The 69981-nt window shown below is 47.0% G+C and overlaps 1 protein-coding gene across 1 annotated transcript; it reads right to left on the reverse strand.

The window, feature by feature from the left end:
• Nucleotides 1-26156: 26156 nt before the first annotated feature.
• LOC144157792 (putative thiopurine S-methyltransferase) lies at nucleotides 26157-60725 on the reverse strand. The gene is made up of 8 exons (XM_077688551.1): nucleotides 60500-60725; nucleotides 52354-52446; nucleotides 45788-45917; nucleotides 44530-44582; nucleotides 43102-43176; nucleotides 39756-39841; nucleotides 29970-30014; nucleotides 26157-26309 (listed from the first exon to the last, which is right to left on the reverse strand). Exons 1-8 carry the CDS (start codon nucleotides 60589-60591, stop codon nucleotides 26203-26205), a joined length of 681 nt encoding a protein of 226 aa, XP_077544677.1. The 5' UTR covers nucleotides 60592-60725; the 3' UTR covers nucleotides 26157-26202.
• Nucleotides 60726-69981: the final 9256 nt, after the last annotated feature.

Raw genomic sequence — 69981 nt, forward strand, 5'->3', positions numbered from 1 at the left:
ACAAAGGTTCTTTGAACCCTAAAACCCTTAGCTTCTCAGAATTGCATCAAACTTCTAATCACGGTTGCTACCTGCAATGTTTAGCGCCTTATTCTTGAGCTGAGCAGGAAAGCTCAATATGAAGGAAAACCAAATGCAATATGTATACTTTCCTCCGTACTGTGGCTATATTCTACTGAGAAAAGTAAGGTCCCCACTGCCATTTATTTTCTTTTGCATTATTCTTTTCGCTTCATGAAAAAATATTCACAAGGTACAGGACTTGCAAGGTTTGGAGGTATATCGAGTTTTATGAGCATACATTTTACACCAAAGGACTCCAAACAGCAATACCAGGAACTATGAACATAACATAGCAATGTATATGAGTTCCCTGGTGAAGCCCATGGTTGAAATGTGATGACATTGTTGCTAATGCATTCTTTTATCATGAGGATAGCTAGTACATGGCGTCTTGCATTAAGTGCCTGCCAGTGGATGTGGGGTCATTTTTCTATGTTGCAAATGAAAAGCCAGCAGCCAGTGCACAATTGGCGGTGAGATGTTTGAGTGGCGCCCCCTGGCTCCGACGTCGGCTTAGGGATTCGCGCCGCTGTCGTCTGCTACACTCCGCTTTTGAGGGGCAACAGTGCCTCGGCTAGAAATCGCCCGCTTTGTTGCTGTAGTGCATTAAAAAGCGCATTTCTAGTGCTTCAGTTATTTTGCCAGCTTCTGACGCATCTGAATAATTTGAAACTGTATCCCCCGCAAGTTTGCAACACACGAGGAGATAGAGAACAACTTTCTTCAGAGCATCGGTCAGAAGATCGCGTGTAACTCGTCCTTTCTAGCTTATTTGCGAGGATCAACGCTCAGAGCTCCTCGATATGTATTCAAAATGTGAAGGCTTCCCTGCAGAATTTTTGAGGTGCTCTTATGAAGACCCAACAGTCTAATGCTGCGCACCAAGCAGCGCGGGCCCCTACACGCGCATCGCACGTACAGCAGGAAATAAAACGGCTGTCTTATATTTCTTTTGTTGTTGTTTTCTTGTATCAGATGAATGTATCTTGTTCTTTTTTTGTGCCCGACGCATTAGTTTTTCTGCACCGTCCCAAACGTCTTATTAGGAGGTTTGGGGGTGTTTGGGAGTCTCACAAAGATACTGTGGATATTTTGCTTAGGTTGTATGGCATACATTCCCTTTTTCACAAATTAGCTTTCACTACGGCTGCGTGCAAGAATGTGCATATCCGCAGCGTGCTTTGTTTATTCACGTGGAAATACAATGAGGAGGTTTGTGTCCCTGTGCCCTCTCGTCGTCCCTCGTTTACGTTTTGCGCTTTGAACGGCCTTGCAATGGAATACCAAGCTGCGCCAGCGTGATCGCGCCCCAAACAACGTTGTCCACATTACTCGAAGGTGGCTTTTGTGCCCAGAATTTCTATCGTAACCATTGTTATCCTAACGAAGTGACTCTCAACCCGAACAATGATGACATGATTACGGTGTTGAAGGCATTATACACTCACTAACTAACGCAATAAATAGTATACCTGCAAATAACACAAGAATAGAAATCGATTAATATTTCTAGGCAGGTGTTTATTGTTTTCCAACCATTCCAGGCGCAAAGAACAAATCCTATTCGACTCGGGATGGCGTTCTAAGAATTAAAGAAAATTGCTTTTACTCTCTTGTCCTTGACTGAGGACCCGGCCCACTAACCAGCTCAATTTCATTGTTAGATAAAGCTTTCTCCTCCTCCCTTTCCTCCTCCTCCTCCTCTTGAGTGCAGTTTTCCTATAACGCATATCCGTATATCGAGAGGATATGGCTGTGGAAAATGTACCGAAATATCCCTCCAGGTCTGAACAAACAGAGTGCTATGGTATCTTTAACGTAGACGGGACTCGTTTTGCTCAATGAACCTCCTACTGGTTAGAAGCCTCGTACAAAACCAGCGCGCGCCTATACACACAGTGGGTTATTTGGAACTCAACCTATAGTTTTTGCAGCCTATAGTGCAGGTCGGCAAACTTTCATGTCATGACAAAGTAAAGTGATGTGATACAATGTGATGTGATACTTTCGAGCGTTCGGCAAGGTCGCAAACACTGTTTTACCATACATATGATTACCGGGAATCATAATGCTTTCTGCCAAAGCCGATAGCCCTGAAGGCCAAAATTTGTTTTGGTCTTTCATTTTCGCTGCTGTCGGTTATTATTGCAGCTCACTGTTCCCTTTCCGAAAAATTGCTTAATACAGAAGCTGACGCCTAGCTTCGAGTCGTCGCGCTACGCGCAGGACCGGCTTCGCACGGAAGGGGGCGACGTTGGCAATGTTTCTCGGGAATGCCAGCAAACGGACTCAACCACTGCGGATCCGCTGCCGCCGCGCTTGGAGAGTGCGGTGACCAGTGCGGACTATGAACTACAGAAGATGGCTGCGCAGCTCGCGCTAGCGGCCATCGATCGCCAGCGGCCGAACTTGTCACCTCACCACCAGGGAGGCCGGCGATAGTAGGTACCCCCCGAGGTTTCCGCAGGCCAAATAAAGACGTTGTTTCTCTCTCTCTCTTCCGCAGAGGTATCTAAAACTATACTTTAGCTCACGCTTTAAGCCTATTATTATGAATAAATGTTACCCACACGCCCATTCTGGTGCGGTCAAGAATCGGACGTTGACCGAGCGCAAACAAACAGCAGGGAGAGCGAGCCTGAGTGAAGCAGACGACAAATGCGAGAATCCCTAAGCTGACGTCACGGAGGCGTGCTCCGCAGCGCCGCCCGTGTTCGCGCTCACCGCCAATAGTTTCGTATAGTATTATACGAGGTGCTTCATTGCTTCATGACAAGTATTTTACGTCTATAGCCCTTTTTAGTGTTGACTAGAACTAAAATGAGCAAAATATTTTTTTATAAAACATTCAACATTTTTTATCAGCAGCTTTAGTGTTTGCTACTTTCCCCATTTGGGTTTTTGTCTGTTTTTTAAAGACATTTTTGTTTTGCTAAGGTGCATAACCAATGTTGAAAGCTTTTCTGTATACCTTTGGTAGCTATACAATTGTTAGAAAATATTTTGCTAAATAAGGCAGCCTAAACTCAGAATATTTGCATTTAGAAACATTATAATCAATTTCAATTGATCATAAATTTCTGGCTGTTCTTATGCAAAGCTGCACATGGGATATAAAATGCACCGCAGAGTGGGGTTCTGGATTATCTTTGGGAACCTTGGGACATTTATTGTCCACTGAAATCTCCACATATGGGCTTTTTCACTTTCTGCCTCCACTAGAAAATGGCCACCAATTTAGACAGCTACTCTTAATAGTATCTGACGTACATTTTAAAATAATCTCAAACATTAGAGCCACAAAATTATTCTCTACAACAGCACCCAGCGGGCGCTGTTGTAGAGAGATTGTGCACTACACCAGAGATTGTACTACACTATCGTGATCTTTGACATCTACAATGACCTCTACAAGGACAGGGCATACTGTTAGAATGTTTCATACCATAATTACTGTGTGCACAACTAAAAGATGGTAGTAAGACTAACGCCATCATTGAGTTCCCGAGCAGAAGCAATGAATATTCAATATTTAGGCTTGAAAAGTAGAACAACAAAAAACCCATTTTGTTTTTCAAGTGGGAACCTAATATCTGCAAGTTACGCTTCACATCAGATGGAATGATTACGTTGTCTTTATTACGACTCTTGACTGGTGCAAAGTTCTGCAATACCATGGTTAGCAACATCTGAACACAGTTTGACCTGCACAAAGTTATATCCAGAAACTTGGATAAATTTCATAATGCCTGTGTTACACGAAACCGAATGCGTTTGTGCCATCAAAAGCTAAAGCTCCGCGTATCCAAACGTGTGCCCATTTACAGCAATAGGTTGGCTCAACTGCACAGCCCAACAAATCTGCAGAAAAGCTACACAGAGGAAAATGAAGCCTACTTATGACTTAAAGGGACACTGTATGGACGCAAAGTTGCTATGCTACAAATCGACTATGAGAAAGCGTTCGACAGAGTGTGCCAAGATATATTGTTTTGTATTTTGGAACATATAAATGCTGGTAGTGTTGTCATAGATGGAGTACGCATGGCCTATCGTGAATGCTTTACGCAGTTGGTAATTAATAAGGAGGTGACAGAAAGTATCCCAGTGTTGTCTTCTGACCGACAAGGATGTCCTGCTTCACCCCTACTTTTTTGTATTTTCTTGGAGCCTTACTGTTTGAAAGTTATCAACGATGCTGAAATAACTGGGTTTCATCTTCACTCAAGCGAAGTGAAGTTGTTAACGTACGCAGATGATGTGGCGCTTTTTTGTGAAGATATGCGAAGTATCACAGAAGTGATTAATGTGACTAAACAGTTTTGTACGGTAACAGCAAGTGCAGTTAATTGGACAAAATGTGAGGGTGTTTGGCATGGGAATCAACGCCACGGGTTTTCGCAAATGTCAGCTGGACGGTGATGCCGACGCGGTGTCTAGGAGTACCGTTAGCTATGCGAGTAGCAATGAGTACTGGGAAGCGGAAACAGAAAAAGTGCGCGAGAAAGTGGCAAAGTGGGGGGGGGCGCTATCTGTATTTGCACGCGCCATAGTGTGTAATCTTTTTCTTCTCGCGAAACTGTGGTATGGGCTGCAAGCCATACATGTTCGCGAACGCAAGTGCAAAAGATACATCGTGTTTTTGCTGTGCTTATTTGGTGTTCTACGTGGAAACGCATGAGCCGAAGTAATCTTTTTTGGCCTGTTTGGCAAGGCGGTGTTGGATTGGCCCATGTTTTCGTAAGGAAGATTGTGAACCATTTTTTGCTATTGCGGGACATAAAACATCCATTCTTAAGGACTTACGTACAAACTACCGTATTAAACTTAATTCTTAGCTTTATTGTGTCAACAAGCAATGAAACATATGTTGTTAAGGGCTTCTGGAAAGAAGTGGTGCAATCTTTAAAATTTCTGTCCGTTAGATTTACCATAGAGTATTTGGCGAATGTATCGAGGAAAACAAAACGAAAAACTTGAACGAAATGCTCTTTCCAGTACCTCTGTATCGTTCATTGTATGGGTCAGGCGGTGGCCAAGATGTTTTGTCGAGGGTAAAAAATATGGTAGTCCCCGCCGCTGTAAAAACATTTTTCTTTAAGCTGCACACCGGCACACTTTCCGTTGGCACATAGATGGAGGAAAAAAAGGCTTTTCCTTGGCTGGTCCTCAACGTGCACTTTGTGCAAAAACACCGAAAGCATTGAACACGTTTTCGGAGAGTGCTGGGACGCCATTTTTTTATGTTCTACAGGGAACGATAAAGAAAGATCTTCCTGTAACGCCGCATGGGATACGTTTCTTGGCAGTGGAAAAGGATGAAGTGCCGTACGACTAGATAATGATCATAGGGGTTGTACGCAATTGCACGCTCCCGGATGGCCGTGCGTCACTGTGATGTGGATGCTATGACGGTGAGCAAGTATTTGTCACAAAGTGTAACCAGTCTACTTGAAGTGTATTGTTTGCTGGAACCTGAACTGGAATTGTTATGTGTATTGGAAGAGCTGTCAACATTTGATGTTTATTTTAAATCTTTCTGCCAACCAAATTATGGGCGGAGGTTTTAAATCCGGCGTTGACGCATGTTCATTTGTAACAAAAATGGCAATTAAGAAAAAAATCCGGCGTGGTCGAATGGTTTTGGAGCTCAGGTGCTGCGTTGTGTTTTGAAAGTCCATTGTTGAAATCTTGGCAAAACCTGACTGTTTTCCTTAACATTTTTTTTTGCAATGAGGGTGTCATCGACTTTTTTTTAAGAGAAAAAAAGGTACAGTACCTTGCCGTTTAACCTACAAGTGGCGTTCAACGGTAACCTCAGCATCAAGAAAGCACCGAAATTTGCTTTGCTCACACTTCGAATTCATGAAGCGGCAGTCGGTACATAACATCACGGTTAAATCAAGTAGCAAGTAAATAATTGCGGCTTAGTTCAACATCCTATCTTATTTTGTTGAGATTTGAAAGCAACGACCCCCGCCACCCCCCTTAAAAAAACCTTACAAGGCTGGTTTGCAACGTCGCTTGTATACAAGTTCTGTACTACGTCCCTGCCTCTTTCCGTGAGGTTCGGTATTGGGCTACTGTTTTTATGTGTCAAAGGTGCGAATCTTTACACAAGCTCCCTGTTATTGTTTTGGTAATAGTTAGGTCACCTTTTTTACCGGCGTAAACAAAGGGTACCAGGACACCTTGCCTTTTAATCTACAAGTGAAGTCTGATTCTAACCTCAGTAGCAAGGCAGCGCTGAAATGTTTTGTTCACGCTTTGAATTCATGAAGCAGTCCGTACATTACATCTAGGTAGGACATCAAGTGGTAAAGGACTAAGTTGTTCGAAGTCCGTTTTTGTTCATGATTATGTGTTGTTTTGTCCAGATTTGACTGTGATAACGGAAATACATTTTGCAACATTTTAAGAATGGCCCGCAAGCATTCTTAGCAATGAGTAGACTAAGGCAGTTAATTTTGTATGGCAAATCTAGAGTGCTAATGACTGCATTTAAACAATCGAAAATAACTGCTCATAAAATATCAAAAATAACTTAGAAGTGGTGCAGATCGAGGTCATTAAAACGTGCCCAGAAACATAGGTCGACGCAGCGGTTGACACGTGTCTTCGCCGGTTCCATGCATTTGCATGTGGTTGCGGCTTCTCTCAGCTCTCCTGCGTGATGGTGCGGCGCCGCCAATCAATGCGATGCTCGCGCGGCGCGTTAATCGCGTGTATGTGTGTGTGTGAGCACGTGTATCGTATTGCCTGCATGGAAGGACGGCCGCTGGTACACACATGAGTTATGATGGCAAAAAATGAAAGTTCTGGGGAGCTGGCTTATAAGTGTGTTAAAGTTCACAGAGTTTCTATAGAGAACTAACTGTAAAAAGTCTATAGTCTTTTTGGATGCTTTTATGAGTGGAAGTTTAATGAACTTTTATGGTGAAGTCATAACCAAAACTCTACAGTCTTCATAGAGCCGTTGAGTTGTTTAAGTTCACAGAGCTTTTACGGAGAAGTGGCGGTAGAAATTCTACAGAATGTTCTTGGAGATGTTGAAGAGTTCGCTGTTAATGAACTTTTATGGTGAAGTCAGAACAAAAATTCTAGAGTCTTTATAGAGGCCTTGAGGTGTTTAGGTTCAGAGATTCTATGGAAAAGTTGCTGTAGAAACTCTACAGAATATTGTAACGGTGAACGCACAAGTTGAGGGTTGTACCAGGTGGAGAGAGAGAGTTTATTTTAAAAGGTGAAGTTGTGCCCGACAGCAAGCCAGTCCAAGTAAGCTTCGACTTCTTTCTCGTCTTCTTCCCTTGGCCCCAAGCGGCCCGAAACCTTCTTCTTCGTTGATGCATTATGAAACTCCCTAATAGGATTCCACTCAGAACGGAATCAACCTCACAGTCGTGGAATTGCCCCCCACTCCAAGCTGGCATCGACCCGATGCCATTGCGAGTTGACAACAGCAAAACAAAGGAGAAACAGTCAGTCATGCCGGCGGCGTACTAGTCGGGCATATAGTGCTGCGTTATTTTTGGGTGTCACACGTGCGGGTGTACTGCGGCTTAATGCGCGCCACATGCACAACTTCCGGGGCAGGTCTTCGGCGGGAAGAACGTGTTGTGGTGCCTTCGGCTAAAACCTCGTAATTAACGTCTGACAGACGGCGAATAACACGATACGGTCCTAAGTATCTGCGAAGCAGCTTCTCTGAAAGTCCTCGGCCTCGGTTCGGTGTCCAGACCCACACGAGGTCACCGGGTCGATACTCGACGTGACGGCGGCCCTTATTGTATCTTTCAGAGTCGACTACTTGTTGCCTTCGAATGCGTAGACGTGCGAGCTGGCGTGCTTCTTCGGCCCGTTGCATAAATGCTTCCACATCCGGGCTGGTTGTGTCGTCATGCGCAACCGGCAACATTGCATCTAGGGTTGTCGTCACAGAGCGCCCGTAAACAAGTTCAAATGGTGTACTTAGTGGTTTCTTTCACGGCGGTATTGTAGGCGAATGTGTCAAACGGTATAATTTCGTCCCAGTTCTTGTGCTCCAGATCGATGTACATGTAGAGCATGTCCGCTAATGTTTTGTTAAGCCGTTCTGTGAGGCCATTGGTTTGGGGGGTGGTAGCTGGTGCATTTTCGATGAGTGCTGTGTGTTAACCTTAAGATATTCTGCAGGAAGGTTGCTGTAAAGGCAGTGCCCCTGTTGGTGATAACAATCGTAGGTGCTCCATGACGCAGAACAATGCCTTCAAGAAAGAATTTCGCGACTTCCGAGGCGGTGCCGTTGGGAAGGGCCTTGGTCTCGGCATAACGCGCCAGGTAATCAGTGGCAACAATTATCCACTTGTTCCCCAACGCCGATAATGGGAAAGGCCAAACTAAATCCATCCCAACGTGCCGGAACGGTGAATCGGGGGGATCAAGTGGGTGAAGGAGTCCTGCCGGGCTGAATAGGTTTCTTCCGGCGCTCGCAATCACGGAAAGTCCTCACATACTGGCGTACCGACCGAAGCAGGTTTGGCCAGTAGTACTTTGCATGGATCCGTGCGAATGTTCGACTAACCCCCAAATGTCCGGCGCAAGGCTTGTTATGGTAGGCTTGCAAAATTTCTCCTCGAAGAGCAGATGGCACAACCAGAAAAAATTTCTCATTTGTGTCCTAGCTTCGTTTGTACAGCACGTTTTCCCGTAGGAGATACGAAGGCAAAGATCACAGAAATAATCGTGGTACTGCGGTGTTTTCACCCCGAAGGTGTTCGGTGAGCAGCTTCAGATCCACGTCCTGCTGCTGGTAATGGGCCATGTCGGCGGCATGGACGACCCCTACGAACGGGAAATCATCTTCCATTTCATGTGCGTGGGTTGGAATCGGTGCGCGGGACAAACAATCGCCATCCGTATGCATGTTTCCCGACTTGTATACAACCCTCACGTCGTATTCCTGTAGCCGCAAGCTCCATCGAGTAAGTCTACCGGACGGGTCCTACAGGTTAGCAAGCCAGCACAAGGCATGGTGGTCGCTAATGGCTTTGAAGGGCCTCCCGTAAAAGTACGGTCGAAATTTACTTATAGCCCATATCACCGCAAGGCATTCTTTTTCTGTTGCTGAATAGTTGCTTTCAGCTTTGGATAGCCTGCGGCTTGCGTAGGCTATAAGCTTTTTTGTACCCTGCTGCCACTGTACCAGAATCGCACCAATTCCAACGTTACTGGCGTCTGTCCGTATTTCCGTGTCGCTGGTCTCGTTGAAGTGCGACAAGACTGGGGCGGTTTGCAGGCGTCTACGCAGTTCATCGAACGCGGCTTGCTGTTCCTCAGTCCAGAAAAAGGGTACGTCGCTTTTCGTAAGGCGAGTGAGTGGTTCCGGAATCCCAACGAACCCTTCCACAAAACGCCTATAATAAGCGCAAAGGCCCAAGAAGCGCCGGACAGCCTTCTTGTCAGTTGGTATAGGGAAGGAGCTCACAGCAGTTGTTTTTTCAAGTCCGGGCGCACTCCTTGAGCACTCACAACGTGTCCACGGAATTTTAGCTCCTGGAATCCAAGGTGGCATTTTTCAGGCTTGATAGTTAATTGTGCTGAGCGGATCGCTTCCAGAACGTTTTTTTAACCGTGTCAAATGTTCTTCAAGCGAGCTAGAAAACACTACCACGTCGTCTAGGTAAACGAGACATGTTTGCCACTTCAGTCTTGCGAGCACGGTATCCATCATTCTTTGGAACGTTGCCGGGGCAGAACACAGGCGGAATGGGAGGACTTTAAATTTGTAGAGGCCATCGGGAGTTACGAAACTGTTTTCTCACGGTCTCCCTAATACACTTCGATCTGCCGATAGCCAGATTTTAAGTCTAGGGACGAGAAGAATTTAGCGTCGCGGAAATGGTCCAACGTATCGTCTGTTCGCGGAAATGGGTAAACATGGCGTTTAGTGACACTGTTCAATTTGCGGTAGTCGACGCAGAAGCGAAGCGTGTTGTCCTTTTTCCTCACAAGCACTACAGGTGAGGCCCATGCACACTTAGACGGTTGAATAACATCGTCGTGGAGCATCTCTTCGACCTGGGTCTTGATGGCCTCCCTCTCTTTGGGCGACACCCTGTAGGGCTGCTGGTGCATAGGTCTGAAGGATTAATCGGTGACGATGCGATGCTTCGTGATGGGAGTCTGGCGCACCTTGGAGGACGTGGCGAAGCAGTCGGAGAAGTCCTGTACCAGATGTTCTAAGGCTTCCACTTGAGCTGTCGAAAGGTCTTGGTTAATTTTCACAGGTATGCCCAGGTCAGCTGTGAGTGTACCAATTGATGCTGTGTTCGACGCACCTATGGGCGTGACATCGGCGACTTCCTCAATGAACGCTATAGTGGTACCTTTCGTACGATCTCGACGCTCATTGGAAAAATTAGTGACCAGGACTGGCGTGCATCCATCCTGCAGGCTCACGAATTCCCTTACAACACATATGCCTTTTTCCAGAAGCAAGCAAATGTTGGCTTCAGCGCTGCCTTCACAGTCCTCAAATGCGTCGCTTTTAACATTAACAAACAAGCTAGCACGGGCGGGCAGAGTAACATCGTCGTCAACAACGCGTAACGCCCCATCGCGCTTGTCTTCAATGTGGCTCGTTATGGCTCTTTTTGTCGAAGAGGTAATTCTGGTGTTCGGCAGATCAATAACAGCCCCGTTTGTTCGCAGAAAATCTATGCCGAGAATTAAATCTCGCGAGCACTCCGGGAGCACAATGAAGCAGGTAACGTATGTGAAGCCGCGTATTTTCATCCGCGCAGTGCAACTACCAACAGGGCTTATTAGGTGGTTCCCAGTTGTACGAACTTGCAGGGCAGTCCAGGGGGTGACCACTTTCTTTAGCGCTGACACCAGAGTTTCGCTCATGACCGAATAGTCCGCACCGGTATCAGCCACAGCTGTCGTCGCATGGCCGTCGATATCCACGAGTACTTCGCAGGTAATAGGTTTAGGCTTACATTTAGGTTTCGGCTGTTCGTGGTCTTGTCGTCGTTCTTGCAATGGAGGATCTTGGCGGTCATTGACATCAGCGGCCTCACCTCCGCAGGTCGCCGGTTTAAGTTTCCCCGGCGTTCAGGACTTCCGTAGAGTCGGTCGGCAGTACGAGAGGAGAACCGTGGACTAGAGGACTTACGTCGGGCAGGGGACGGCGACCGGGATTGAACGCGTTGTGGCGGAAGCGTGTTCCGGCGTTCGGCGATGTAGTCCGGCGGAAACATGTTCCGGCGTTCGGCGATGTATTCCGGTGGATACATGCTCCGGCGTTCGGCGATGTAGTCTGCGATCTCCGGCGGTCGCTGTCCGTTTCGCGGGAGTGGCGTATCGGGCGCAAATCCCCGCAGACCAGCTCGGCGATAACGGCAGGTACGGTAGACGTGCCCTTCCTCCCCGCAGTGGAAGCAGAGGGGCCTGTGGTCAGAGGTGCGCCACAGGTCACTCTTCCGATGGCTTGTTTGCGTCAGGTAGAGAGCGCTGCGCCGTATTACCCCCGGGGTAGACTGCAGTGCGATGGTGGTGACTGTTGGAGGGGTGCAGTAAGCGGCTTGCTGCGCGCCTGCGGCATACGAGGCACGTGGTTCACCCTGCCATGACACGTCACTGCGTTCCGGTGCCCGTACAGCTTGACTTACCTCCTCCCTCACGATCTCCGCAATGGACACCGAGGCCGATGACACAGGTTCCGGCTGCAGTTTCTGGAGCTCCTCGCGGACAATTTGCCTTACGAGCTCGCGGAGCCCAGGGCTCGCCTGTTCGGTTGCACAGGGCAAGAAGGCTTGCTCGCGGTTGTACTGCCGGGACCTTTGGTGAAGTGCCCTTTCAATTGTTGCAACCTCACTGACAAACTCCGCAACCATTCTCAGGGGACTCCGTATAAGCCCGGCGAAGATGTCTTACTTTACGCCGCGCATGAGGTGCCGGACCTTCCTGTCTTCTGTCATTGCCGGATCTGCGCGCCTAAAAAGACGGGTGATATCCTGGGCGTACATGGTGACACTCTCGTTCTGGCGCTGATTTCTGGCTTCAAGGGCAGCTTCAGCCTTTTCCTTGCGGTCGCTGCTTGCGAAAGTCGCTAGTAAGCGCTGACGAAACTCCTCCCACGACGAAAATGTAGATTCATGGTTCTCGAACCACGTTCGCGCACCTTCCTCAAGAGAGTAGCACACCTGCCGGCGTTTACAGTCATTGCCCCAGCCGTTGAACGTGGCGACTCGTTCGAAGTGGTCCAACCAGTCCTCCACGTCTTCGTAAGGCTCGCCGTAGAATACTTTTGGTGTACGCGGCTGTTGCACCACGTTCTGGAGAGGGGCGTCAGTCAAGTTCACGTTCACAGCACCGGCGTTGCGTCCTGTCATCTTGGTTGCGCGATCAGGTAAGAGGCCGCACTCCACCGGCAGTCCGAGTAGGCGACAGCTGGTCCGCTCGTGAACAGCAGACACTTCGATGGGAACAGGCCTTGATGATTGGGGTATCATGTACCCCGCACCCTCTACCACTTATGTAACGGTGAACGCACACTTTGAGGGTTGTACCAGGTGGAAAGAAAGAGTTTATTCTAAAAGGCGAACTTGTGCCCGACAGCAACCCTGTCCAAGTAAGCTTCGACTTCTTTCTCGTCTTCTTCCCTTGGCCCCCAAGCGGCCCGAAACCTTCTTCTTCTTCTTTGATGCATTATGAAAATCCCTAATAGGATTCCACTGAGAACGGAATCAACCTTACAGTCGTGGCAATAGTTACAGAGGTGTTGATGAGTTAGCTCCTAATGTATTTTGTGGAGAAGTACCTATAAAAATTTGCAGATTTTTTATGGGGGCAACTCCATACGCTCAGAGTTCCTGATGAGTTTCTGTCGTGTCCATAATTCTGCAGAGTTTATGTCATGTCCAGATCTCCATAAAAACTTCAGAAATTCGTAAACCGTTTTTGTGAGGGATAGACTTTTACCAAGCCATGTGAAATAGCTGAGCCCAATGCAGGGAGTTCAGGCCGTCTTGAGATCACTTACCATCAAATGTTTGCTTCACCTCTGTAATAAGTGACCACTCCAGTTTGTGTCGCAAAATATTTTAATATTGGAACCAAGCTGAACAGTGGTGCACAGTTAGAAATCTTCAACACTCACACGGAACAATTTGAAGGACAATGAGCTTTCCAAAAATGTGGTATCAATTGTCATGCTCCAGAAGGGGATAGTAAAGCTGAGGATAAAATTAACTCCGACAAATCATAAATGCTCTGAAGTTACAAAATGCTAAAGTAACTGCCAACCTTGAAGGTCCGCTAATTTGAAATTCAGCGATGCCTTTTTCAAACCGTATTTCACCTGCCTTCGAGCCCGTATGTTCGGCTGGGTGTTGGTAGAAATGGTATCAAAACATGGCAAAGCTTTTTTTAAAGAAAAACATTGATGGACATTAAAAATGCCTTTTGAAATTTTTTTACTAAAATTTCGGATCTTTTCACTGCCGGGCTGTTTATTAAGCTCTTGGTTGGAAGAAAAAAATACCAGTAAAATTCCGCGCGCACATGAGCGTGCTTTCGTGAAGAGCGCACTGCTTCATACAGGCTTTGGGGGCTTCCACCACGTCAGGGCCTCACAAAAAATAAAATACTAGCTGAGCGGAGAAAATACAAGCGCATGCGAGCGTGAATCACGTCAGGAGCGCCCAGCATCATCAAGGCTTGCGCGTGGGCTTACGCCACAAGGGGCTCACACACACACAAAAGAAATTACCGAGTGCACGTGAGCGTACGCCTCGATTCGAGCACCCGGCTCCATCTAACTTACCCTTCGAGAACACTCTGCCCTGCGTTCGTGGCGTGATCTCTCGCGTGCTGTTCTACTCACCAGTTCACGTAAGCTCGTTCTGGAAGTAGGCAGCACCGAATAGCTCGCGCTGCAGACGCCGAGTTCGCGAACCCGGTAGCCGCCGTTTCGAGCAAGTGGTATACACGGTCCACTTTGTTAAATATGTTTAAGCAAACGGACGAAACGATCCCGGTCGGCCACTAATGGAGAGCTTTCAGGAGCAAATTAGGAAATGCATGTCAGGTGCAACAGCCGGGTCTTTGATGAAGGGAGAGGGAAAGAGAGAAAAATCACTTTATTTTCCAAGCAAGTTGAGTAGGAACCCGTGGTGTGTGCCGGCCGAAGGCTGGTGGTGGCAGTGGCGGTTTGGTCAACCAGAAGTAGCAGCGCCACCGGTTGCGAGCAGCCGAGCGCTTCCTCCCACTGCTCGACGCTGGAGATTGGGTGGAATGGGCTATGAGGACAGGCCCACATGCCGTGGCTTAGTGCTTCCAGGGAGTCACAAAGGGGCAGTTGGGCGCAGGGAACTCACAGGAGTAGGTCTTGTGGAGGAGGGATCGACGGGCGAGGGAGTTGGTCTGAAGGAGTCGCCATAGGCACTTATGAGCGTTGGTGAGGGATGTGTGGGCAGTGTGAAAACGGCGGTGGGAGAGGCGATAATGCTCCTTGGCTTCTTGATATGAGAGCAGACGATCGCGTGTCGTCCGATCACTGTGTTAGAGAGCAGGAGTGAGTCCAGCATGGCTGTTTAGTTCTCGTACTGCTTTGTTGGCCGCCTGGTTGCCTCCCACCCCAGTGGGGGCCGAGATCCAGACGATGTCGAGTGGTTGAGTATGGGGATTTTGGAGAATAGCCGAAACGCTACCACAAATGAAATTTTGAATGGTCCTCTTCGAATAAGTGATTATAGTGTGTGGTGGCAGCCTGGTGATGTGGGCCAGGGCTATTGCCGCATCTTCCGCCGTTGCGGGGTAAGATGTCTGTACGGTGAGGAAAGTGACCGGGGGAGAGCCTGCCAGCTCTCCTGTTCCTCCAGCCTTTCACCATCGGTACAAGCTGGGGAAATTTTTTTGTTAACATATGTGGCTGAACAGTGTCGCCACCGATTTGTGGGGTCAGCATTTGCATTTTCATTACGAGGGTAGAACGACTAATAAAATAGTGGTTTCACGGAATAAAAACTCTTATGAGCATCAAATTTTGTTCAGGCGTATGTTGAGTCTAATTTATTTATTATGTCCTCCGCATTTATATTTCCGTAAAAGCAATATTGGAGGATTACAAAACATGCACAAAACCCCTCTGTAGAAAACCCATACAATACCCCTCGGTAACTTCAAGACACTACGACTGCGGAGAGTTCGCAAATAAAGTATAGCAGATATAGCTAAAATAAATGTAAAAGCGATAACATGTAGGAAGTAAAAAACGGACATACCAGCAACATCTGAACAACGTCAGCAAAATATGTCTAAATACTATCCACAAATGAAGAAGTAGCAACATCCAGAGAACGTCCTTAGCATAGTTGAAAGAACGTCCGACATTGAGGTACCAGCAACGTTATCTCAACATCCAAAAATTTTTGTAAAAATATTGCACGTTGTACGGATGTCTAATAGAGATACTGCTGGGACATAGACGTTCAGATCTTTTTGGGACGTCGCAGAGATGTTAATGGTTTGCTGGGTAGGGTATAAACATGTGACATATCTTCCACCTGTATCACATAACCAGTAAAATCGGTGCATTGTATCGGGGGTTCGCACTTACACCGAGATTTATAGAGAATCACCATTCTAATTCAATTCGACTACGGCGTGGTCGCTACACGGTATGCGCCGTCAACATCACGAGGAAGTAGAATTCGCATAATGTAAAGACAAGAAGTAAACTCCCAGACCGCATTCCCAATCTACTGCCGCTGAGATGTCAAAACACGCAGAGCGAAACCCGCGGGCAGGCTCGAATTTTTGGCTGCACCAACGCAACTCTCATGCCTCAATATTCGCATTAAAACATCTACAGTCATGATCCGCAATTGGAACAACTACTACAAAACAGTTCTCAGAAAAGGAAAGACGAGCGCGATCGTGGTTCACAGCTGCCGAAACATATATCGGCGCTGCTATAGAGCAAAGCATGAATGCGGGCTTGAGTTCGCCTGCATCGAAGCAACTCTGCTGCCTAAATGTTGAGCGCTTATAACGGTGGCAGTCGTGACCGGCACGAGAAACGCTGCTCTCAAAATAGTGTTTACAAAAGTCGCATTTCCCTGGAGATTGTCAAATTAAAACGGGAGACGCTAAGGGTGAGCGTCGTACGTACCTTTCGCCCTGCATGACTGCACGTAAACGTACCGCTTGCAAAGAGGTACTCAGCAGGGCGTAGGAATCGTGTTTTACAATGCTACAAGAGCAGTGGCAGCGTATACAAAATAACGAAAAACATCTGTTTATGAGGCTTCAGAATGGTGAAGCGATGGGCCAATACGCGTAACGTCAAAGGGTTCCTGCGCGACGCTTCCTTTATTGTGGCGTCGTCGCGGTGTACACCAGTGTTGCCACCGCTGAATGTTTAGTGTACCCCGCCTTTTTGCAAAGTGTCTGTAGTAGTAGTACTAGTGCCACTTTATTTTACATTTGGTTCGGGGTAAGGGGAAGGCAGATGGCCAAAGGGCGCCAGCGACGTCCAGGGCTCTGTTCGTGGCGGTTTCTTGCGTTGCGAGATCAGAGCTCCCCAAAGCCTGCTAGAATGAGGGAGAGCGCGGGAAGGGGTCACGCGGACACTCACAGAGGGAATGAAACAGTTTGTCCAGCGCGACACATGAGGGACAGTGACGTGGGGGGGGGGGGGCGAGTTGGTGTGGGTGGGTGTGCATAAGGACAGTCCCCGGTGTGGGAATGTGTGGGTTTGTAAGAGCTGCCACATGTGGGGTGCCGGCGGAGTAAGTGAAGGGTGTAGATTCCTGCGAGGAGGCAGTAATGTTTAGTTATGTCCCTGTACGTGAGAGGGTTTGAGTGGGACATTTCGGGGATGCGCATGCTATTTTAACGCCTATTTTTCCCGTAAAAAGCAGCACGCTGGATTTAGGTAAATAAGGTATATGAATTTCTGCTATATTCATTGAACGTGGTATTTCCGCCAAATCTGCATTTACGTAGAAATTGATGATGATACGTGGTTCAACATTTTTGATATTTTAACACGAAAGTTTTTATGCACAGGTACACTAAGATCTCACTTACGTCATATGCGTCACGGAAGTGACGTCGCCAGAAAAAGTGGCATTGACGCTGCGGCGGCCGGATTCGAGCCCATGTCCTCTCGCCGCAACGAAAAGAACGTGGCGCTCTACCGACTGGGCTATGAGCAGATACGTGAGCAGCTCTACGAACGCGGCTGACGTCCTTCCCTATAAGCGCGTTTACATAAATGCGACAGTAGCGTATCGCATTGGTTCGTCGTATCGGGCGAATGCGACGCGTTTGCGATTACATGCATGCGCATTAGAGACTAGCGCCGCCTTGTGTCACACCTGAGAGTTATTGGGTCGCATTTCTGGCGTTGCCAGTTTCCGGTAGCCGAAAAGTTGCTTGTGTTCGTGTTGGCATCTATCGCTGCTGAAGCGAAACCTGCGGCTCGTTCCCCGATCCACCCGATCAACTACGACAATCGCTGAGCTAAATTTCTCGTGCGTCGTTCACGAGAAATGGATACTGCAAGCAATCGTGAAGCGTTTACTGTCCTCGGAAATGGTCCGTATACACGCCTGCCGCGCCTACCTGCACGATTCACAAAGCGGCTCTATCCGATGCAGGCCACGGTAGCAACAGCTTGTCGCCACTCTTGGAAATCAACCTGATCCCGAAAAAAAACTTCCACATGCGAGAAAGTAGATGCTAGTGTGGTGAAAAATTGTGCTAGGGATTGTTATCACGGCTGATTTTAAGAGCGACGATCAGATATCTACCGCGATGCTTAGCCCATGCTGACCTGCTGCGGAGGTTCGAGACCCGGCTCTGCAGCGGGCGGTGCAGCGAGCGGCCGAAGGATGGCGCTACCTCCGCTCAAGACCGAAAACATGCCACGACTAATTTTTTTGGTTTCCGATCGCTCAAATTGCAATTGTCGCTGAAATAAAGTTCCACATACGGGAAGGGGAATGAGTGAAAAGTGGTGTAAATATCTTCGTCCGCAGTTGTACAGACAGCGGCGATCAAATATCCGCCACGGTGCTATAAGACTAAAGTTCCCAACACCCGAGCCGACCCGAGAAGTGCAATGCGAGTGCCGCTACATGCGTTCGGGAAGTCGCATTTGCGTTCTCGATCTACCCTGGTTTAGCGCATCGGATGGGACGCGTCCCCCAAGCGAATTGACCTGCTAACATGAGATGCGATGCGGTATAGTAATGCGACCAATCAAATGCGATACGCTACTGTCGCATCCATGTAAACCCGCTTTATACTCATTCAGAGGGTGCGGCCGTGTAGGAGAGGCGAAGCGAAGTAGCGCATCATGACGCTAATGAGAGCCGACAGTTGGCGTCTCGATGCCAGCGCCTTCGTGTGCGGGGGACGCGCGTGTATTCAGGCTCCCTTCGCCGTGGCGTTGTTCCCGTGACCATTGTGTTTCCAGCTGCTGTTTCTGTGCATGCCATTTTTGGTTTTGTTGCCTCGGAATAAGCCGTTTATTTTTTAAGTGCGAATGCACTTCTTAAGCGAGCCTGAATCGTCCGCCGCCGTAGTCCGCATAGCAACAGCTGCGGGTGCGCGCGCTCCTCGTCTTCCTTAGCAACGGGGGGAGATGGGCGCGCGCTGCCTGGCCGCTGACATGGCACATACCCACGTGGGGGATTGGCCAGGAATCGGGCGTGAGAAGGGCTAATGCACCCGCTTAAAGGAGTACTGACACAAAATTTCAAAGATGGGCGCGCGCTGCCTGGCCGCTGACATGGCACATACCCACGTGGGGGATTGGCCAGGAATCGGGCGTGAGAAGGGCTAATGCACCCGCTTGAAGGAGTACTGACACGAAATTTCAAAGCTGAGATCCGCTCTAGCAATCAAGTACAACGACAACACAAATAGGTGTCTGTGAAGAAATGCATCTTTCATTCTTTGTAGTTGTGTGTGTGTGTGTGATCTCTCTTTCGCGAACATTACCGAACCGCGCAAATTCAACTCGTGCATTCGCACTTTCACATTGTTCCCCTCGGGGAAATGCGGGGAATTTTTTTTTTGTTTTTTGCGTTCGGCGTCACTTCGTCTGGCGGGGTCATGCTCGCGAACCCTTCGCACATGAAGGAGGTTCCTGTAACATTCAACTGCGCGTGTGAAGGCACCTTTCATTTTCGTGTTTTACGGAATCCTTTGAAAGAGGGATCAACAACAATTGTTATTCGTAATTTGAACGTTATTTTGCTGTCTTTTGTCGTTAATTCTTCGGTTTTGGAGGGCGATGTGGAAGATGCACAGTCTTGATTTTGCCGGATCAGTTTGTTAAGGATTTAGTTTTCTCTTTATCTCGTTTTTTAGGTTTTTCTAAATTTTGTTTGACCGATTATCTATATTTAGGCTATTACAAGATCGAAGGTGTTCTACCGCAAAATTTCCATTGTCGTGGAAATCCGGTCAGCTATACGGTTCGTCTTTATCGCTATTTCTTATTTAAAATTTTGAACGTTTTTTTGCGGACTTTTTTTGTTTATTCTTCAGTTTCGGGGGGAATTGTATTTTATGAGATGCATGTTTTTTTTGTCAGATAATTTTTGTGAAAATTTTATTCTCTCTTTCTTTTTTTTCGTTTTCACAATTCTATCTGACGAAATATTTCTATTTACTCCATTACAACAATTAAAGGTGTAGGTTTCACAAAATCTGCATTTTTGTGGAATGACAAGCGTCCCAAGATTCGCCTTTATCACTGTCTTTTATTTGAAATGTGAACGTCCTTTTGCGGACGTTTTTTGTTTGTTCATCGGTTTGGTGGGGAGATGTATAAGATGCATATTTTTGATTTTGTCAGATAATTTTTACAGAAATTTTATTTTTGATATTTTCTTTATTATTTTGTTTTTCAAAATTGTGCCGAACGAATTATCTCCAATTGTCCTATTAAAGTTGCTACTGCCGCAAAATCCGGATTTTTGTGGGATGGCAGGGTGTCACACTGTTTTGGCTATGAGGTACTCGGAAAAGTATCCTATGCATTACAAAAGATAGGATATAAATATTTTCACAGTAACCAAACCAGAATTTAAAGCGATCAAACGTCTGGAGGCAATGAATAAGCATGATGTTCTATATTGCCAATGTTAGTTGGAAGTAAAGAGGAATAAAGTACCCCGAGGAAAATACGGTGCTTAGGATTGATGAATAAAGAGAGTGATTTTGCGGGTAAACATTGTTGGTACGGAACACAGGACAAACTTAGTTTGAGGTTACCTAGCAAATACACGAATTTCAGATACAGAAGCTGGACTCGTGATTGTGAAGTTTATATTTTTAAAGGCGATATATCTACTTGCACTACTTGTAATAGGAAATTTGAGTCAATCTGTCGGTCTGTCTGTCTGTCTGTCTGTCTGTCTGTCTGTCTGTCTGTCTGTCTGTACACAGCCACCAGGGTGAAGTTGAGAGAGTTCTTGAACAAGGTGCTTATATAGACAACGCATTTCTAACCTTTTAGTTTGGGTGCCAATGATTATACTTGTAAACATTTTTGAACAAGAAATATTCATATCTGAGGCAATACATCAATACAGAAGTGATATTTGCAGGGCTATTTTTATTTCAAAATACATGATGCTTGAATAACTAAAGAAATACGCCCAGAAAAAAAGCAAAATGCTGTCGCTCGTGACATTAGCCCTCCTGGCGGAAGCATTGAGACTTCAAACCTTGTGCGAAGATGAAGCTGCGGGTCTGGTGGTTGCAACAATGGGGCAAAGAAATAAATAAGAAACCAGATGTCGTTAAGCCTCGTGTAGACATGGAATTGGAGACGCGCATATCACACACTCATCCCTTCTAGCAGACCCAAAAAGCCACGCGGGTATCGTTATGGGATAGTAGCTATCAGGCCTCGAAATGCTTATTGCATGCGACATATTCAACATCAAGGCATCATCACTTCAATGACATACGCATACATACATACATACATACATACATACATACATACATACATACATACATACATACATACATACATACATACATACATACATACATACAATAATACATACATACATACATACATACCGTCGCGCTCACTATGACCTACACCGCTCATTAGTATTCAGACGAATATGTCGACAAAACAATGACTATGGGCATAGACGTTATGATAAGGCCTGATTCATTAGGAGGTTATGCTCCTAATGTGTGCTCGGTCTTTACCCCGGGTGCCAGACAAAGGTTCTTCAAAGCGGTGAATACTAATGAGCGGTATAGGTCATAGTGAGCGCGACTGTACATACATATATACATTGCATGCCCTTGCTGTTTTATTTTTATCGGCATAATAAATTTCCTCTTACCAGCCCTCAATGTTTCATTACAAAAAACTTTTTAATTACGTTGCAGGTATTCCCCTTTTATATTATATTTCATTCTCCCATAAACTCGCTTGGCCTCATTACCTGAGAGAAAGGAAAAGTTTATTAAAACGAGAAGAGGTCGGCCTAAGGAACTGGCCTTGGGCATACTGCATGCCGGTGAGGTAGGCGGGGACAAAAAGAAGGAATGAACATGGAAACTATCACAAATGACAGTAGAATCGACCAGTGATCTATGTGCATGCACTGAGACCATTTATCGCCTCTCATGAAACGGGGTGCGAATCAGGTTATCACAATCGTCTTTCCATCATATGTTTATGGTGCATAGAAGAAATCCATTAGACAGTATTCCGCAGTGAGTTAAATTTTTCACAACCTCAAGCTGAGAATCGAGAGGGTTGTCACTAACGAATATAAACAGGGATTTAAAGGCTAGATTTTCTCCCTGTTGTCCGGCCACGTGCTCGAAACCTTTTGTTCAGATAGAGGGCGAGTGTCCAAGCGTAGTGATTCTGCCCCAACGTCCTTTCCCTCATCAGTGTACATTGGGCAAACACTAAGAAAATGTTCAATAGTCTCTGGACAACTACACAGAAGACAGTTCCGGTCGTCCTCACGTCGATTGTGTGGAGATACTTTCGGATGAACGCTACTCCATGACGCAGCCTTTGTAGCAATGTCTCTCGACTTCTGTGAAGTTGAGGAGCATGACTGAGCCAGAACTTTCGCTCTGGAGCGAGCCTGTGAAGGCGTTCATGTCGATTCTGCGGGCCCGACGAATGCAAGGCTGCAGCTTGAGTACGTGCTCGGTAGGGAATCGCGTTGGCATCCTGTCTTGTGATGGATATAGCCAAGAGAGTTTGATTGTGGTCTGCCTGCTGTACTTCTGCATTCGCCAACTCGTTTCCACCGAAGCCACAATGACTTGGTGCCCACTGAAGCACTACCGTGTGTCCTTTTTCACAGCTGTTTTGTCCTTTTGTGTGTGTGTCCTTTTTCACAAATTCTGCAGCTGGTCACATGCTCTTTGCTTCATGGGGTACCTTAGTACATGCAGCGCTGGTTGGAGCTACAAAAGCTAGACCGCTGCTGCGGCCTTTCACAAGAAATAAAGCAGAGAGCTTCGCATAAACCGACTAGTTCTGCTGCGGTATACGACGGCCCGTCAGCAATCTTGAAACGCTGTAAAAATACCTTCCCGGGCATGCCGTGACCTGAGCCGTGACCTGACGCACAATAATAAATGCTTCGTGAGGTTTTTAAACTTTTCATGCCTACATTTATTAGATGCAGAGCATCTGATTCACTCGCCTTGCCCCTCCGGCGTCGTCGTCGTCGTCGTCGGCGTTGTCCACCCCTCCGCCATTCTCCTTTAAAGGGGTATTCACACGACGGAGCATTTCAGCGGAGAAATCCGAGGGAGGTCGTGACGTCACCGCAGGCGGAGTTCCGCTCGGCAAGCTCCTTCGCTCACACGGAGGATGCGACTTTCGGACGGACATCACTGTTTGCAGTCGCCTATCTCTAAAGCAGAGCTCCCTTAGCACCGCCGATTCCGCGACGGCGGCAATTTCTGTTAAGCTCATACGTACTGATCTTGTCAACCGACCAAAAATTGGTCGTCGACGCGATGCAGGTGCTGCCGCGCGCAGAGAACGGCGCGCGACGTGGTAGCAGCCGGCCGGCCCACCTACAGCCCCGCATACTGATGTTAGGCTTAACACTGCGGCGAATATTCGATCGGCGCTCTGGCAAGCGGCTCAGGTGACAATTTTTAAAGCAACTTTCCATCCCATCATTACCCCATTTCTCGTATACGCAGCTTTGTTTGCGCCTTGGGGAGCAATAACAAGCTGTCGCTCGAGCTACCGGCGCCGGCCTGCGCCACTTCGCGGCCGCGGCAGCCGCTCGCCAAGCGCCCGTGCTGGTGGTTTTTTTTTTCTCTTTATTGCCTGTCTTCGGTATACACAATAAGAACAAAAAAAAAAAGAATTACAAAGCGCGAAAAGACATCAGCACGTCACTTGCTAGTGCGCGCTTGTTAAAAAGGCCGAAGCCATGCCACACTTTCCAACACATTTAACCAGTCACGTGGAGATGGTTGGGCTTTATACACTTCTACGATCTCCCGCACACTCTGGCAGAACAACTCTCTGCTCGGTTTCACATCTACATCATTATGACGAACTGCCATTCGAGCTTTCCATATACTATGCAGGGCCAGCAACATCAAAAGATCATACGGGACGCCGCCGTAGTTTTCAACGGCCAAGAACCTGATTCCATGGCTATCCAACGGGAAATCCTTTTTTAGTGTTCTCTGCAAAACGTCCCACAGGAACACCCCGTCCCAACAGTCTATGAATGCGTGCTCTACTGTTTCTGGCTTTTTACAAACCAAGCAGTCAGGCCCCCAGGGAACAAACAAACCTTTTTTTAATCATCCAAGTTTTAACGGGTAATACTCCCACGTGTAATTTAAAGAAAAAATACTTTACATAAGGCGGTACAGTCATTTTTTTCGTGGTATACGCGGCTCCCTCAGTGCGCCTGTCATGTGCGCCACGCATTTTCGCGTCCGATGTATTAAGAAGCGATAAAAATAGAGTGCCTGCAACCGCTATAGAACTTCAGTCGCGGCCAGCTGCCCGACGAGCAGACGAAATTCCGCCGCCTCCGCCGCCGAGCGTCGGAGGGTTTGTAGCTCGCGAGCAGAAGCTCCAATCTCCCATCGGAGGCGGTGCGCCGGCGAGAAACCGTGACGTAGGGGTCACGTGGCGCGCACTCCTAGGAGCGAAATGGCGGATTTCTCTCTCGTGTGAATACCGCTGCGCTCTCCGCCGCTCACCCCCTCTCCTCTCCGATAGCGAACACTCTCTCGCGAGGGGCATTGGATTGGATTGGATTGGATTGGATTGGATTTGGATTGGATTGGATTGGATTAAAGTGGATTGTGTTGGATTGTGTTGCGTCATCCATGGCTTAACCGATGCGCAAACAAACGAGGACGAAGAAGGAACCAACACGGACAAGCGCACTCCGTGCGTCATCGCCGCGGCAGACGCGCTGGCGCCGGGGCATGTGCAGAACTCTCTCTTCCGCGGTTTCCTCTCCTTTGGGCGCGCTGCGCATATAACCGGTGTACCGTTCTCCGGCGAAGCAACATCCACGCTGGGCTCAAACACCTAGAGTCCATGCCGCTTTACAAGTACGCCAACGTCGTCATCGACTGGGATGGGCTTACGCAGTCCCCTCAACGTTATGCGCGCTATAAAACGCGGTCCCTTTGCCGCTCCGCCTATGCGTCGCATCTACACAGGTGTTCCAGCGATGGGAGGTGGGAGTTTTTGTTTTAAAGCAAAGCTTTCTACCTCTACCTGCCAACGCTTGTTTCGTGGCATGCGGGACAAGAAACTCCCAACGCGGCTGCGGAGGAAAAAGCGGTTTTCACTCACGCAGCACAGTTTAGATGGCGCGAAGAATTTACCCAGCGTTTCCCGCGCACTCACGCCGACGGTGGCATCGGCGCGACCCGGATTTGTCGTCTGCTTTAGCGACGGTTGTTCTGGGGTTGTTTAGTAGCAGCTTTGCGGCTATTGCGCACTTCCTTCGCACGGCTTGATTATATTGTTCGACAGCACCTCTTGTGTAACGCGGACACGACGGAATTAAGGGGTGTACGGCAAAGATACGTTAAAGATTGGTTTGCAGGGCACAAAAACAAAATGTAGAGACAACATACAGACATCTGGACGCTAAACAAACATTTTCGTTTGCGCACTGCTTTCCAAGAATGGGAATCCGCTTTCTAAATTTGCGAATACCAATTCAATTGTGTTTTAACAGGTATCACAAAACGCGAAAGGAGCAACTGCTTCTGATAAATAGCGACTATAAGAGTTCCCTCAATTTTCTCGCAATTCCCGAAACTACTTAACTAGCTAGTTTAAATCGGTAGAAATGGGAATCACTAAGCTCACATGCCGAAATGTTTCGGTGTCCGCGCTTGTGTCGCGCGGTGATGTTGCCCCGACCTAGCACATCAGGATGGCTAGGTTCCGCTGTCCCACGCTTCGAATGACGCTCCTCGCCGTTTTATTTATGCCGACGCACGTCCGGGCTACAGCAGCGGCGTCCACCGCTCTAGCCCGGCCGTGGCCGTCCCGTCTGCGTTGGCGGCAGCGCCCCTGCGAATTCTAGGTAACGGCAGACAGAATGTATGGTTTTACTCTTTCTGAAGCCACGTGTGTGAATTCAAATGATGTCGCATGGGAAATCGTTGTGGATGTTGTTTACAGCTTTGCTTTCCAACCACCTTCACGGCGTCGATTGGAGCCATTTTTTTACAATTCCCTAATGTCTACGGCTAACGTTAAGATTAATGCGTTTTATAGCACATCGTGTTTTAATTGTCATCACAATATTTCACCATTGCTGCGGCAGTGTTTGGCCTTGCGTCGTTAGACGCTAAATCACGAGATCTCGTGTTCCTCATTTATTTTTGATTTTGTGGTAGGCTTTTGTATATATTTATGGTTCTAGTCCCAAGGGAGTTTTACATGTTGGTGACTGCGATCGCTGGTCTGTTAACGGTAAGGATCAGAATAGAAATAAAAAAATTGGACAGTCAAATGGGCATCCAAGCGTCGCCAAATTCACTGTCTTGTCGCAGTACATGGTTATCTATTGTCACACCGATACATTTGTTGCCAGCTGTTTATTTAGTGCGTGAGAACGGTGTCTGTTACGCGGTCAAGTGCCAGAGGCAAGCCGTGTGAGGAGCGCGGCCATTGAGGTACATCGGGTCGGTCTTTTTTCGGCTGGCGACCAGGATGACCTTCGCGACGTCCCCTGAAACAGAAGCAGTGTTGCATGTATTTAGCCAAACCACTAGAACGTGTCCCCACAGTATTGTCGCATCATTCTCAATCGATTGTCGGGTTTAACGCGCCAACGCAGCGCCGGCGATGAGGCGCGCCGTAATTGAGGGCTCCGGAATAATTTTGACAACCTGGGGTTCTTTAACATGCGCCAAAATCTCGTGTCCCTTCATCCTCATGGTTAACTTTGGCATTATTTATTTTATGTATAGTGTGAAGGTAGGACGACCTTTTCGGACCACTTTGGATAGACAAAGAGGACTCGGCATTTCTAGCGAGAGATTACAGCATGATTTGACTGTCACAGGAATATTTTTTCCAACTTGTAAACATTAAGGGTTTCCTGCAATGGAGTGTTTACAAAAGCCTGTTATTAACAAACACGACAGGCCATCTTCAATGCGCGTTCCATGGGCTGCGTGTAGAAAAAAAACACTTCACGAAAAAAATCTTAAGACCGAAGAGACAAGCAGCGCAATTGAAAGGTTTCAAGCTTATCTACAAGACATGGTTGCGAATTGTTTGCCAGCACTAAAGACCTTGAGGGATAACCCCGAACCCCGATACCAAAGCTGCATCCTTGCGTGGTTATGCGTTTTGAGGTGAAGGGTAAAAGCCTGGAACCGGGGCTGTCAAGCTCCGGCCAACAGGATACCTGTCCGTCTAGGAGGCAGGAAGTAGCGGGACCTTGCAAAGCAACACGGTAAGGCCATTCGGCTGGATACCTATTTCCGCGAAACATGCCTTCTTTCTATTATCATCACCAGCAGCCTATCTACGCCCACTGTACGGCAAAGGCCTCTCCAACTGATCTCCAATTACCCCGTTCCTGTGCTAACTGCGACTAATTTATCCCCGCAAAATTATTGATGTCATCTGCCCATCTAACATTCTACCGCATCCTGCAACGCTTGCCTTCTCTAGGGTTCCAATCTCTTACCCTTAATGACCAACGGTTATCTTGCCTTCGCAATACGGGCCCTGTCCGCGTCGATTTCTTATTCTTAATTTCTACTAATATGTCCTTAACACGCGTTTGTTCCCTGACCCACTCCGCTCTCTTCTTGTCCCTAATGTTACACCTACCATCTTCCGCTCCATTGCCCGCTGAGGCGTCCTCAATTTAAGTTGAACCCTCTTAGTGAGCCTCCACGTTTCTGCCCCGTGGGTGACTACCGGTAAGATGCATCTATATATATACTTCTTTCTATATTCTTCTAGATTCGTCTAGATTCTATAATCTAGATTCTTTCTATACTTCTGCTTTGTTTTTACCCTCCGGCGGTGCCCGGCTGTGCTATCAGTATTTCTAGCTAAAGTGCATGTATTCTTTCCTTTCTTTTGAATGCCGCACGGGCTATGTTATTTTATTAGTGAGTGTGTTGTGCCGTGGCGTCACTAGCCCAGAATAACCTTTTTTCATCTCGTAGTCGTTAGACGTTTCGAGAAACAGCCGAGCCGGAATATAAATACTTCCTCGGCAGCAGCCACGGTATTTGATTTGCCGACGCTCGCCTGTGCACGTCACTTTGTTCTCTGCTACTTCGCCTTCTGTGTATTCTTTGAGTTGTCAGGGGGCAGAATTTCGCGCCAATAAACCGGTTTTTCCTGTAACACAACTGCGTAAACTTTGGCTTCGTGACACTGTGGTGCTTTGTGTCATGCCATGAGGTATTTTCCACCACCCCTAAGCAACTTCGTTCCCGAAAAAACGTTCAGCAGCAAGGCACTTCTCCCCACCCCGTCCACTTGCTGTGCCCTTCACAAAACAAGCAACTTTCTGCAATTACTAGTGATTAAGTGAATCAAATTGAGTCAGAAAGAAATTTGCTCTAATCATCACAAAAGTATTGAGAAATTCCTGAGGAACAGACTTCAACGCAGAAGCAACATTTCCCGCAGGTGTTCTTGCCTAAGCCCCTCGGCAAAAGCAGAGAAATAACCTCCTCATCAGTGAAAAAACAGACCGAAATTGGCAATTTGCTAAATAACTGTAAAACGAGGGGAAATGAGATGACTGGTAAATAAATGTAACAAACACCGCAGTTTAAGGGTCTATTCTATAAAATAAACTCGCCAATGACATCAAAATTGACCTTTTGAAAATGTTATCATAGGAGGGAGTAGAGCTGTTTAACGCATCATGATAACGCGCCATGGAAATGACATTGCAAGACGAGTTGTAATACCAACGTGCAATCATACAGTCAACACGAATCGGTTAAAAGAGCCTTTAGCTTCAAACCAAACACTACGACATAGACAGAACCGACAGCCAAAACCAGACCGTACACTCCGAACAGACGCAGGTGTTTGAAGCGCCAACTTTACGGCCCTGTTTCGAACACATTTCCCGGCCCGGTAACTTGTGCTGAATGGGCATAGTATGGCCGCCCCTAGTAGAAGAGCAATACCAGTCAACCCAAATGTAGAGCTGCGAAGGACATCATCTCGTATTCTGAGGAACATGCCAGAAGCTCAAACAAGAGAATTCGAAACACTCAACATCAAAGTACACGCTGCTCCGTTTCGGCCGCGCGTGTGCGTTGCAAAACTTCGGCATTCTGCCATCAGTGCTGTACACTTGATCATTCCTACCAGTCATAGAAGGCGTGGCATATATTGTTATTTCTAAATACGCAGCAGAGGCAACAAAACGCCGCCCAGATGCGGATGCCGGGATGGCCGAGTGCCAAATCGGCGCGGAGCTCTAAGTGTGCTGAACACTCTGCCTCCAATTCTGTTTTGGCTGGATACGAGGAGATGGTCTTGCAGTAAACATACCGCGGATCGTTGTTTGCGTGAGCGTATAAATGCTTTCTAGGCGCCACCCGCGCTATCAGCCCAGCAGACGTGCTGTTTGTGTTGATGTGGTAAGCGGCACTCATTATTTCCCGGTGATATGACGCATGGCAAAGCGGTCAATAACTGTGGCCCAGCTTTGAAGGAAATCAGGTGAAATGCCCCGACCGAGTCTGCACGTTAAACTTGTATCTTCTTTCCCAGGCGTCAATATTCGCTCGGTAGGATCATGACTTGACTTCACTGAAAGCTTGTGGCAATAAGCTATGCTATCATGGCCTCACTGCATCCGTAGGTCCGCTGTATTCAAAGAGACAAAAATTTGTTACACCTTGGGTAACCATTCAATGCAGTAAATAGATGCTCCGCATTTGCTTTGACCAATTCTCGCTGAGGTGTGTTATTATTGCTTATAACTTCTGGTGCGGAAAAAGAAGCTGCTCTACACAAAGCTACCCAACCCCTCAGAGTTGTCTTATGCGGAAGTTGCCTCAAGGGGCGGGGGATTATTTTATAAAACTGTAATAGTTTCTCATTTCGAGCGCAGGTTCATGTCCGACTGTTCTGAGAATGGACATACATATGAACATCAGGGAGCACTCGAGGTACGATAAATATTAGTGCTCCGATATTACCACCCCTTCCTTCATTAGTGCTCCCAAAGTTTTACCAAAATAAATATATTACGCACAATGCACTCGAAAAATGCTAACAGCAAAAGTCTGCCTCCTTCTAAGAGATTTTATTCCCCAGGGAACCAGTGAAAAACATTACAGTGGAAAACATTATAGTACGCAGGACAACAGTGGAAAACAAGACACATCCTCACCGAAATGCTCCAGCAATGTCGCCTCATCTGCACTGGGTGGGGAAGCTGCAAAAAAATGTATAAAGTGCGATTCATTGCGCCACCCCGTTCGGCTGCAAAAAATTATTGAAAAACTTTTTTTTTTATGTAAACACATGTGGCGATGCGCTGATATCAATATTATCTCTCTCTCTCTCTCTCTCTCTCTATATATATATATATATATATATATATATATATATATATATATATATATATATATATATATATATATATATATATATATATATATATATATATATATATATATATATATATATATATATATATATGTGTGTGTGTGTGTGTGTGTGTATATATATGTATGTATATATATAGTCTCTTGCAACAAAGCAAGCCACCAACAAAGGCGTTACGGGGACAGGCAGAAACGACATGTCAAGCACGAAGCCAACCCAGGCTATCTCCGGACGTTCTCTTCCTTTTCTTTCAGGCGGCTAACCTTCAGCATGGTAATGTATACATTGTTCTCAAACAATACTTGAGCGTCTTCAAATACGTCTGCTAAGTAGAAAGCTTCTACGTTCGCGCTCAAGCTTTGCGCAAAGGTTACATTTGCGGGTGTATTTTGTTTAACACCAAGAATGGTGGCTGCGGTTATCTGGTGTAAAGAAAACGCATAAAACAATTTTCGCATATACAAGAGCCGGGAGAATTTACACAAGAAGACCATTTTAGAACTAGAGCTCTGACTTAGGAGTACAAAACAAACAACACTAAAAAGTCTTGCGGGCGACCCTTGATTCCGCCTACTCTAAGAAATAAATTCTGTTTAAGAGTCTGGTTGTTGGGCGTGTCGATCGCTGCCACTCGCTCAGTCAAGCCCAGTCATTTGGGTATTGTATTATTTGATGGCGGGAACCTCTTGCAGCACAATATGTTGGCACTCAGGATGCCAGGAGCCAATGGAAGAGGTAGGCGACGGTGAAAGAGCCATTTCTGGATTTGCGCACTCCTTTGTTCGCGCTTGTGAAACATCGAAATAGTCACTGACCTAAAAGAACAGTCTGCTCTTGATAAACTCTACACGACAGGAAGTTTTTTTGCTGTTCTGACTTGCCCAGCGCGGAGTATCTCTTATTTCTGATAATTCGGTATGATGCCGAAGAAGTGCTCTAGGACAGAATCATACTCGTCGGGTGATTGTTTCATCGATCTGGGGGACATTTTCTGGCGGGCAATTTCTGGTTGCTTTGATTGGTGTGCGACCTGCACACGTGAAATGTCGCAACCGGCCACAGTTATTGCCCTTCAGACGTTTCGGCGGGCAGGTTCCGCTCGCGTGTGTGGTGTACCCGTTACACAGAACGCCTCTGACGGTATCCCATGGGCCACACGAGGTGTTGTTCCGGCTTCGATTTCTTGGAACAGAAGCGCTATGCGTTTTTCCGCTCGGCATTAAAATCGGGTCTGCATACGGGACGCGCCGTTGCAGACGCTTGTTTTTTATTACGGTGAAGTAGTATATGTCTCAACCCCACAGATTTTATTCCGGCTAAGCCAATTTACTCAGAGCCGCTCCGACGCTCCTCCTCGCCACCCCCGACCCCTCTTTTACAATGGTTATCACAACGGTCATCCCCCTCGACGCCACCGATGCCTCTATCATAATTTGCGCCGTCGGCTGACATCGGCCGCGGCGCCTTTACCAGATGATTGCGGAGAATCAACAACAGCGCGAATAGGTGTGAAAATGCCCGAAAGCCTCCGCCACCACCGCGGCCGTTGCCGCCTCTAATTACACATCGCCCAGTAGCTGCGGGTTTCTCCCGGTTGAAAGCAACTTGACCCGTTGGAACGCCGGCGTGAGCACAGTTCTTCTTTTGCTTGGAAGCCCTTCCGAGCGACATTGTCGCGTCAGCTGCCCTCGTTGACCAGCTGGTCATAGTTATTCTGCCGGAAGAATGATAATGATCTTAGTCTGGCCGCATATAAATTCTTTCTCTCTCCCTTCGCAGCTGTATTTCACGCCTGATTATGCGCCCTTCCACGGTTACCGGTTTAGGCGTGCACAGATTTGCGGGTAGAGGGAGGTGGCATGCACGCACAGTATGGCTCAATGCCGCTACCGATGACGTACCCGTGTGCTGGTGGGAGATTTAAACCTGGGAGTCTCATGGCTCAATGCGCCCTGAAGGCTGTCCTCCGCAATCGAGCGGTTTGGGTCTGGGTTGGTGTGTTGCACAGAGAATAAGATGCCTACGACTGTGCAGCGAAAGGGACACCCAAGTGTCTGTCCGTTAGAGTAAAGGGCGAGGCCTTTGAGGTGTTAACTAGCTTTGGGACAGACACACGTCGTTCGCTTGGAGGAAGAAGAGCGGAAACCGCAGAAACGTCAGCCTGAACAGAACTGTGAACCGACGCGAAAACGACAAAAAGCCGCTGCCGCCGCCATTACCACCTCAAGTTCAAGCTGGTCGAGTAGATGGAACTTGAGTTTATCCCTCTGGATAAACAGAAACTGGCCCGCTTGGAATGCCGACGTGCACACAAAACACAAGTTAGCCTAAATGGGAGTTTCTTGGCTGGAATACGTCTTTTAAACTCCTCACGACAGACGGCCTGCTCCCACGTGTGGTAGTATGATGGTGGAAAAACTGCCAGTTAACACCGGGGGCCACAAGCCGTCGTAAATAAGCGCATTTACCACGGTTGTACCTCTTCACAAAACGCAGTATCTGGCTGTGATTACTGCGTTTGTCCTAATGGGAGTATTAAAAACTCCCACGCCACCTCCATTTCCTTCTGCTCCTCCTTCAACCCTTCCTCCTCTACGCGTCCTTACAAAATGGCTGCCAGTTGGTGTCGTGTGTCGTGTGAGCTCCAGCGTCCCCGAAAATTTATTGCCAGTGTGAACTTGCGGCCGGACGAACGGATGTGAAGTGCTTCCCAACAACCGAAGCTCGTTGCGAACATTGTGGAACCAGCCTGGACTGACGTGCGACGGACTGCAACGTCGCCTCCGTGTCACCGACCTTCGAGCCGACGGAATACGCCAGCGAGCCGACGCGAGGCCTAAATGCAGTGATCGCTGAGAGTGGCTCGTTAAAAACAACGCGGTTGTGCCTCTGCGAGGTGGTTGAAGGTAAGATTTTCACGTTTTTTATTGTACGCAACATTTTGGGAGACTTGTGCCCCTTCTAGCGTCAAATAAACTCAACGTGTTTCCCGCGCCACTGCACGGGCGATTCTCCGCCACTGGAGGTGAGCGTTGTGCGTGAAAGACGGCACCATGCCCGGAACGTCATTGGGGAGGCCGAACAGTGTGAAAGCAATGCGTATTTGCGCGGGTCTCGAGCAGAACAATCACTCATTCACACTCGCAAGCAAAATGAAAACTGTCCGAACTCTGGACGGCTGTTAGTGTTTTTGTTAGGCTGTGTCTGTGGCTTACTGGCAAGCGAGGGTGAAGTTGGCCGGTCAAACGTCGCAGGGCTGCCGCTTTTCTTGAGAAATAGGTGTGGTGCCAACCGCGCCTGCTACGAGGAGGGTGACTGTCGCGTGCCGCCGGCGATTAATTGCTTTCACTGGAAAGGGAGAAGGTCGGGGCCCCGTGGGAGCTCTCCGTACGCTAGGCGCGTGTAACCATAACCAGCAAACGCCATTCGAGGGAGCATTCTGTAGAGTCGACAGAGGACTGCTTATTATTATTTTTTTTTTTTGAAGGGGGGTACGCGCAGGCGTCACACCGAGCGAAATTTTTCCGTAACTTACGGTGAGGGGAGAGAGGGGCAGTGCGGGGGATAAAACCTGAAGCTCGTTCCCAGAACACTACACGCAAGGAAAAGAGGGAAAAGAAGCATTTTGAGAAGTTGGTCGCCACAAGGGTCGCGCACCTTTTTGAACATCAGAACACCTCGTTTTGACGAACTAGTGAGCGCAGGTGTCTCGGACAGACGTGCAATTTTGCGTAGCTTTAAACAAACATTCAGACATTACGGAAAGTTGGACACAAGAGTGACAAGTTCAGCGTCTTTACAGTGCCGTTTCTTTTCTTTTTTTTCAGGTCAGATGCCCAATATGCTTATGTATTTGTTACCGCAGATTTAAAGCGTTTTGCTATCCCTCTAATGAATATGCTGCTGTGGCTTCCAGAAGAACGTGCCAGGGGGTGCGGCAACGTCAGCGTTTGGGAGGCACGTGCAAGCAAACAGCGCACCGACGTCATGCTGACCTCATTGTTTGCAAATGGCTTAAATTTTTTTTGTTGAGGAGTGTTGTAGTAGATAAAGTTCTTACCAAGATACCTTGTGTTCTCGATGTAGGTGTTTTGTTGATTCAGTGTTTTTATTATCTTATTAACGTGTTCACACGTATATCGTATTCATGTAATTTTTATGCAATAAATTGACTGTGCAGAAAACAAACTTTTCACGTTTCGCCATTCAACGTTTGAAGCGGAAAAAGACTAGAAATTACGTGGTCCCTAACAAAAAATAAAAATGCGGCCTGTGCCCTTATTAAGAACTCCCAAATGCAGTAATAAATTCCACTGCAGCGCATATATATGAAGCGCACAAAAAAACACACACAAAAAAACCTCGAATGCAGGTCAACACTGCTCCCAATGCGCCCCCTGAAAACTCCCAGTTGGAGGAAACAATACACTCCCAATGGTACCCCTGCAAACTCCCATTGTAGTGGCAGTAAAATGAAACTCCCATATGCTACTGAAAAAACTGCCGAAATAATGGGAATAAGGCGAAACTCCCATTGGAAGGAGTTTTGAAAACTCCGAATTGGTACTGAGTTATGACACAAGCCATTTACTCCCATTCCGGCTTATTTGTGTTCTGTGTGTGGGCCTTATCACTTCTTCAGCTTAACTGGCTTTCAGAACGACGTGTTCGGCAGTGTCTTTCACTTCTAAGCAGCCGCTCAGGACCGGTTGCCGGTTTACGCGCGCGGGTTGGAAGTGGAGGTAGTGGGAGGAAGGCGGGCACATGCAGCTATAGGATTGGTGCCCTTACTGATGACATGCGACCGGTCCGGTACAGGGGTACAGTGAATTGGGTGGGCTTGTTCCGAACAGCAAGGTGCCTGCGACGCGGGAGGGATAGCTTTATCCTAGCGCGGGAGGGATAGCTTTATCCTAGCGGACGACTGTCCGCTAGGATAAAGCTCGGGTATTTCCTAATTTCATTCTGGTAATTGGCTAGGTAGGATTATCAGTGATGAATTACCAACAAGCTGTTTTTTTCGTGCCCTCAGTGGAGGGCGTGCAGCTTTGCAGGTCATACGATTTCACAGAGTGGAAGGGCACTAAGTTTTTTGCATAATGGTGTGGCATGGTGGCATGCAATCGTGTAGGCCGCCACAGTTTTACAAGCACACTCAGCTTGGTCAACCAATCACCGAAGCTTTTGCTCTCCCGTTGCCTTCTGGTGCTGATCACAAGTCCCCGTAAGTGATGTTGGTGGTTGGTTGCAATGCTTCTCGAAATGCCCAGCAGCTTTTTCATGGGACGATCATGTCGAGGGCTTTCTTTCACAACGGAACGTTTTCTAGACTCGCCTCGTGTCTTCTATGGTTTCCATGAGACAGTTCGCAGCCTGTACTTCAGCGTTTGCGTTTTAAGTCCAGGGCACTGCGGATCACCATTCCTCCTTTAGCCATCCTTGCTTTATAACCACACGTTTTACCCGCGATGTAGCTGTAACTCTGGCTGAGCCGGTGCGGATTACTCTCTACCAACCCTTGTGAGGCGGTCGTGGTGGTGGTGGAAATGTTTATTGAGCTGTTCTCTGTGAGAGAGTGCCCTGGAGGGCCACGGTGGCCTGTACTGTTCTCATTCCAGGGCTCGTGAGACAATCGAGCGGTCTTCACTTCGGAAGCCAAAACAAACTGGGCCTCTGGTTGTCAGCTTCTGCTACAGCTCAGAGGGAGGAAGGACAGGGTAGATTCGGGTTTTGTGCGCACCCTAGCATGATGCGAGGCAGGGTGGCTGGTTGATTGCAAAAGTGGCATTCTATCCAGTGGCGGTCAGGGTACACATATAATGGGGCCGGATTGGGTGAGGGAAAGTGTTGGTTTGAAGATTGTGAGGAAGTGAGGCAGCAGGTGTCAAAGCAGAGATAGGGTTTGCGTACTATAAAGAAAGTGCTGCCAGCAGTTTTAAAGTCACTAAATTCTAAATTAAATAGTGCGAGGTTCGTGTGTTAAAGCAGTTCAACATGAAGTGCGCAAGGTGACAGTCTGAAGCTGAGTGTCGGCGAGGTGTAGAACTCCTTAACTTTAGCAGTTGCATGTGGTAGGGAGTGGCGGCTGCGTGTGTGCATTTGGCGATACGTTGTAACAAAAAAAGCAGTGAATTCAAACGTGACTCTCCGCCCACCAAGCTTTCGCTGAAATCGCAACCCACCTGCCCCGGCCATGACCGAAGTTTTTACGCGGAGGCCTTCGAGGATCGTCCCTGGCTCCGACTCGGCTTGATAGTAACAATATGTAAGTTGCATCTTTTATATATAAAGCGGAGCTTTTCTCTTAAGTTAGAATCCGTAAAATAACCTAAAAAGGCTCAAACAAGAGAAAAGAGCGCGCATGCTTGAGAAAATAACCTATTAATATATAAGGACAGCGGTAACAACCGCGGTAAGTTTAAACGGCGGCTAATGTCTTCTTGGAAGGGATGAAACATGGTGCAGCTGTTACGAGCTGTGGCCACGGCTTAGTAAGCCAGGATCAATCGTTGTAGTCCTTAACTAGGTCACCACCTTCCGGGTACGCATTTGGCAAGTTTTCTGCGGCCTGAGAGCAACACCGAGTCAAGCACATCCGTTTCTTTCAATAGCTTTCCAGCGTGGAGTCAGTGAACTGGAAGTAGCTGACAAATTTTACGCCAGGGTTGCAGCTCCCCGGAGCTCTGCAGTGCTTTCCGAGGTCCTGACTGATTGGCTCTCCACTACGAATGCTACACTCATGGATGAATTCTCTGTGCACGAGCTAAACACAGCGTTATCGTCCGTTAACCGGTCTTCTTCGCCAGGCGCCGATAACGTTACATTTTCAGCTTTGCGACACCTCGGCGGTAACACCGACCTCCGGGAACTGCTTACCTTCCACAAGAAGTCACGGCAGACAGGCCGCGTGGAAGTAAGCCGCAAAGTTGGTCGCCTAGTAGCGGTCCCCAAACCAGGAATCCGCCGACTGACATCAACTCTTACCTCCATATTGCTCTATTGAGCTGCATAGGGAAGATAATGGAGGAAATGGTGCGGAATTGACTCGTCTGGGATCTTGAGGACCAAGAAGGGTATCCCCGAGAGATAGCAGGGTTCAGAGAAGGAAGAAGCAGCATCGATAACGTCATTTCTTTGGTGATAGATAGTCATCGAGAAAAGGTTGCAAAAAATATCACAGTAGCTGTCTTCCTAGTTGACACCGTCGCTCATGAAGCTATTCGAAGGGAAATGACATTTATAGGGCTACGAGGTCGGATGCACGCTTGGCTCTCTGACTACTTGCAGAATCGGTATTTCTATATGACCACCAATGAAGGCAACACAGGGTGGCATGAGATTACACAGCGCGTCCCTCAAAGCGGAGTCCTAAGTCCTGTCCTGTTTAGCATCTGTCTCATACGCATCACAAAAGTACTACCCTAAGGGGTCAACATATCTCTCTACGCTGAATATATGTGTGTGGGCTTCTGGCCAAAACCGGAGAAGTGTATGATCGAACCTTCAGAATGCTCATCTTGCAACTCAAAAACACCTTAGTACCTGCGGATTGCTAATTTCCCCAGAAAAGTGTGCCGCAGTTGCCTTTACGAGGCAAGATGTATCCCGCTATCCTCTGGTCATAAATAACACAGAAATACCGTACGTTCACAAGCATAAATTTCTTGGAGTAACATTAGATCAATCACTATCTTGGGCCTCTCATATCCGTCACCTCAGAGAATGCCTGCACTCATTTATGCCCATTTTCCGGATGCTGCCAGGAAAAACATATGGCTTCTCAGTGTCTTCACTGTTGCGGCTCTATAACACACTACTTCTTGGCTTTCTGCGGTACAGCCTCCCAACACTGATTGGTTTGTGTAAGATAAACTTTACAGTGCTAGATTGTACACAAGCTCAAGTTCTGCGCATCTGCCTGGGCCTTTTCAGGTGCACATCCACGAATGAAACTCTCTGCGAATCAAGGTGCATGTCAGCCCAGACACTCCAAGTTCAAGAGTTCCTCCTCACGACCTTCCGTCACGTAACCCGGTGTGCTGACCATCCTCTCGCACAGGTGTCTTCCCCTCATGTACGGAGCCTCTTACCGGCCAACTTCGAACGCCCAAGCAAGCCTGCCTTTCCGCCATGGAAAGTTGCACCACGGGATAAATGCCTCACCATACCAGGTATAGGCAAGAAATCATCTCTGCCTGAGCCAGCTTTGCGAAAGCTCGCGCTGGAGCATATCAGCTCCCGTTGTCTTGGAAAAGTCCACGAACATACAGAGGGGTCCATGTAGTATGACTCGTAAGCTATTGGAGTGTGTATTCTGTCGGTGGGACTAACTGTTAAAGAGAAACTCTGTCACAAGATGTCGTCCACCTTCACTGAGGTAACTGCTGTCAGAGAGGCACTCTTTCACATCACCAATAGTCCCGCTCGGCAACGGGTGATCTTTGCCGACTCGCGGAGTGCCCTGCGAGCGCTGATAAAGCCTTATCACCGCTGCAACCAACTTGTGCGTGATCTACAGCATTGCACACACTTGGACTACGAGACAGGCACTGTATCTTGCTTCAATGGCTGCCAGGTCATTCCTGCATCCAGGGGAACGCGTCTCTGACGCAGAAGCGAAAGAGGCGCACAATATGTTTGCGTCTAGTAGAATCCCGAATTCCAGACAAGACGGAAGGGTGGCCGTGAATGCACTGGGAGAGAATCTGCAGTTGCCAACTAGGCAGCAACCTTTTAGGATACCCTTGCCTCTGCACGCGATTCACCCTCAGTGCAATTTCCAGTTTTCGCGAGGCCTACAAAAGCAAACAGAGGGTGTCCTTTACCGACCACGCCTGAACGTTGCCTTCAATGGTGGTTTTCTTTTTAAAAAAGGCTAGGCGGATTCGCCATTGTGCTTTTTGTTCTCTGTGGGAGAAGACATATGGCAAGTCTTGTGTTACTGCCCACAGCATACAACTAAACGCGAAACAGCGAAAAAAAAACGCTTGTGCGACTGGTACGCGGAAACACTTTAGAGCTCCATCACTTTCTTCGTCCATGGCAAAATCACGCTGACGCGGCGCGAGGGACTAAGGCTCTCTCAACTTTGTTGTCTAACTCGGGATTAATCGAGGTTCCTTAACATTTGGATCCTCAGATTTTTTTCTCATAGTGCTGTTCATTTTTTCTACGCTCCGAACTAATGTTTTTTTCTCCCAATTATTCATTCTTGCTGCGTACTTCTTCCACTATTCTTTTCTTCTTTCGCCACTCTAGGTTCACCCCCATTTGAAGTAGCAATCCCCGCCGTTTGTGGGGCTAACCTTTTCCGGGTTTATTAAAGCTTTGTATATCTCTCTCACTGCCTTTGATGTTACGGTTGCTGAGGACTACCGTGTAGCTACCTGTACTTTTACGGCCACGACATCGACCGGATTTCTGATGGGTGTTGTGAAATGACCCAAAGTTACAGAAAATGCTTTTACTTTTGAAGTAACCAATGTTACTCCTTCCTTCTTTTTTGACTGACACCCCTGATGTAAAGTAAGCATTTTATTTGGAACAGACGACACGCCGGTGCACTTACCCGTATCGCAGGGAGCGTCGTAGACAGGTGTCCACATCCCGTACGAGAAGCCGGGAGCCAGGAGGGGCTTGAGCACGGAAGCATACCTAACGAAGAACGTAACCACAAGCAAGACCAGGATGCAAATGAGGACTGGTCCCATAAAAAATGAACAGGACACTCGAAGCGAAGAACCCTACCGAGGCACGATAACGCTGCCTAAGTTGCGAGAAAAAAAAAGCTGTTGCTTAACTGAGTTGTGCCTGTGTTTGCGTAGCGAGAGGTACGATTAATGTTATTGTTTAGCTTGGTTCTCTGTAGGGTCACATCTTTATCGTTTAGCATCGTACCGATTCCCTTTCCATATCTGACGACGAATCCAACCGAGCCGCCCCTTCTATATATGTGATGCAACGTCGGCTTCGCCTCTGTTGTTGCAACCTGGTTTCAGTGGCTCCTCTTCTGACGCCATGCCAGACGGCGCGGTGAGCGGCACTGCCAGCTTCGGCGGTTGCTAAGCAACCGCTCAGCTCGCAGGGCGGCCACCGGCCACAGCGAAACGGCGAGAATACGGCCATTGTAGCTCTTGCTAAAAACCGCAGATGGAGAGGAGTATATCGAATAAACACCTTTATGGAGGTTTAGCCTTGGGAAGAGTCCTTATTCCGATTGCGGGGCGTGGATATCTGGTTTGGGCAGACTTCGGCACAACAGACGCACACCAATGCCTTCGCCGTGCGCCGAAGTACGTATATTCTACACCCGCTTAAGCCAAACCACGTCATTATTACGTGTCTACGTGGCTCGGACTTCGTATTGGTGCGGCTTCAGAGGACCGCAACGCGGTGTTTCTCGCACACCGTTTTCGAGGCGCATCCACCTACCGTGCCAATCCTCCCTTGAATTTTACCGGTCGCAGAATTATGTAAGGTTTACAAATTCACTGTAAACTAAATATGTCAAGCAAATTACACACAGCGTAATGATATGGTCGCCTTAGTAGAGCCTAATACGCAGATAGCTGAGGCAGTCGCATAAAAAAGTTAGAGGCATACCGCACATTAATCTGTTCAGTCCTCGAGTAGGGATGACTTGTATGGAGTCCACACTACAACAACCACGTTGTAAAAAATACAGCGGCTCCAACAGCTCGCTGCGTGATTAATTCTTCCTATCGACAGAGTCAGATCATCTGTTACGGATATGTTAGAACAGCTCGAGTAAGAGCCACTCGAGAAACGACAGCACATTGCCACGCTGAAGTTTCTGTGCCTTCTGTTATCAGTGGAGCGGTTTAAGTTTGTGCTTGGCCCGGTGGTGCTAACGAAAACAAACAACAAAAAACCTGGCCACCTGCAAATGGGGCACCACCACAGCTAGGATACCGGATTTCGCTCCTTCTTAATCCTGCTTTCGCTCCGGATTAAAAACCGGATTTCGCTCCTGCTCGAGTGTCAGCACAGGGGCATATGTGCATGCACCCACTACTATACCATAATAAAGGTGATAGTCTTTTTTCGTCTACTACCCGAACAATATCCCACGCTTTGCATTTGTACCCAGAATCCCTCCCTACCATCCATACCTCACGCGACGATTGGCTCGTCGCCGACTCAAGCGCTCAAGGACAGCGACAGGTGGCGGATAGGGCAGACTTGGCCCTCAGCTCTGTTACCGGAGCCCCGGATTAGGGGAACCTTCTGTTAATAAAGTTATTCTGTCACCCCTCTCTCTCTCTCTCTCTCTCTCTCTCTCTCTCTCTCTCTCTCTCTCTCCCCCCTAGTCGAAGACCCTCCTGTCCACCACACACGGATTTCGGAACTTGCCCCTTAAAGATCTCTAGGATTGGCAGGCCCGGATAGTTTTGTAACAAGCCTGCACGTCTCTCCTAAAGTATACCGCGTTAGCCAGCTCTAGAAGACGCAGAAACCGGCCTTGCGAACTCAGCGTCTACAGCGCGAACTCGGCGCCTGTACTCTCCAATTATGGCGCGAACGCACGCGAGGAGGCGAGGATCAGAGCATGCGAGAGATCACAGGAACTCTGGCCACAGTGTTCTCGAAGGTCGAGCTGGCCGAAGCCGGGCGCTCCTCCCAAGGCGCGCACCCACGTTAGCGCGGTATTTAAAACAGCGGTGCTGTTTACATCGACACAAATCCGTCCGGCGTGGACTGAAAACCCATGAGGGCACATCCTTGCGTGCCTTACGGCGACCGCCTGGCGTCGCCGGCGCGAGGAACCCGGCACGACCCCCACGCTTTGCCTTTAGAAAAAGGAAAAACCTAGCGCACGTGAGCCCGTGCCAAGCGGCGAGCGCCCGGCATCTTCCAGGTTTGCGCGTGGGCTTACGCCGTATGAGGAGCTGCCGCCTTCGTCGTGGTCACCGCGTAGTGATCGGCGCGCCAAGGGTCTGCCGCGCGGAACACGATGACGACGAATCCGTCAAGCCATCCCTTCCGAATCCGCACGTGGATACGGCCACCCCACCACCTGACGAAGAAGTGGAGGTCCACCAAGGCGAGTACGGGCTACAAGAATATTTTCCCTATGTGGCTGTGCCGTCGGTATTCGATGACGAAAGGGATGCCCACAATTGATACTGAATAAAACACTATGTATTTTGGTGGTCTTAAACGGCTTTGCGCTGCTGGGGTCAGGCTGCTCCCTCTCTCCTTGGATCCGCTGTCAGCGTGGTGAGAAGCTAGGTCAACGCCCAGCTCTGCTGCTTCTCCTGCCTTGAACCACGAGTACAAGCCGCTGCAATTTTTTTCTAAGAATTTTTGGGATATCCTCACGTAAGCAAGCACGAGAGAACGCGCGAGCCTTGTTGACAACGGGTGCTTCTCATGAGGCGCACCCTAAAACGTGCACGGTATGTTTTCTAGGTATTTTTTGTTCCCGGTAACGTTCGAAGGTGGAACTAAAAGCTTAAACAGCTGGGCAGTCAGAATCGTCATTTATTTATGTTGGAGGAGGTGGCGATAAAAGCAGTTGGAATTGTTTTCTGTAACCAGGTTCCTCCCATGAATGCTCATGTACTGTGAGCAGCCGACAATTGCTTAACGTCCACAACTTCCCTGCGAACATAACTAATGTTTGACAAGTATAGTGAAAACCGGCGGGATGAAAACGTAGTCTGGTCGGCCAGTCGTCATATAATTAGTTTTGAGACACTTTTGATAAAACAAGAGCTACAGCGGTAGCAGCCGATTATCACAATTTTTTTTCGTATAGGTACATAATATACGAAGCGCGACGTTATAGCTCATCATATAACTTTGCGCCCGTTATTACCCTCAGTAAACGCTTTTAAGGCGAACGAGGGGATCATAAGTTGGTATGCTTAAGAATGACAAGAGTGACTTACTTTGGCCTGTCATGCTCTGGTACGGCCGCAAATCCATTTCTGTCGCACACGATGTCGAAAAGGCCGGCGCATTCCCTAAGTGCGAAAAAGAATCCATTTACGATCTATTGCTTTATTTAGGTAGTAACAGACGTCTTAAACATAAATTACGCCTTCATAGGAAGGTGCCGTAATTGTCACATGCAAAGCTGCCGTTTTCCTGCTGATATTATATTGCTTATTTTGCTTAATTGCTTATTTTTTACTGCTTATTAATTTTTGATACCTCCGCTAATCCGATTTGATCCACCATACTCAAAAATGTCATGCTCTGATGCTTTGGGGTGAGCTCCTTTGTATTTTGAGTTAGTTTTCCAGCTTTTTTCCCAGATGCTGCTTCTGAAATAGTCGCTGCTGACTCAGTGATTGCTGTTAGGTTGTCATTTATGGTGTCGACAATGTCCTCGCTGCTACCTTCTGAAAGCACGAATTTATTCTAAAGGGTTATTTTAAACTCCTGCAACCTGTCTTTGACTGACTTGATCCTGGATTTCTAAGTTTTTTAATTTCCTTTTTTTCCTTTTTCGATATTTAGCCTTACTTTACATTTAACTTTCCAATGATCAATGCCCATAACCTGGCGAGCAGTGGGTGATACTCCTGTTCACCTGTCGAACTGAGGACAAACTCGTGCTTGTGACCAGGTCAACGCTAGCCTTGACAGAACATGGACTCCTGGACTAAGGGATAACACTTACATTATTGTTTAATAAAGTTTTTTGCCCCTTTCCGCCAAGTCGGACCACAAGTACGCATTGAAAGGAACCCTACTACTGGGACGCGCTTTATAAAATGTTTCTGAATAGGTGGGGGAGATGTTCTTTCCACTTATAACTATGCCTTTCCGTAATCGAGAATCCCTGCTCGGTATATTGCTCCGGGAAGCTTTTCGTGTTCATGAAAGGAAATCTGTACCCGCACTCGTTCGCTTTGTCGCTTACCTTGCCCGTCAAGAACTACGGCGTACTCACCGAGCAGAAATGGTCTCATATACTGAATCTGATGTGTAGATTTTTAAGTAAAAGAAATTGTCTCCTTTACACCCGTATCTATTAAAATGCTCTTGCAACACAACAATGAGACAGAATATTTTCTGTGGGAATAGGTGCGAACTCTTCGAAACTCCGCTAATTGTGCAGCGGGGGTATGCTCATCAAAAGTACAAGCGTCATCGTAACTCAAACTATACAGTGAGTAGTGATTGCTCGGTATCCTACCCTCACACATTCTGGCAGAGTAGCAGCCTTGGGAACAAATGCTGGTACTTTTTTTGCCGCAATAACTTGTAAACTGGGGATATTGCGCTGGCCCGGATGAAATGCCACGCCATTGTGGGCTGAGCCGTCACTATAGGCAGAGTTTTAAGACCGGGTGTTAGGGTTGCCTTACCTTCGGAAATCATATAAATTGCAGACAAATACTCGTAGTCGCTGGTCAGGAGTCTGAGTAAAAAGGAGTACAGAAATCACTCAGAAACAATTACTCAGGTTTTCTACGATATGCAAGGCATGTGCGGAGACTCCCAACGCCAGTTACAACAACACTGGGATATAGTTACTGCTGCTTTAACGTGAGTCACGTAAGGGGTTCCAGCAAACGTAATTATCGGGATTACGCCCAACTCGCGCCAGCGCGAAGAAATCATTCGCATAGACACGAGAAATCGACGTGTAAACCTGTTGGGGTTCACCAAGATATCATTGCCATCCGAAAGATTGGCGGAACATTACTAGCACGCCAGGATTGTGTCCTTAACAGTGGCGAGAATAATACAGGAGGGAAAGGCAAGGTTGCTAGAATTATAGCTGGAAGTTTTTGCTGTTTGAGAAGGGCACTGGAAAGAGCTGCAGGAAGCAAGGTGCAAACAAAGACGGCGGATTTTTATAAAAGCAAAAACAAGCAAGACGGAAGTCAAAGAAAGGACAACACACTGGCTAGTGTTTTTCCACAACGCCAGAATGCAGCAACTGGCCCAGCAAGCTACACTTCTACAAAGATTGCACTTTGCCGCAAGATCAGAATAAAGAGTGACGCCCCATTCATCAAGGAAATGAACGCAGCGCACCAACTCTAATTAATATATGAAGGTTCTTCTTGGACGCGCTTACTTTGTAATCTAGGACGTGCTTACTTTTTACCCTATGCAACATGTACCTACTCTATTAAGGTGTAGCTTTAATTGCTTCTAAGGTTTATTTTTACTAGAACTGATTCTCTCTGGACAGCAGACTCGAATGCTGTTGTCGAACACAGTTGCTGATCAGGCAGCGCTGGTGTTCATCACTGACTTAAAAGCCGGCACTATGGTATTAAATGTTAGACAATGTACCCCCAAAGCCAGGGCCACTGCTTGTAGGCTAATACACATGAACCATAATTGTCAATGCGTTATTGTGTTCACGTGCGCTTCAATGATGCAGGTATTTATTAGCCTAGAGTTCTTGATACGCAAATGCATGAAAGAAATGCATGAAATGCATGAAAATGCTGATAGAAAAAACGGAAAGGTTATTCAGTGACATTAGGAGTTTCTTGTTGGAAAGTCACTCTTTTTTGCAAAGCTTATTGGGCAATCATTACGAGCCAAAGAATAAATTCGCTGATTTACCGACCGCGGACGCAATACCTATATCTACGCAGCGGTTACCTGTAAAATCTTGCAGTTGATGACCGGACACGTTGCCTCTTCAATCTGTAGGTCGTTCTCCGAAAAAAACTCCCGGATGCACTCCTCGACGAAGTCTACGCCGACCACGTTGTGGCCAAGGTCCATAAACCTGCTCGTTCAAAGCATCCAAAGCAACAATAAATCAACGTGGCTCTTAGAACTGCATTGTTTGGTGTAAAGCTATCACTCTTTGGCTTTTACGCCTCCGAGAAACAAAAGCTATGCAGCATCGAAACACTTAAACTTGAATTTTTTAATGAAGTTACCATCATGCGTCTTTATGCAGCTACGGTCGATTTGTCGCTAACATCCAAACGCCGAATAAATAACGCTTTTAAAATTCCCACGTAAATTTGCAGGAGCCTACCGCATCGATGTCGATCGTCGTCACCCCTATATGAAACTGATAGCTGTGTGAAATGCTCACAGACATCCCTGAATGCTACCGCACCACATTTTTCTAGATTGTGGTCCAGAATGAATGGAAAAATTCTAGAGGTGATAGTGCGTCGATTGCTCACGTGATGCATCCGAGGTCAAATATCGGAGAAGTAAACTGCGTTGATGGGGCCATATAAGGGTATTTAAAATACTTTAATCAGGGCGTACAAATTTTCAAAGACGATAGCGTTCTTGGACTGCTTAAAGCAGAAAATTTTGGTGTGTCTGTTTGTCCCACAATTCATCTACCCGGCCGAGAGTTGCAAATGTTCTGAAACGATACGTTTATATAAAAAAGAAACCTTGTAAATCAGTGACTCTGGTGACACATTTTCCACTTGTCATGCTTGTTGACTAAAAAGAAAACATCAGGCCTACTGGGGGCAATTTATCAGCAGGAAGAGAGAGAGAGAGAGAGAGAGAGAGAGAGAGAGAGAGAGAGAGAGAGAGAGGGACAGCTCTTTATTAGATGAAAGCATGGAGGTTTGACGGCATGTTCGCGCCTACATGCTACTCTGCGGGGATAGGGAGAAGGGAGTAAAGGCCATAAAAGAGGTAGAGCAGAAGAGAGGGAAAAAAGAAAAGGATAAAAGAAAAAGTGAATGTGAAGCTTTGCGTGGTGACGTAAACGTCCACACGGTCTCTGCGACGCCGATTTCGTGTAAATAGTCACATCAAGAAACCAGCACTTTTCTCTGCGATAATGGAGACGTCCAGGGTCCAAGCAGACCTTTAAAAGATAAAAAAAAACCGTAGTTGAGGCAATCCAAAATTATCACAATAGGGATTGGAAGTTAGACCGAGGCGATGGCGGTAAGAGTTCGTGAGTGGTGCGTTGAGACGGAACCGATGGTAAAGAGTTTCAAGATTACGTTGAATCCGCTCTGGTAGCCTCATTCTGAGTCCAGAGTCTATATGCTGTAGAAAGGGCTGCCGAGGTTCAGAAAAAGACCAGAGGCAGTTTCGTTCCTCGAAGGCAAGCGCCTTTGCTAGCGCTGCGGCCTCTTGCTTTGTGAAGGAAGTCTTTCTTACATTTCGCAGCTGTAGGCCTCTGCGAGCTGCCACATTCGCTTTCTTGTTGCCGAGAATGCCGCACTGTGCAGGAATCCATTGTAGGGTCACTAAGTGACCGACGATGTAGGCGAGATGGTGTGGGTAAGTGACGTCACTGAATACATACATGCTCGTGAAGGCTGAAGCAGCTTGCACGCCGTAAGGTTTGGAGACGGCCTTCGAGTCCGTGAATATATATTATTCTGTTGCTGGCTGACGGAGAATGCAGCGCAGGGCTTGTTTAAGTGCATGGAGCTCGGAATACGTGGATGAGGTTCTTCGTTCAAGGTTGTAGGACAAGGTTTCTCCGGTGGACGAAATGAAGGCGCCGGGTGAACTACCGTCAACACATAAGCGGTATTTGCACTGTTCGTTTAACAGAAAAGAAAAGTGAGCTTTAATAAATAAACATATGCGTTGAAAGAAATGTTTTGACACAAAAAAATGGCCGCGTATCTGCTCCTTTCGTTGCACATGTCGTCAAAAGACGATAGTCTTTGTAGACATTTGCCAAGGAAATGCCCCCCTTTGCTTTCTAGCTCACTTCTCATGCTGTTCTTGTACCGTCACGCTCATTCCATGATAAACACACTAAAGGTTTGCGCAAGGCGATTTGAATTTACCGCGTTCCACTAATACAGGCCGGGTTCCTCGATGCAAGCGCTGCAGTACGGCGGAGACGCGCGTGAATCGAGGCGGCCGACTTCAACGTTTATAGAACCGCGTTGCCGTGCTCCACGTGCGTCCCAAGCAGAAAGTGAAACCTAGCTAGTAGAACCTTTCGTTGCTGTTGCCGCGTGATTTGTCATATGCCGCCCGAAGGTGGCACGGGCAACCGCAGGCGGTACTCGTTGTTCTGCAGTAGATGTAGAATATCATTTGCTCTCAAAAAACCAAGCATCCAGGAATTTTTAAATCAAGGAACACTGTAAATATCCTTGTGTACTAATTTCCTGTCTTATATTTGCGTAATGTCTTGGTCTTCTTCAACAAAGTTGACAAGTATGAACATATAAACCGGGCTTAGATGTTTACATTTGGCTATGAGTATATAAGCCTATTGCGCAGTAAGCCTTTTACTTTCGCCGGGTGGCTGAATCGAGTTACAGACAGACAGATAGACAGACACACCTGAATTTGTTGTGAGCTCTGAGTACATGAGGGGAACTGTACGTGGATATTTTAAGGAGGTGGCGATGTCATACCGTTTTCTTTCAGTACATTTTTCTTTAGAGTACTTAAGCGGGGTGAGTCGGAAGAAACTGTACAAAGATATCGTCTAGAGTGTGTTGCCAGTGCCAATATACCACAGCAAGTGTAATCTAAGGCCTGAGAGAGATGTACTTAAGCGAGTGAAAAGAATGACGGTGCCAGGGGGAGTGAAATCTTTCTTTTTTAACCTCCATACTGGAACACTGGAAGTAAAGACCTGGATGGAGGAAAAGGGATGGTTTGTGCAATGGGGTGTGCACTGTTTTCTGTGTCGAAAGCCAGAAACAATTGAGCACGTGTTCTTGGGACTGTTGCGGAGCGGTGTTCTTTCGGGACATCCTCCAGCGAACACTCAAAACAGATTTGCCTGTGTATGTTTACGGTATTAGGTTTTTGGTCGTTGAAAATGAGGAAGGTGTGCCGCTTGACACAATTATGTTGTACGGACTACATACCACCTGGAGAAACAGGATGGCGGTACGCTACTCAGATCCAGATGCCAGACTCATCAGGCACTACTTCAAAGAGTCAATAGGTTCTTTTGTGCAGATACAGAAACTCCAGCCCTCTAAACCAGAGTGGCTACCCACAATTGAAGCATTGTTGGTAAGGAAAGACTATTGAAATCACACCGCTAGCCCAAGAAGTGCTGCAGTTCAAGTGTTTGTATTGAGTATGAAGTGTACACATTATCACTTACGCGTGTTTTTGTTTTGTCATCCTGTCAAAGAAGGCAATAAAGGAAAAAAATACATACATATATACAGACGAAAATTTCTGGGTTTGAGAAGCCCGAGAAAGACTATCGTCTTTAATACCAAAAGCGCTCGCGGCCCGATTACAGAACTCGTCACGGAATTCCAACTTCGCTAGTAATGAAAGGTTCTAATAGATGGCACGCTAGCAATGGAACGCGGTAAGAATGAATCATCTTTAGCGAACGTCCGCCGTGTTTATCGTGGAAGGAGTGAGACGAGAGAGAAAGAGCGTGAGAGGTGGACGGGGAAGGGAAGAGGGGCACTTCCGTGGCAGCGGCGGCGGTAGGCTATTACCTTTTGAGGGCGTCTGCAGCGAAGTGAGCACATATGCGACCGTGTTTTAAAGATGTGATTAGGTTTTTTTCGCTACCTTCCCCACTCTAGTTTTAATTTTGATGTTGTAAATTGAGTTGGAACTGCCTTATTTCTTGACCAAATTTTGAAAAAAATTACTGAAAAGTGTCGATTAATGATGTAAATAGCACAGTTCCTTCCTTAGTTGGTTTAGGTACAAGTAGTGCCGCGCGCCACATTTCCATTATTATTTTTGGAGCTTCTGGATGCTGGCTATATACTTTTTGTACTTGTGGGCCGGTCAGCGACAGCTTTACAATCCTTGTTTAAAAAAGTGCGTCCAAAGAAGCCGCAAACACCGAACGAATCACGGCTGCGGTATTCCTTCAGATACCATTTTATTAGATTTGTAAAAAGTGGAAGGCGGTCACCGATTGAAGTAGGTCGATTGCCATTCTCATTTTACATATTTTTGTATAAAATACGAAAATAAGACTAATGAGTGACCATAGCTACAAGTAACGAAGCTATTTGAAAGCAGACAAGCAGTTATTCCTAACACGGTGGGCGGAGTCATCAATTCATGGCCAGTCGACGCCGCTGGTATTTTCAATTTGTTGGTTTGTGAAGAAGGGTGTATAGCAACTTTTCGTCGACAGCGGAAAGAGGGAAGGGCTGTCTAACCTAGCTTAAAAGTATCTAGAACGGTCGTACAGCTCACAGAGAAAAGATTGGGGTGGGCACCAACTCTCACCTGTCAGCGTACCGGCATTACCGTTACGGGTCGGTGAAATTGTGAACACATTTTTAATGCGTCAGCATTGTGTGACCACTGTGACCAAGAAGAAATAAACAAAAACAATTACACTGCACCGGAGCCGTGCGCTATCGCCCATAAATTACCGGGGACGTATTTTACACTAAGAAGCGCCGGTATGATCAAATTCTTCCTGTACCTTTTCAAAAATCAACACAATTTTTGGGCAGTCACTGCTTATGCTGTGTTGCTAATTTTAAGTGTTATTTAAAATACGTTTCTGTGGATGATTTAGTGTTTCGGAGGATTTTTTTTAATTCGATAGCATGCCCGCTGGCATAAATACCAAGTCGCAGGTACAGATTAACCCCCGTTTCGCGACTTCTAAGTAAACTTAAGCAGTTGCGAGTTTGCTCCAGTTCTGTGGCATGTAGTGTGTCATTTTCATTTATGCCATTTTCAAATACCGACATAAATCAGCTTGTCCAGAAATGTGTTTCACTCAGCATAACCAAATTGGTAATATGGTCACGTCTTAATCTCTTAAGGTGGACCCAAGTTTAAAGAAGGAGAAAAAATCGCGTAATATAAGGCACGTTTTTGCCCACATGTGTGGAGGGTGTGTGCCGTGACTCGCTGGATTTTTTTTATTTTTTCTACAATGCCCGCTTTCAATACAATTCTGAAAAAGGCGAGCCACAATTCCTGGACAATTTCGGGCAAAAATGGGGTTAATCAGTTTTGGAAATACCGGCGTCTACTCGTTGAAGTACTGCTTTTTTATCGCTACGGAACACGATGCCGAGCGTACTTTCAATTGCAAGTAATACTGATGACCAACGTTTGGCTTTTCGCGTCACATGCGTTCTATTCTCGCCGCACTTGGAACGTTTGCGAAACTCCAACCCATCCTCAAGAAATTAATGCCAAGACAAAAGCGAGGTTCAGTTTACAACACAAATTAGTTACTGGGAACCCGTGGAGCGGTTTCGTAACGAGAAATAAAAAGGGAACATTTTGCTCATCTGCAAGAGGGCAACTCCATTTCCCATCTTCATGGTTCGTAAGCGACATTACGCAAGAATGCAAACACATCTCGCTGTTCTAGGTAGCCGTTAGGTTTTCAAAGGAACGCAAATGGTCAACAGTGCACCCGTAACAGAAAATCTGTGCTGACTGTGAGTTCCCAGAAGCTTGGTTTACACACTTGGAACCTGATTTACACTTTGCAAGTCTAGCTAAGCATCAGATGTTGATTGTACTGCGCGCGTTAGAAATTTAATTCACAAGTTCACTTGCGACGAAAGCCGTAAATAAGCGATCTGACACCCTTATTAATCAAACCTGCCTTTGTTGTCGCTAAAAGTTTAATTAACTGCACGCAAAGGGCCTGTTAGAACGGTTGCATTTATATCTCTGCGCTGGTGGGAATTCAGTTATTTTATGTTGTTCTTCGAACACAAAAAAATATTGTAAGCTCTCAGAAAAGATGTCGGGGCAATTAGGTGGTGTTACCAATTCAAGGCATCCCACAAATGCAAGAATGCGTCATGCTACAAGTGAAAGCAATTGAAACTGCTGTTGTAAACTGAATTCCGGAGATCGAGGCTTCCTGATTTGTTTCCATTTATGATTGTATTGAAGGCTCAAAGCCACACTCTCGAAAGATCGACCTTGCTACGAGCCACGGCGTAGAAGTTCATTGTCATTATTTCGGCTGTTCTGAGGTTCCCGGTGGGTCGTCGCTTTTTTGGCGTAGTAATAAAAACTTATCGCCGCTTCCATGCTATACAATGAACGTTGAGGACCCGAACTACAGCATACCACTCTTGTCTGCGAAATTTCTGCGCACATACGGCGCTAGAAAGGCACGAAGCGCGCCCACATTGTGCATTCTCCCTGGCCGCTCAGCGGAGCATCCACACTAGCATCGCGACGCTGTCGCCACCTACATGCCGATCTCGCAGTCAATAGACCCGAATGGCGCCGCGTGCGGGTGCAGCATCTGCTTGAAACTGGCACCAACTCACCACTTCAATTCTGGTGTTTTTCCGCAGAAGGGAATGAACACTCGCGCCTGCTTCTTTCCGGCCAGTATAACATCCTTGTTATCCAGAAGAAACCTGCGGGAAATTCAAAAATACGCACAAATGTCAAGTAATTGTATCAAATAAGAATTAAGTCAGAACGAAAGGAGCGAATCCTGTAAGCGGACCAACATTTCACCACGGAAGCATTGAGTGGGTCACTTGAGGGAAAGGACTGGCACGCCTTTTCGTAAGTACGTATGCCTTTGACTGTATTCCCAAGAGGTGGGAGGAAAAAACTACGTACAACTTAGAAGGTCCTACTACGAAAAAAATTCAGGGAAGCTTGCACTTACGCGCAAGAAGGGGCAGCTGTTTTCGGTGATTATTGGCGGGCACAAAGTTTAGTTTCAGTATCGTTGTGGTGTCGTGGTTGACAACGGCGGCAGGGCATTTCAATGAGGTTATGCTGAGCAAGGCCACAGGGAGCTCGTCGTTCTGGTCGACGTTTTCATACGCCACTCTGTAAGTGCAACTTATATCTCTAGCGAATGCCTTGCACGCCGAGCCTCTCTAAGCGCGCTTCCTCAGCCGTGCGAACTATCCGCGGCCGGGTCATGCGGACTGAATGATCGCCCACACCAGCTTCGACATTCAAGTCGCGACACGAGAACGAACGAACGAGGGCCGTACGCTACGACGTGTATTTCTCGTTCCGAGCAAGTGTTGCCACGATACGGCGAACGCTGGAGATTTTTTTGCCCGTGTGTGTGCGCGCGCGACCAGCGTTGCCCGATCTCCCTAAGTGGGTATGTGTAGCTCGCCGAACGTTCGCTCGAGGCACGCAGAGAATGCTGGCACTTTTTTAGCATATATGCGTTTCCTTGAGTCAGTACAGCCAGCCGTGAACTGAGCTTGCTTATGGGGGTTATATCACAGCATAAACGTACGTAAAGCTTACGAACCACCCGAAGTAAAGTAAATAAAAGCCAAAACGGACCTGCAAGGGTTGAGAATCACGGTGTAGAAAGGTATTCAACAGAAATAGCCGAAACCGACCTTAATGAGAAAACCCGCAAAAACGTACAAGACGCAGTAGCTGAAACTGACCAAAAGGCAACGAAAAGGCAACGAAATCCCAGTTATAATGCGTAAACATGTCATAAATCGATCATATGCGTGATAACAAATGTTAGTATACAAATATGACAAACCCTTGAAAATGAAAAAAAAAAAAGCGGGGTAACGGGATTTGAATCCGGGTTAGGATGTTAGCTTCGCAGGAGCGGAACTACTACACTACGAGACTAATCAGTTCTTATAGCGATTAAAATGATTGCCACATGCACGTGGACATAGCTCCAAACATGCCTCTAGATGGCGCCATGCGTCGCTTGGCTGTGCTGACTAGGAAACGCTATACGCCTTTTTTTGGCCAATGTAGGCTAATCTCCCTTAGTGCGTACGCTTGGCTTGACGAACGTGCGTTCCAGGCACGTGTGCACGAGCGCTTGGCACTTTCCTGGTGTTTTTAAAACGGCGGAAAACACCACACACGAACGATTTGCTCAACAGCTTCGCTGTTAAAATGGGATCTTCAATAATTTTTCTTCAATAATTACTGTGGTCAGCCAGAAGCATTCTCCACTACGTCACACGCCAACGATTGCGGTGCGTCGACACACCAGCTAACGCACGTAGGCGCAACACAATGGCGGGAGAGTGGTTTGGAGAAGGCGCATTATAGCTGGTACGCCAGTTTTAATCCAGTTGCTGGTACGCCAGCAACTGGTATACCAGCCAGTAGCTGGTATGCTAGTATGCTGGCATACCAGTATGCTGGCATACCAGTATGCTGGCATACCAGCTGGCATACCAGCTGGTACGCCGGCTGGTATGCCAGTTGCGTCGGCATCGGGTCAACAGCACTCAAGTGACCTAGAAATTATGTAGTAGGCTAACTAAGCAACGACAGCCATGCTTTGCAGTGCCTGCTGTCGGGACGACGAATTACGTTTCTCCTAGAGTCCACAAGGTGGACCTGCTGACCATGAAATGATAAGGAGAAATGGATAAAAACACATGAGCAAGGCGTTTGCGCAAGTTATGGACCTAGGACTGAAAAGCGGAGAAACTGAATGTCGGAACGGGACGAGAAGGCTGACGACACAATACGGAGTTAGCCAGGCTAACTGACGGTTAGGGGGGGGGATGTGCAAACGAAAACATCACTGGGAGCAAATAAAGCTGACAAAGGGGTTGTCAAGAAAGAAAGCTTTGACGTCAACTCTAAAGGAAGTTTATTTCTCCACGAAGCTTGAGCTGGCTCTTAGGTGACAAGTATTAGCCACACGATAAGGCGTGTGTATGTTCTGGAAGATATTCAAAAAAGATGAAACATTTGTAATGAAAAGCAAAGGATCGATCTAAACTAAACTGGGGGGTGATTTCTCTTACAGGAAGCCGAGTATTTTATTGTTGAAGCAAGCATCAAGTTTTCTGCAGTGGAGATTAGCAAAGCATGATGAGTGTCAAAAGCAAGGAACACTGAGAAAAGCAGGAAAAATGTCAGGCCCTACTGCTGAGGGGGACAAAATACAAGGGGTTGGCAATAATTTTTCTTTGCAAAAAGAGTAGACGGAGATGGGATTTATGATCTTGCATGAAGCCAGGTATGCCCCAAGGATTCAGTAACGAAGATTAATACACCGAACTTAACCTGTAAATTACAGTGGCGAAAGAACTTACTCTGGAAGAAGAATCGGTTTCGTACTACCAGAGTCCTTCAATGCTTTTGTACTACTTAGCCGAAACGTCTTTATTGCGATTCGGATATCTTGTTATTATTGAGATTTATTCCCTACCCTGTGCGCTTTGAGAAGAGCTGTGTTCTCACTGATTGACAAAAGTTGTTTTGGTGTTATCTTCCTGCTTCTATCCAACCTAAACTACTACTATCACTACTCCACCCCAACGCACGACTGGTGATTGAAACGTACGGTCTTACGTGGCGTGCGTTCGCAGTAAAAAAGTGATTTAAGGCGACAAAATGGGGCTTACGTTTTGCGAGGAAGTTGAATTGAAGTCTTTGAGAAAAATCAGAAGCACGAGCCGGACGTCATAAGAAGTGCCGCAGAGCGCCAGGATTCGTGTTCCATCTCACGCGAAAGCTCATGATGGTGGCCTGATGCGACTGCCCAGTGCCAACAAAACAGTCGCTGGGTGCCTCCCACCTTATTGCGTACGGTTCCTCTCGACTTTGTAAAATTGAGTAATAGGTAGGAACGTTGTTCAATCCACAAGATATACTTATATTCGAACTATTATCGGTTACGATAACGGAGGAAGAGCGGGTGAGTGTAGCACTTTTCTTGATTTTTCTAAAATATATGCATTTTATGGTGCCATCTCCTATTCCACCTCGTATTCTCCTGCCCGCACCACCCATTCCCGCTCACGTGTTTCCAAATTTTTCGCTGCACAGAGCACCCATGTGACATGTGAGATGACACTGCGCGCGCTATTCCTTTGAGCGCCTGCTAAAACGAGCCCACCATTCGGGCTCTGTAGCCTCGATGTAGAGTACCGATTACTGACGCTGACGGATTGGGTTCAAGCTCCAGCAGGTCTATCTCATAGTTCTTTTTTTGCATTGCTAATTTAGTTGTCTTTTGTAGCGTAATCTACACTGCCCGAGGTTGAGCAGTTTCGCGTGGGCCGTGAAGGGCAGTTCTGCGCAAGCGTGAGGAGCATTGATTGGTTTGGATCGGATGGGATTGGCTTAACTTGGCTTGGCTTGGCTTGGCTTTGGCTTGGCCTGGCTTGGTTTGGTTTGACTTGGATTGGCTTGGATTGTATTTGGATTGGATTGGATTGGAATAAAACGGATTGTGTTGGATTGAAATCCAATCCAATTTAAGTACGGGTGTGTAGAGAATTGAGTCTGCACATTCCAAAGGAGTGACGTCATAGCCAGGGCAGACGCACTGGCGCCAGCGCGTGCCTAGCTGTGCGCCTCCGTTGCGCAGTAGCCAAGTCTGACGCTGCGCCGAACCCGCTTGATAGCCGTTTCATGTGGCTCCTGGAGAGCCGTGCTGCTGGACGAGCCATGCGCGAGGACTAGTGACTGGACTGGATTGGTTTGGAAATCGTTGTAGCAACAGTAAGCATGATAACCAGCGAATCCTGGACAACCAGGAAACCTAAGAATAACCAGCTGAACCTTACCTCACGTACGTATATCCTGGCATCGCCGAGCTAAGCCAGTGCCAATTTTTAACGCAAATCTAGGCGCCTTTTTTTTAATAATGATGATTTGGTATGTTTTGGGTCGCTTTAGCTTTGGGGCGGAGCCAATGACCACGTTAAATTACCGTTCTCCATCGCACGAACAGACATGTCACGTGGGTGCTCTGCACAGCGAAGCGTTGGGAAATACGCTTCCCGCTCCCCTCACCTACTCCCAAGCTGCGGGAATGCGCGCTGACCAGCTCGGACGCACATGACCAGTGGTGGATTGCCCAGCAAGTCGTCCGAGCACCAGAAGTATGGGGCTACCTAGACAAAAGAGGCCACCAATCTGCTCAAAATTAGAATAAATCAAAATTCACTCCTCAACCTGTTCAGAGAAAAAAAATGGAGCTTAAGTTTTTTTTTATTTTTTAATTTCACTGCATGCACACCCATGTGGCCATTTTTGCCCTAAAGATGAAATTGTTGGTCGGAGCCTGTGCCCTGTCTTGTCGAAATGTCGTGCTTCACGCTATAATTAGATGCCCTTAAGAATCATTCTTGCTATAGTAACACTGTCATCATTATTCACCTTGGAGAAAATCACAAAACAGGAAAAAAAATTACGCCCACCTCCCCTCGCGGGAACCCTGGTGTGATGCGACGCTGAGGGGGGGTTCAAGCGCAAGCGGAGAGCAACCATCGACCGAAAGGCCACCGGAGAGCGCCACACCGGTTTTATGCGCAGCGCGCCCGAAGAAGAGGAGACCGCGGAGAGAGAGAGTACTGCACATGCGCTGCACCGCGCGCAGTGCCGCCCACATGCGGGGTGAGAGTGCGCTGGGCCGCACACCCGCAGATGTTGAGAGAGAGTGTTCCTCTCACTTGTGCACGCGCCTGCGCCAGTGCGTCTGCCGCGGCTATGACGCAACACAATCCAACACAATCCACTTTAATCCAATCCAATCCAAATCCAAATCCAATCCAATCCAATCCAAGCCAAGCCAAGCCAGGCCAATCGAATCCAATACAATGCCCCTCGCGAGAGAGTGTTCGCCATCGGACAGGAGAGGGGTTGAGCGGAGGAGAATGCGGACGCCGACGACGACGACGACAACGACGGACGCACCAAGGAAGGACAGGGCCGCCGACAAGAGATGCTCTCAGCGTCGCATCTAAAAATCCCGGGCCATCTCCACTAACGTGAAATCTGGTGAGGGGCGAATCGTCCAGTGTTTAAATGTATTCTTGGCGCCTTGGCGTTTTTTCCAATAGAGAAGAAAAAGGCTGGGGCACAGGTGTATGTTTACAGCTTTTCTGTAAAAGTCTCTTGTCTTTGAAGCACAGAGCTCTCCAGCGTGAGGGTAGAGGAGTTTCCAGGTCTATCCTTAGTACGCGTTACGTTCTAGCGCGAGTCGTAAACAAGTTTTCCGGTGTTTTAGTACCAAGTCTACATGAGACGAACGGAGATTACAAAGACGATGACGACCACAATGGCAGGAGACACCAACAGCCCCAGCCCCTAAAGGGTTTCGCCCCTAAAACCACTCTAATCGAGTCTGGAATACAAATTTGCCTTTCTAAAGCCGGCAAGAAACGCTCTGTTAGCAGCCTCGAATAAGGCCCTGCAGAAGCAAATGTTTGTAGCATAAAAGTTCCCGCTCATGCAATAAGTGTTTCTTGAAACCACACAGCATCCATACAGTATACCGTAGCAGTGCCTTTGTGTACCGAGTCAGTTTCAGGTATTTAAACGACATCAATGCCCCTTTCTTCACCACCAAAGCATGGGTTCGTGTTTTTTGCGTCTTATTAGGCTTTGAATACGCACGGAAGTTGAAAACAGAATTTCAGGATATCCTAAAATTTCATTTTTTTAAAAGATGGGGTGCACCACACTTGCTGGTAGTTATGTATGGAATGTCCATCATCATGTCTATAATAAATGCATTTGCTAAATGCTTGGAAGGAAGAACAGGTGAGTATTCATCTCCTTGGGTTCTTTTTTTTTCTGCGAACCTGCGGAAAAAGTAACGACATCAACCAAAGATGAAGTAATTTTATTCCGTACACTTCATCTTCTAGAAACCATTCAGTGAAGTGAAAGTGCAAACGCACGTGCGCTCTTTAAAATTAATAATGGGTCTTACTCCGAATCGCTAGAACTCCGTGTGTCCCTTCTGTTGTGTGCATGTATCAGTTGGGCTGCCCATCGAAGAGTCGAACTTTTACCATATTAGTCTGCCCCCGGCTCCTCAAAGACACCACCGCAACCTAATCGAAACAGATCACCCCTTTGTTAGCGCATTTTCTACAAGAAGTATATATTTATTCACGGTGATATATACGTGTCTCTCTACTTTCCTCGACAGTGATTGTCGAGCCAGACTAACAGCCTTTGTCAAAGTTTTCTATGCCACGCCCTAAGTGCATAGCCACCACAAAATACAATAGACAGCTTTAGTTGAGTGTACGCAGAGAGTTGTGCACGCACGTAGCGGCCGCGCAGCGCGCGTAGCTAAGTTCTCCAATAGAACCAGTGTATTGGACCGCACGGAGAAGTTGATGCATGGATAAACCAGTAGCGCCGAAAGGCGGGCTTTGTGTGTCACGCAGCGCCACTAAATGCCAGACTGGCGAATGAAACATGCAGTTGCCGAAACATGTCGACCAGCGCCCGGCGTCAACCTAACCAGAAGAAGCCGTCAAGCAGTTTGTGGGAAGACGCCATTTCTTTGTTCCTTTCGTTTCGCGGGAGAGAGAGAGCTGAAAGAGGACGAGGAGGGCCTGGCGCACGGCTCGCAAAGCCCGCAAAACCCGTAACGCAAGAAGCCCAAACTTGCGGGCGCACGCAAAGCGCGCAGCTCCCGCTTTCATACTGCGCATGCGCTCTCGCACCCCCGCAAGTTCCTTGCGAGCACAGAGTTGCTGCGTGCGCTCAACTTAAACTGTCTAACGTAGATGCTTACCTATCGAGCAAGGCTGAAATGTTTTATGCCGGAAAGCAAAAGAAAACACCTTTCTTTTTTACTGTCATAAAGTATTTTGGTCACAGTGAAACGTTAAGCCTATGGTTAGAGTTCTTTGTGGCGGAGCAACCTTTGGCATGGCCTAGAAAATTTTGACAAAGATTGCCAGCGGTTACGTTCCAAGAAACGCCATTTTGGGTTACTGGCATTTCAAAGTATGGTGCTTAACGCAGTTTCAATGCAACAGTTTCAATAGGCACTTTCACTCTTCCCTTCGCCTCTGGAATCATTGCAAAAGTTACAGTCGTCGCCAACACGGAGCGGCACTGCGTGATTTGCTCGTCGCGCCAGACACGCCTTTTACTTCTTCTTTGTTTGTGTAACTTTTTGAAAAAAGTTGGCATGGAAACGCGTTCATTGCTTCAACTGGCGGAAAATCTGCCAAAAGCAGCTACATAACCTTAGTGAAGTAATTGGAACCATCGAAGAACGTCAAGACCGGGAAATAGTGAAATCTTTTGAGCGAGTTTTCTAGTTTTCTGGTGGGCATAGAGGAGTAAAGTTTGGCGCTGGTACTTTGCGACCCCCTAATCTAAGTACTGGGTGTGTTGGATGACTGCGCTCCGCAAGCATTTAAGATTTCAAAAAAAGTTAAAAAAGTGTTGCAGGGTTCCTTTAACGCGTTGAAGCTACACTTGGGAAATGATGCTCGCCGTAGTGAAGGGCTCGTGACTAATTTCGACCCGTCAGGGGATTCTTAACATGCGCATAAATCTCAACCCTCGGGCGTTTTCGCTTTTCGCCTCCATCTGAAAAGCTGTCACCGCGGCCTGGGTCGAACCCGTGGCCTTGGGCTGAGCAGCTCAACGTTTTAGCCACTGAACCACCGCCGTGGGTTTAGCGGCACTTCTGTTGTGGTCAATGTTGCGCGCTCCGAAACTGGTACTTACCCCATAACTCCTTTTCTTTGCCGGACTGCGCGTCTTTCCTGCCAAGCGTTAAGCCAGTATTCCTCGCCGTCGTTCTCTGGTGCGCCGTACATGACTGCTCGAATGCTTGCTCCTCGAAGCTGCCGTGAAATGCCTCTGATCAGAGCGTGGATAGGATAGTGAGGCTCAAGCTGGCTCACCAGGTGTTCGCGTCCGGTGCCTGCAACCTGCTCTACATCCAGTTAGCAAAGCAAACGCGAGAAGCTGTGCAACAAAAACAACAAAAGAAGCAGGTACAGTTGAACATTTCATCCATCTGCCGGAAATGGGGGGCGAGAAGGAAAGCGAAACTATAGTAACATTCTATAGTGTCCTGACCCCTGCCGGGCTTTGGTTGCGGTGAAACTGGAAATAACTTCAATTTCTTTTCGTCATTTTGTTGTAATTTTTACGAGGACGTTCTTTTGTGCTAGCTGTGTGGCTGGCGACGAACTCGTTTTCTGCAGCTCGTTTGATACCACGGCGTGCTTCCTGTGTGCGCGCTTGAAGGAGAGAGAGAGGCGTTGGTATCCGTGCTCTGCGGTATCTGGCGTGATGTTAGTGCTCGAAATAATGAATGCCCGACTCAGTGGACTCATTGGATGCCTAATGCAGCCATTACGTTGCTGTCGAAGAACACCGTGGATTGCAAATCGCTATCCACCGCGCTGTCGGCTCAGTTGCAGAGCCTCAAGGACACGAATAGGGGCCGCCATATGGTACCCTTGCCATCCTCGTAGAATTCCTTTGGCGCTAATTTGGCAGCCAGCATCCTCTGAAACGTCTTCCGGAGCAATATCTTCATCCTCCACACCTTGTTCCTTCGTGGCAAGAGCTTCAGGCGGCCGAGAAGCCGGCGTGGCCCACGAGTACGGTGGTTCGGGGTTTACGGTTAACACCTCCGGCGACACGGTAGAGACAAAAAAAAGCAGTAAAATCACGTATATTCGACTCACTGGAAACATTTTGGTACCCCGTTGTAACCTGTAACTTCACGAATCCTTTTAGAACAAAATTCTGCTCCAACAAAAAATATATCCAGTGAAAACCGGCCATAAAGGTGGGAGGGGACAGGAACAAGTCCTCTCTACCGCATCGCCTGACAGATTCAGCCCAAGAACAGGTTCCATGCGAAAAAGAATTTTTTAACAGCACATATGTTGTAGACGGCCGTATGCGTATGTTGCGTAACGCGTAACGGGTTAAAAATACCAAGAATACGCTGAGATTCCCCGGAATTCGAGGTATTAGGGCCGAGACAACACAGGTCCCGCTCCCTCGATTTGACCAGCAGAAACTGATGCAGGTCCACAATGATGAGGATGAGCTTGCAAACCACTTACCCCCTCTATGTGACGTTTGTCATCAGGAACACGACAATGTCGATGATTAACCCGCCGCGGTGGCTCAGTGGCTAAGGCGTTGCGCTGCTGAGCACGAGGTCGCGGGTTCGATTCCCGGCCGCGGCGGCCGCTTTTATGATCAAGGCGAAAAGCAAAAACGCCCGTGTGTACGAGATTTCGGCGCACGTTAAAGATCCCCAGGTGGACAAAATTAATCCGAAGCCCTCCACTACGCCGCACCTCATCGCCTCCGTTGCGTCCGCGCGTTAAACCCAACAATCAATCAATGTCGATGATTATGACGATGACTACTACTAGCACAGTGCAAAGCAACGACGGAACATGTAAATAAACAATTTCAAACTTGTAGAAATGCGTGATGGGTCCTTCAGTGCTCACGTAGGAAGAAATCCTGCAGCTTAGCCGCGGTTCAAGCCTTGCGCGACTGAGTGCAAGGTTCCCTAGATATTTTTCAGCTTTAAGTTACAGGCAACTATCGAAAGTGCAATATTACACATTGAAGATGCCTTCCCACTGCGAAGTACCATTTTTTATGCGGCAACCCTTTGGAAATTGAAACCCCGCTGAAATACTTGGAGCAAAGAAATCATGCCCTCATGTTTGGTCACATTAGGAAATAAATGCTTGCTTTTCAGTGATGGTTCTAAACTATTGAGGCATATTTCAGCTTATACCATTTACAGTGACGAAGGTGGAGAGTTTTAAGTGGGTATGCACGGTGTCTCCAAGCTTGTCTCAGAGCGCACTTTTTTAAAAGCCATTGACGAGACGTCAGTGATAAGTGCACTCCTAACCAAACTGTTTGTTTTTGCTATTCCGGTGTTTCATTAGAAACGGATAGCGGAAATAAAATATGTTTTTGTCAGAAATTCGACGGATAACTGGCTTATCAAAATTTGGCGCCAAGGTTTATGTATCATTGCAACATAGCAAAGTTCAGTGTAGCCCTTTGAGATTATTAACCAGATGGTTCACTGATTGGTCACTGCCTTGCCTAAACCATAATAGAAGGCGTGAGAAATTTGAACCAACCGAGTGATGTTGGAAAATTATTGCCTAAAACAATGGTTCCTAAAACGGCAAGACAGGATATTCATCCAGATAAGTATGACCCGTATCGACGTTATGTACATATTTATTTTTACCACGAAACAATGTACAAGAAATAGGAACAAATGTGCCATTTTGGGAGGTTGCACTTTTCCACAAACGGCGGCACAGACGCAAATTTTTATTCCAAGCATCGAATTAGAGGTGTTATCAGCCAAACACATTAAAATTTTATCGATCGCAACGATGTTCTTGGTCAGTGCTTTGTGTGTCACCTGGTTTGGGGATTAGTGTGGATTTAATATGAGAAGTGAGAAATTTAGTGCACCATTTAATAAAATAATATTGTACATGCTCAGCGCCCGTTGCGCCAAGTTCGACGGATGCAGAAAAACGCTGTGAAAGGGCTGAATTAATTTATGCGCGAAAACTGTAGAATGGCTCCAAAATTTCCGAGGGCGTTCTTTCAAAAATACTGACGAATTGGTGCTAAACCACACTTTTATGGCACCTTTCATAGCTTCGTAGTGTGAAGTACGGCGGTTGTTTGATCGGGAGTTGTAGCATTTATAGCGACTCTTATCAACAATTTATTCCACGAGGTGCCTTTATGCTCGTTTTTTACGTCTCAGTCACCATGTGTTTTTTCCCGTGTCAATATGAGCGTGCGAGTTTCCGTATCCGAACCACAGTGAACGCGTGGCCGGTGTCATTGGGGAAGCGCTGGAGGGCACAAGCTTTCAAAGAAAGAAGACGTCGTACAAATAAACGTTTTTTGGAGCCACCTTTTGCCCGTAAAAAACTTAAAAAACACACAAGCGGCGAAGAAGTAGTCAACCAAGCCACGTGCAAAGACGGAAGTCGGCGAATCGAATGTCACGCCGTTGCTGTCCACGCATGTATCTGCAGTCTCGTTTCTGGCAACATCGGGCTAGGTCCAGGGGACTCTCAATGAGACAGGAACAGTGTCTCATCTCTTCCAAACTTCTGAAGTGGGAGAAGCTTTTTCGGTCGCTTCCGTAGCCAAACCCGGCCCCCTCTGAAGGAGTAATTACTACTACTCCGCGACAGGTAACTGCAGAAAGCGGGTTATAATTGCTTGTTTTGTTTTGAACTTATGTGATTGGCTTCCACGTCTGAGCGGCAGAAGAAAATTTCTGCGTAGCTTGATAGAATTCAGCTCGCTTTTAACCCTGTAATGTCCAATGTATCATATAAGATATGCTATCCTTCAGATTTTTCTACGCGCCCCTGGGCCTTTCGACCGCCAAGAAATGCCCACTAGTATGATTTCTGATACCTCCTGAGCGTTTTTCAAAATCTATAGCTCGATAACCTGCCGCATTACGTTCCAAATGTAGTTTGCAAGATGGATTCCTCCGTAGTAAGCGCTCCCGGTGGGTCTGCACCTACATTCAATGGGTGTATGATACAATTTTTTTTACCGGGTATATGATGCATTATATAACCACTTTATATGTAGGTATACTTATACCTACATGTAAATTGGCATATGCCACATAATATAGCTATATTATATGTGTAGGTATATATATGTTCACTCTTTATGCGTTTATGATACACTGTGTAATTTTGGAACCCTGGGAGACAAAATTTTTTTTTCGTGTTTTGTATTGTTTCAATCACAAACGACACTGTAACAAAGCATTAAAATTTTTATCTAATGTTTTCATTGGTTGGGCATTACGGGGTTAAACAGCATGAATATGGAAATAAATGTGCTACTTGGCTACGGCGGGAAAACGAAGAGAGGGGGGAACGTGAGGGTGCTGTGTTAAATTACCGCTGGTGTTTATTGCTCTCAAAGGTCAGCGCAGTGCCATGCGGCCCCTTCTTTTCTACCTTTATCGCATTCGATCTCTACCGAAGTGGGCAATACCAGTTCCCTCAACTTTATACTTTACTAAGTACGCGCTGCTCCCGCTTTAAACCGATGGCCACGAACACATGACCCGGTACACATATCCACACAGGTGACTGGCCAAGAAATGCTACGGGAATAATGTTTTATTAGTGTATCTGACAACTATCTGTTTCAAACCAGTACGAAAATTACCGCACATCGCACGTGCCCCCATTGGGGGCGTTGTTCTTGTTTTAAAATTAAAACTAGAGGATGCAGTTCATGTTTCGTTTATTGGCAAAGCCGCCGCCGCTTCGAAAATTGGGCTTGCAGAAATACCGCAACCTCCTTGCTCTACGTCTAAGATCTGTCGCGACATGGGATTCGAAATGTTCTATTATCTGGTATTTACCTTATTGTTTCACATGTATTATTGTTATTGTAGCTCCATTTTGTAAGCTATGCCATTTCTTTGTGGCGTGTACGGTGTGCCTGATGTGCCGTGGAACGTTTTACGGTGGCCGTGGCCCATTAAAGTGATCCGTCATAGAAAGTCGAGAAGGGAAATATGCGTCAGTGGTGTGTTCTTTGTTTAAAATGAAATAGGCAGGCTCGAAAACGCGCCACTGGCATCTGGTGATCACTGCCATTTAAACAAGCAATTTAATTCTCCTTGCCGCTTTTGGTAGTACACTGTTACCGCCGATGCCCTCTTTTTGGGGGGTCGGTGGCTCTACAAGTGATGAGAAGGGGCTGTTGATAATTAAAGCTTGGCAGTGAAGCTTGAGTATACTGAATGTTATGAATCGAGACAGTGATGAGCACACAGTAGGTGCTACACAGATTTACATTCCACCCTACCATGTTGTGTAAAACGGCGCTGCGCATCGGGCACTATCATTGGTGCAACGTGCTCATCCGCCGCCGCACATCAAGCAATAACTCGGCACGAGGCACCGTATCCTCACGAGGTGAGGATACGGTGCCTCGATTCACGCTCGTCTGCGCCGTACAGGGCGCCGACACGTATAGGTTGTATTCACTAGCGCGGTGCGCATGCAGGCAACCATGTTAGTGCGCCATCACTGCTTACGTGGGGCTCCGAGGGATGGCGGTACTTGTCCTTGCTAAGCGCATGATGTGTGTTGGACGTTCCATACTCTGCCCCACCGAACACAAATAATTCCTCTACTCGAAATGTGAGTGCGATTAATAACATCTCTGTTGACAGCACCGTTGAGAATTGCCTTAAAACGGGGGAGATGAAGCACACCAGTGTTTTTTTTTCTGCGGCGTGCGGGCGCACTGGCACAAGCCGTGCCATGTCCGTGGCACTTCGGTCATGTCTGTGGCCGTTTCCAGTGTTGCCAAGCGAAGAAATTGACAGATACAGTTTTCAGTGAATACCATCTATACGTTGGCGCCGCCATTGTAGGTCACTCGCTTGCCGTCGCAGCCGGGCAGCGCGCTATAATTTTGGCTGCAATGCTTTTTACTCGCGAAGCTTCAATCTTCGATCTATTACTCCACCCCATAAACTGCTTAACTACACTCTCGCCTAACAAGGCAAATGCAGAGCATGCCTTCTTTTCGAAGCCCTCTTTATCACACGGCACGTTCAGACGGCAGCTCCAAACACGCACCTTTCCAAACTTACGCCATAAACACAATCCCCACCTAATACCGTATAGTTACTTCCCGGAATGTAACGCTCCGCCTACTACTACCAATCAAGTGATGAAAATCCCGCAACTACCAGGCGCAGCCCCGCGGCGCCTACATCACTCCTTTTAACCTCGGGACGCTGCTCTGTCCCTAACTGTTTCACAGAACTGGTAGCGGCTGTTCGAGTAAACCCATATAATAGCGTCTTCCCTGTGAGACGCAAACTGTGGACACACAGAAGTAGGCTGCAGGTGGAGCACCCAAATATTTTAACTAAATGTTGCTGACACCACTACTCTGTGAAAGAAAGTTGAAAGGCGACTTCTGTACTGCTGAGTTAGCTACATCTGTAGCGGATAAAATAAACTGATTGGCGCTTTATATGCAGCCCATGGTAAAGGACATCATTTTTTTTATAACGAAGAAGATTTCTTGCGTACATCGCTCATTCATTTTTAATTCTTTTGTACCCCGAGCTCAAATATTCAGAAAAGTATCCCGACGGGGTAGTTGGTCTGACATAATGGAAATAAACTTCGCGCTACAAGGACGGGACGAAAGAAGAGGATACACCACACACCGCTGTGTGGTGTGTCCTCTTCTTTCGTCCCGTCCTTATAGGGCGAAGTTTATTTCGAAATATTCAGAAGTTGTGTGCATCTCCTTCAAAGGGAGCGTGCAACACTTTTTTTCCACTTTTCCGAAACCTTGAGTGCTTGCAGAACGTTTTCAACCATCACCTGCAGTATTTAGTTTAGGGCGTTCCAAAGCACCTCAGCAAATAAAATTCCGCGCCCTCTTCCCTAACGTGGAACCTGGGGAGGGGTGAAGCCTGCACTGTATCAGTGCATTCAAAGATTGCAAGTCTCTGCCTTGCCACACGGCGCACGCTGATTGGGTGCCGCAGAAGCGTTGGTGCGAGGAGAAATCACGCGCTTGCTGAGGCGGTGGCGCCCTCTCTTGCGCTGAACGAGATTTAAGCAATTTGCATGCCCCTTATGCCCTAGTTTGGGGTAGTTGCAGGGGTCAACGCGAGCGCAGTTCAATGCCTGCATCTCGCCCTAGGGGCTCGTCCTCAGCGATTAGCGAGGCCCCAGCACCAGATAAGTATGCCTTTTCTTGCTTCAACCGACCACACGACCCGATCAGACCTAGCGACGAAAGCAGGTGGCTGTTTGAGTAAAACACCAATATAACCCATTTACAAACAGCTTCTTCTTGTGCTTGACGATTGCTGAACCAGAAAGGGAGCGTTCCAGAAGTCTTTAAATAATGTTAGCTTATTTTGAACGGGTTTTATCCATTACACACTTTTTTAGTACGCATCACGTTCTATCGCGAGGCGTTGGAAAAGAAGTGTCCTGGTGTTTTGTACCACTACTATATGAGACGACGACGGCAAAGGACGCCGACAGCCCAGGCACCTAAGAAGCTTAGCCGCTAAAATTGAATTTGAACTTATTCCATTATGTGTTACAATAAGAATGTGTACAATACAAGATTTCAGAAGGATGTCCCAGAGTCAGAGGCTGTAGGGGGACCTCCTGTTATTCATTAAACAGACGGAAACACACGTTATAAGCACACATATATCAATCAATGAAACGCAAAACAATATGAGCAAGATAAATTACGGTATATATGCAAGAACATGATGAGCAAGAAACGTTTTAGCAATCCAGGGGAAAAAAACAAATATCACCAATATAAGGAACAGAAGATATGAAAGAACATAAGCAAGAAACATTGTAGCAATGCAAGGGAAAAAACCTAATATCAGCAGGATAGAAAACGGTGTATGGGCAAGAATATCATAAGCACGAATCATATTAGAAATGCACAGAATAAAAAACAAAACTAAACATGGTACAACCAAGTCACATTATTCAGCTTGGAATAAGAACGCCCGCAAAATATTTCTGAATGTATACCCAGTACGACATGTTTTAATAGAGAGCGGCACCGTGTTCCAAAAGTGTATAGCAGAAGAGTTAGTTGAAAACTTTACATAGTTCTTTGTTACTTTCGCCAATAAATAGTTCATGTTTAAAGAAAATCGAGTGGAGTAACCACGAGGAAATTGGTCAGTACTAATTACTTGAAGGGGGAGGTTCCCATTAATGAAATTATAAACTAATAGGCCATGGAAATACTTAACAACTTCTGAAACCGACAAGATATTATGAGCACGAAGCAAAGAAACGGCGTTCGATTGGAAGTGGCAAAAGGTTATAATTCGAATAGCTTGATTTTGAATATGTTGTGGTCGGGATAAATGAGTTTTGTATGTATTTGATTGATTTTGGGGTTTAACGCGCCGACGCAACGCAGGCGATGAGGTGCACCGTAGTGGAGGGCTCCGGATTAATTTTGACCACCTGGGGATCTTTAACGTGCGCCGAAATCTCGTACACACGGGCGTTTTTGCTTTTCGCCTCCATCAGAAGAGCGGCGAGTTTTGTATGTATTTCCCCAAGATGATATGCCGTATGCTATGTGACTGTGTAAGAATGCGTAGTAAAGTGAGATAAGGTAGCGTTCACTAAAAAACGAACGAACTTTATTCAGCACTCTAATACCGTAAGCTGTTTCTCTTGCTATTGATGTGATGTGGTTATTGAATTTTAAGTTCTTGACAAGTTCTACGCCAAGAAATGTCGCACTGTCACATGGAAAGAGTAGATTAGAACCAAGGGTAATGCAAGGACGCCCGGCAACGGTCCTTTGATGTGACGTGAAGATCATGAAGTTTGATTTGGCAGCATTAGTGCTCAGCAAGTTACTTTTACACCATGTCGCTAAATTAGATGCGTCTGTAATAAGTTTATCTACTAATGAACCAAGACACTTATCGGATGTAATAATTGTTGTGTCATCAGCGTAAAGTATGCTGTTAGAATAATTGATACAAAGAGAAAAATCATTAATGTAAATTAGAAACAATAATGACCCAAGAATTGACCCCTCCCGGACACCAACACCAAAGTAACTGCTCTATGCCCACCAGATAACTTAGAGATTTGCTAAAAAGGTTTATCTCTGTTTCCCGGTCTTGGCGTTCTTCGAGCCCTGTAATCACGTCAATACAGTGGTGTAGCGTCTATTGGCCGGATTTCCTTTAGTCGCAACGATTAACCCATTCGATAGCCACTTTAAAAAGAAAGCCACAAAGGAAAAGCAGAAACGGCAGGCGTATCTGCTGCGACGAGCGAGTCACGCAGTGCCGCTCTGTTCTGGCGATAAGTATAGTTTCAGACGCGAAGGACGCGAAGCAAAGATCAAGAGCGTTTACCGGAAGTGTTGTAGAGTCCCTTTAATGTGGTCGTCTTTAACTTCGATTGTCTGTAACGCGGTGCGAAAAATAGATCGAAAGCCACACGATCGGTCCAAGTTTTCTCGGTGAGTCCATTTGTGGCCAAACCCTGGCGTAGGTGCCTTGTAATGATTGGTCTGCACTAAAAGGCCAAGGGCTCAAACAGCCTGTCCCAGCGGGTTGCAGCGGGTCACAGCGTGTTATGGAT

Source organism: Haemaphysalis longicornis, unplaced genomic scaffold (assembly GCF_048455015.1).
Source record: "Haemaphysalis longicornis isolate Haplotype H1 unplaced genomic scaffold, Haemaphysalis longicornis Haplotype H1 scaffold_10, whole genome shotgun sequence".
NCBI classification, from domain to species: Eukaryota; Metazoa; Arthropoda; class Arachnida; order Ixodida; family Ixodidae; genus Haemaphysalis; species Haemaphysalis longicornis.

What these genes read in the sequence shown, in the direction of transcription:
- LOC144157792 (XM_077688551.1), bottom strand. Translation starts at nt 60,591, where the DNA reads ATGTACGGCGCACCAGAGAACGACGGCGAGGAATACTGGCTTAACGCT. An exon ending in AATTTATATGATTTCCGAAG is followed by an intron (nt 43,177 to 44,529) that starts GTAAGGCAACCC and finishes TTTCGCACTTAG; the next exon opens with GGAATGCGCCGGCCTTTTCG. An exon ending in CCAGAGCATGACAGGCCAAA is followed by an intron (nt 39,842 to 43,101) that starts GTAAGTCACTCT and finishes GTTCTTCGTTAG; the next exon opens with GTATGCTTCCGTGCTCAAGC.